Raw genomic sequence first — 72,089 nt, 5'->3', positions numbered from 1 at the left:
TTGGTGGCAGCGGGACACTACTTGTGCTTGCCACCTCACCAGCTTGAACTGCACTTATGGGACTCGCCACGTCACCAAGTGTTACTGCAGCGCTGGTTTGACTACGACCGGGGTATACTAGGCCGCTGGTGCTTGCCAGTTCAATAAAAAGCTTCCAAAAAAACTGTTAGCGATCGCAGGGATCAGGTCTGACTCTGCGAACGCTGCAGTTATGCGTTTAGTGTTTTGTAAGTGTCAGTGATCGATCGATACTGCACTTGGGTGGGCTGGACTGGGCCGGGCGGAGGGGCAAAACGCAGGTGCTAGCAGGTATCTGGGCTGATCCCGCTAACACTGCGTTTTTGGGAACCCTAAACTGCTGGGGACGCTAGTATAGATCTGATCGGATCAGATATTGATCCGTTCAGATACTATACCACTAAAGGAGGCGTATGCTGCGTGCGTGGGTGTTAGTGGTACTGGCGCTAACCTGACGCTGCTTGGGGCCGGTGCTTGCTAGTTCACCAAAATGCTACCAAAAAAACTGTTAGCGATCGCAGGGATCAGGCCTGACTCTGCGAACGCTGCAGTTATGCGTTTAGTGCCTTGTAAGTGACAGTGATCGATCGATACTGCACTTGGGTGGGCTGGGCTGGGCTGGGCTGGGCCGGGCGGAGGGGCACAACGCAGGTGCTAGCAGGTATCTGGGCTGATCCCGCTAACACTGCGTTTTTGGGAACCCTAAACTGCTGGGGACGCTAGTATAGATCTGATCGGATCAGATATTGATCTGATCAGATACTATACCACTAAGGGAGGTGTACGGTGCGTGCGTGGGTGTTAGCGCTACTGGCGCTAACCTGACGCTGCCTGGTGCTTGCTTGCCAGTTCACCAAAATGCTACCAAAAAAACTGTTAGCGATCGTAGGGATCAGGCCTGACTCTGCGAACGCTGCAGTTATGCGTTTAGTGTTTTGTAAGTGACAGTGATCGATCGATACTGCACTTGGGTGGGCTGGGCGGAGGGGCAAAACGCAGGTGCTAGCGGGTATCTGGGCTGATCCCGCTAACACTGTGTTTTTGGGAACCCTAAACTGCTGGGGACGCCAGTATAGATCTGATCGGATCAGATATTGATCCGATCAGATACTATACCACTAAGGGAGGTGTATGCTGCGTGCGTGGGTGTTAGCGGTACTGGCGCTAATCTGACGCTGCCTGGGGCGACGCATATCACCGCCGGGCGATCAGGGGGCTAAACCTTTATTCGGTAATAAACGGCGGGTGCCCTGACACTATAAAAAATAAACGAACTAACCTGCGTCACCCGTAACGGTTATACGGTGATCAGTGGTGAAAGGGTTAACTAGGGGGCAATCAAGGGGTTAAAACATTTATTAGGTAGTATATGGGGGTCCCTGTCACTATAAAACGCTGACGGCGAACCTAAATATTTACCTCACTAACTAGCGTCACCAGTGACACTAATACAGCGATCAGAAAAATGATCGCTTAGCGACACTGGCGATGGGGGGTGATCAAGGGGTTAAAACTTTATTAGGGGGGGTTAGGGGGGTATCCTAGACCTAAAGGGGGGTAATACTAACTGTCCCAACACTGTAACTGTCACAAACTGACACTATGCAGTAATCAGAAAAAAAAAAAAAAAAACCTGCTGGTGTCAGTTTGTGACAGGGGGGGGGGGGTGATTGGGGGGGATCGGGGGGCGATCGGGGGGGGGATCGGGGTGTTTTGTATGCCTGGCATGTTCTACTGTGTGTGTGTGTGTTGTGCACTCACATTGATGTCTTCTCCCCTCGGCGCTGGAACGGAAACTACCGAGCCGAGGGGAGATGACATCATTTCCTTTGCTGCTGTTTAGCATACAGCAGCAAAGGAGTGTTCCCATTGGCCGGCGGCGATCGCGAGGGGGGGGCCACGAACGGATGGCCTCCCCCTCATCTCGGATCGCCGGGGAACAGAACGGGACCGCTTCGGGCACCGGGGGGGGTCCGATCGGATCCCCACCCGCGAGAGGCAAATCACGTACATGTACGTGATTTTGCCTGCCCGTGCCGCCTTGCCGACGTAAATCGGCGTTAGGCGGTCCTTAAGTGGTTAAAGTGTAACTGCACAGTACCAATTTCTTTCAGCTGATCTGGCGATACTGTGAGGTAGGTTGCATCCTTCAATTGAGTTTCCAGGCTCCTCCTGAGATACCAGCATACTTTGCTGGGTCACCTCCAGAGAAGTCCTCCCCTGGTTTCCTTCGATCGATCTGCTTCTCCCCGCAGGCAAGACAGCACAGGACCACCCTCTGGATCAATAGGCCCCAGAACTCCTGGGCCTACTTTTCAATAACAAAGCCTCGGGCTGCCACGGCACACCTTGGGCCAGGAGGGCCTTCAGGTCAGGAACAACGAACCTCGACAAATAGGCACCTGTACCTTAAGTACCATTACCCAGAATGCACAGTGAGTGAACTACTCCCACCAGGATGTTTCTGAGTAAAAGGGGTACCCAATGCATCCAGCCTGTTGCATTTCCAACACTTACCGGAAGCTACAGCGACACCCACGGGCAAGTGGAAACTGACACAACCCGGCTGAACTGGTACAGAAACCAGCGAATTTACCATAATTAGTCTGAGCTAAACTAAAGTTTCAGACAAACTTAAATTTACATAGATAGCACCTGCCCATCAGGAGCAGGGCATTACAAGCATATAGAATTTTTTCATACTTTATTTATTTCATGCAATAGTGACACCACAATCAATTAACCACTTCAATACCAGGCTATAGTCATATGACGTCCGCAGATGCGATCTCCCATCCTGGGCGGGCGTCATATGACCTCCTTGGTTTCTCGCTGCTCCTGCGGGCCCCCGGGGGCCCGCAGTGTGGTGATCGGGGATGAGGTGTGTCCCTCGGATATAGCCCATCCCAGGTCCATGTAAAGGGCCAATAAAAAATGGCTCTTTACTACGTGACCGGCTGCCCATGTGCACGGCACTAGTGCACTCCCCTAGGGCGTGCACAGAGCGGCGATCGGGGATGAGGCATGTCACCCTGACACAGCCCAACCCCGATCGCAGTAAAGAGCCAATGAAATTGGCTCTTTACCACGTGACCGGCTGTGTCCAATCACAGCTGGTCACAGAATGTGAGGATGGAGGCTGTGGAGGAGGGTAGGCAGAGCATTAGGCTCCACCTTCGCCAGTTAATTTACGTGCAGCCGTTCTGGCCAGTCACCGGCTGCTTTATGCAGGCATCAGTCGCTCCCCCCTCCCCAGCCAAGTACACCCATACTTCCTGGCCATAATATCAACAAGTGCCACGCTACAGCAAGGGGAAGCTAGCCACCGGGGGATATATTTGTGCGGGAGGCAGCGGGACTCCAGAGGATGGGTCTGGGGGGCTTTTTTCGTGTGTGGGGGTGGCTTTTTTGCTGCCCCCCTCAGAGGGCCACCCTAGGCCTGGGCCTTGTTGGCCTAGGCCAAGACTCAAAACTGACCAGAGCACCTACTTCCACATATTTGCTGTGTCCCCCACATGGTTTTTCGCAAACTGCAAAAGGGACTTCTTATGGCTTTCCTTGGACAATGAGTTTCTTCTTGCCACTCTTCCATAAAGGCCAGATTTGTGGAGTGCACAACTAATAGTTGTCCTGTGAACATATTTTCCCACCCAGCTGTGGATCTCTGCAGCTCCTCCGGAGTTACCATGGGCCTCTTGGCTGCTTCCCTGTATAATGCTCTCCTTGTTAGCCTGTCAGTTTAGGTGGACGGTAGGGTTGCCACCTGTCCGGGATTCACCTGGACAGTTCGGGTTTGGAATCATGCGTCCGGGTTTAAGACCGCATGAAACCCGGACACATGATTCAGACCAGACTATGGCTTCCCAGCAGGGTTGCTGGCTGTAGTTGTGTAAGCCGATAGTGTCTGTTACACTCCTCTTCACACTGCCCAAAGCCACCACTAAAAATTCCACACACACACACACACAGATGGGAGAGGAGAGAGGGCTCGATCTACTCCTCTTCCTCTGTCCCCTACCCCTCTGTGTCTGCCCACACTCCTATCCCTGGCGCTGTGCCTCAGAAAAGGAAAGTGGGGATGGGAAATTGGAAGTCCAGCAGCCTCAGATACATCTGGATGAGAGGTGCTGACTGCCAAGGTGTTAGTGAGCTCACCATCCATCCCTGTCTGTGACTTAAGCCTCCCCTCTTCTCTCTCCTGCCTCTTAGTGAGTACACTAAGGTAAATCAGGCTTCTCAGAGCACCCCTTACATCAAAGTTCCCCATTACATCAGAGTTCTCAGTGTTCCCCCTTAAATCAGGGTTTCCAGAGCATCCCCTTTGTTAGAGTCCCCATAGTTCCCCCTTGCATCTGAGTCTGAAGAGTCCCCCAGAGGGAACTCTGCAAGTTCAGATGTAAAAAGGGAACTCTGTGGATTCAGATGTGAAAGGGGAACTCTGTGGACTCAGATGTAATGGGGGACTCTTGTGATTAACCTAATATGATGATTGAAATGTTATTTCATTGCAAAATACATAAATGTATAGTTCATACTATATAAAAAAAAATGCGGTGTGCCGCTAAAGTGTTCAGTTTGACTTGAAGAAAAGGTGGCAGCCCTAATGGACCGCCATGTCTTGGTAGGTTTGCAGTTGTGCCATACTCTTTCCATTTTTGGATGATGGATTGAACAGTTCTCTGTGAGATTTTTGAAGCTTTGGATATTTTTTTAAAACCTAACCCTGCTTTAAACTTCCACACAACTTTATTTACTAAGGTTATCTAACAAATCTCTTAAGGCTTCACAGAACAGCTGTATTTATACTGGGATTCAATTACACACAGGTGGACTCTATTTACTAATCAGATGACTTCTGAAGGCAATTTGTTCCACTAGATTTTAGTTAGAGATATCAGAATAAAGGGGGCTGAATACAAATGCACGCCTATTTATTTGTAAAAAGAATTGAAAACCATTTCTCATTTTCCTTCCACTTCACAAATATGTGCCACTTTGTGTTGGTCTATCACATAAAATCCCAATAATATACATTTATGTTTGTGGTTGTAACATGACAAAATGTGGGAAATTTCAAGGGGTATGAATACTTTTTCAAGGCACTGTAGGTGCTTCTCTTCAGCCAGTGCATGACATGGATTTTTGCCAGTAAAACTAACATGCTTGTTTGCCTAGCTTACTGGTCTATGTTATCTAAGGAATTATCTTGTAAATCCGATTGCAAAACAAGGAGTAACTTGCTTTGTGCTTTGTGATGTCAAGAGTAAAACTCGTGGGGTTATTTTGCCATCAACAGAAACACTGGCAGGAATAATATTCTGTGCTTATGTATTTGTAATAACAGTTTTTGCTGCTTTTCATAGGTTATCAGGTAGCTGCCAGTTTTATTGGTTTCTTAGGTCAGCATTAAGCCTCGATCACTTCAGTTCCTATGTGACATTGTTAAAATAACAAATGTTGGTGTCATACTTCTGCAGAATATATAGTGAATACAGAGAAAAATTCAGCTAGAAGAATGTCCCAATTTCATTATGGCCATTAGAGGGCACCAAATACAAGGAACTGTGCTGCAGAGAACTTATTGCTAAAGTCTATGTAATATACACTGCCTACTGCCGTGTTTCTCAACCTTTTTTCAGTCAAGGCACCCTTTAAAATTATGGACAATCTCGAGGCACCCTACAAAATGATGGACAGTCTTGAAGCGCCCCATTTTAAAATGTAAAAACTATTCTAATAGTTTTACATAATGCAGCAACATTAATACCACCCAATGTTAGAGGTGATTTATTCTTCCAAAGCAAATACACTTTTGCAAACTGGTACTGACTTATGTAGCACCCTGATGTTTAGGCAGGGTTGTTAGCAAATTTACTGCCAAGTAATAGTTGCCTTGGCCAATTGTCAGGAGGTCAATTGACTTCACCCTAATTCTGGAATTGCTGCACTTCTCTCTTCTGCCACTAGATGGCTGGGTATCTGGTGGCACAAGATAAGAAAAGGGCATTGCAAGGACAGATTAGGAATAGATGGGGTGTCTCAGGCAATGGGCAGGGATTTTCTTGGGTCCTTAGGCCTGCTGGGAGAGCCTTTTTATTTGAGTGAGGTCAGGTGACCGGGGTTCTGTGCCACCTGGACAGTTGTCTGGGTGGACATGTGTTGTGCTGCCCCAGGCTGCTAGGCCAGAGCCTGAGACCTATCCCAGGCACATCTGGCTGCTAGGCTGTCTGAGGGCCTATCCAGAGGCAAGAGAGCAGCGTAGGGTTGGAACTGCGGCTTGCAGTCCAACCAGAAGTGATGGTTCTGCCGGCCGGAAAACCTGTCATGATCGGAGGTAGAGGAGAAGCTGTCGCCACTAAGGGACAACCCACCATATTACCAGGGATCACAGTGAGTAGCTGAAGCAAGGACCAGAGCAGTATTCTCACCAACCGGGGATGGTGAAGAATTGGGAAACGTCAGCAAGGTGTCAAGCCAGGGACCGTGACGCTTGCGGAGGTGATGTTTGCAGAGCAGTCTTGTGTGCCATGTCAGGGACCGAGCAGGCCAGTGGGGTGACGTTTGAGGAGTATCTGTGAATGCCAAGCTAGGGACCCAGCAGGGATGTGGGGGTGACGCTTGAGGAAGATACTGAAGCAGAAGATTGGATGAGCTCAGGGGATCCAGTGAAAGTGGATCAGCATGTATAGTGAAAGACTGGGAGCTCAGTCAAGTGAAGATCTACAATAGGAGATTGTAGCGAAAGTGAATAAGTTCATTGCAACCTTTGTTAGAACCTGTTCAAGATTTTTGCAATAGGAGACAGCAGTCCTATTCCTGCAGATGTGGTGTCTTGCTGGATGCCTTTCCCTGCATGGCTGCCTACCCTTAGAAGGCTTGGAGTCTGCCAAATTAACATTGCAACTACTAAAGGGTGTCCGGGCCCTAACCTGCTCTCCCACAGTTCTGTTTAAGAGACAATAAATTTCTTTGCATTCAAGAAGTGTCTGGCGCCCATGAATCTACATTGCATTACACCCACCATGCCTTGTAACCCACTCTTCACAGAAGGATGTCAGCTGTCCCTAACTCTGGAGGTCACCATTAGGCCTCTGGGGGCCTGGGACCTTGCTACACTAGTATTCTAATGTTTCTCCCTCAGTTTTTCTCCATCGCTTAGCTAATGAAACCCCAAAGCTGATGGAGAGAGGCAAGGGAGGGTCAAACAAGGATGATATGCAGGCAATTGACATCCTCCTTATCAAATGATGATGTCATTGGTCATTAGGAGGTTGGCAGCTTGAAGGTTGTAGTGGTGTACAATGAAAACCTGTGGCTTTGTGTAACTAAAAGGCAGGTTTAATCGATTCGCCGGCTTGTATACAATTTTGGGGCAATTTTTAGGCACTTTGCCAAGGCACCCCTGAAGAAACCTCAAGGCACCTTGGTTGAAAAAGACTGGCCTAGAGGGTGGAAAAGTTGGAACAGAGCCAATGAGGCTTGCAATTGTCAGAACTATATATATCACTTTGTATCTCACCAGGTGACTAGAGCTTGACCAGAAGGATGGAGATTTTGTTCTTCTTGAGTGTGGGCTTCTTCTATAGCTGGGTACACTGACCATTCTGCACTAACAGAAATGGTGTTGCATGATTCTTTTCACCTTTTGGAAGTTCACTTATAAACATGGTAAATTGAATTTTTAATTTAATTGTGTCTCTAAGCAAAACTTTTGTTTAGTATTTTGGATGGCATAGGGGAGGTTTAGGCCCTCTGTCAACTTCCAAGTTTTTACTGCTGTCTGTTTCCCTTTAATGGAGATTTACCACTCTGTCTTGATGACTATTATCACTGAGAAAGAAAGTGAGGGGAAAGCCATCATTTTAGAGTTTTCCCCAAAACAAAGGGTAAGGGGAAATCTTCCTATGGGGACACATATTCTGGGGACAACTGTCTAAGAAGGGAATTTTCTTCATTTTGGGATTTTGCCTTTAACTTCCTGTCGCATCTGTAGGACAGGAAGTGAGGGGAAATTTCCCCAATGGTACACAACAAGCATAAAATAAACCAACAGGGGGGTTAATTCTTCCCTACTTTATCCAAAACTAAAACAAAAAACTTTGGGTTATACATAAACCTAATTTAAACGGAAGGCTTTTAATATTGCAGTTAGCAATATAGTAGAGTTCAGAGTAAAGGGGACCCCAGTTGCTGAATAGTTCTAAATAATACGTTGTAGCGATCACATGTGGCAGCTTGTCAAAATTTGCTAGATCATTATGTTTATTAAAATATAACTTCTTCTTTACCTGGTCTGGCAACATATCTTGAGGCTGTTGCTCCTAAAAGAGGATTTCCTCAAATGACAAATTGTTTAACCACTTACCATCCTTAGGCAGTTTTAAAATGTCCTGGAACCACAGTGAACTGCTCAAGCATTGGGAGCAAGAAGAGATTGAGGAACATCTAATCCCTAACCTCCTCTGTGAATAATAAAGCCGGAAGAGACAAACATTTTGTCACTTTCAGCTTCAGTTCATTTGTTCCCTGGCTACTGTAGCTGACAAAGCAGCTAATCAACTAAGATTTGGGTTTGATCTGCTGCAGTTGAGGGCAGGGGAGACTTTGGGGCTGTCTATAAAGATGTAGTGTAGTGTAGGACCTACTAATCATGGAGTACTTTGTCGCAGTAAGTGGGCTTAAGCACCATATAGCAATACGGTGTGACCAAATCCCCATATTTTTTGATAATGTTTTTTGAAAATGTCTAGGTGTTTTAAATTAGCCTTGCTGGAGGTAAATGTCTTTTTTACATGTGTGCACTGTAATATTTTGTTCTGTTGTATGGTCTTATGGCTGCACCATCTTTAATGCATCTTTTAGGGTGTGCCCCCCAAATATCTTGTTTGTCTATTGTATGGATTCTGACCAAATCCTTTTGGGTATGGAACACCCCACTCCCTCACTGAGTACCTCTCATTAGTGTCCACCTGTGTCATGGGTGGAGACCTCAAGTTCTCCCATATAGAGGAGTGTACTTCTCCCATGGCTCAGAGAAGCAGGATCTCCCAATCTATGGATAGTGTAGGACCCACTAATCATGGGGTACTTTGTTGCAGTAAGTGGGCTTAAGCACCCTATAGCAACATGGTGTGACCAAATCCCCATATTTTTTGATAATGTTTTTTGAAAATGTCTAGGTGTTTTAAATTATCCTTGCTGGAGGTAAATGTCTTTTTTGCATGTGTACGCTGTAATATTTTGTTCTATAAAGATAACCTGTCACATGCCCATGCTATCACATATGGAGCTTGTCAGCCCCCAGGGACACTTTAAAAACCTTTACAGCTTAGCAGTTTAGAGTTAACTATGAATTATAGCCCTAGAATTATTGACCTCACTCTGTCGATTACAGCAACAATTCACATGTAGTCAGCATTTTTCTTCCTCCAAACACAAGTCGAGTTATTGCCAAAGAGCTCAATTTTGGTATCATGTAACCACAGCACTTTCTCCCAATCCTTGTCTGAATCATTTAGATGTTCATTGGCATGACTGTACATGTGCCTTCTTGAGGAGGGGGACTTACCGTGTTTGGAGGAAGAAAAATGCTGACTATGACCCTAAGAACAGCATTCCTAGAGTCATGCACGGAGGTGGAAACATTATACTTTGGGGATGACCCAAAACCCACCAAGGCAACAAAGGAGTGGCTCAAGAAGAAGCACATTAAGGTCATGGAGTGGCCTATCCAGTTTCCAGACCTTAATCCTATAGAAAATTTATAGCCGGAGCAGTGGCGGCCCTTAATGCATGGCGCACGGGCGCCGCCCCCTATCCATGTGTCCAGCCCTCTAATCTACATGCAGAGCGCCGGACGCATGGATTTCAATGGGGTCTTTTTTTTTTTTTAAGCACATGATTAGATCCTGGGCTCTAATTGGCTTCAAAAAAGGGTGGGCTCTGGGGTCAGAGCACAACGCCCCGAGCCCACCCACTGGTGTGACATTAGCAAATTAATATTCGCTAATGTCTTCCTGTTTCTCCTCCCGACCAATCAAGAAGCAGGTCCTAAGACTCCATTGGCCAGGAGTCTGAAGACCCGATTGGCTGGGAGGAGAAGCAGCAACCGTCGGGACACAGAAGAGAGGGAGGGAGAAAGCTGCAGCCATGACCTGGATGGAGGCGACAGAAGGGAAAGCTGCAGCTGCCACTGCTGGATGGGGTAAGGGCCGATCGGCCGGCGAGCGAACCCGACGACTGGGGGGGGGGTTTGGTGTGGGGTGGCTGGCTGGAGCGACGGGGAAGGGGGAGTAGATGTCTCAGGTTTGTTTGCCCCCCCAAAAACCGAACCCAAGTTTTTCACTTTTCTCCTTGTTTCTGTAATATAGTATAGTATTATATATAGTATAGCATCCATAAAAAAGAACACTTAAAATCACAGGTGTGCTGGATTGAATCTAGAAAGGAAAAATTCAGAATCAACGTCCCTAGCATTTTAGTCTGCTGATAGCTGCTGAAATACATGAAGCCCTCTTTTTTTTTTTTTTGGGGGGGGGGGGGAATGGCCCTCCCCAAACAGGATATTGTGTTAAACCTGTTGGTAAATAAGAGAACCAAAACCTCTGCTAAGTGGAAGAATGGGTTTGATACCTCCACCCAGGACAGGGCCTCTATAAACAGAGGGGATTCTCTTCTTGGGAAATTAATCAGTTAATAATCATCTAAACTAAGTAACTAAGTAATTGGGAACAGAGGAACTACTGCAACCAACATATAACATTCACCATAAGTATATAGATACACAACAATATTGAAATAGTACATATATATATATATATATATATATATATATATATATATATATAAAGATTATTAACAGTATACAGAGTACAAACAGGTATTATCAGCAAGAGGCCCGATAGGAGTCCTGATGGAATTGTGCACATATAGGGTATAGTTATTATAGTTATTAATAGATATACCCCCAGTTGAATGTTGCAGCAAAGCTCAGTTGCAGGGGCCCCTGAGGATGATTTGATCATTTCGACATCCGCCTTTGTGTCAGAAACCCGAAGACAATATCAATGGTAACGGGGAGATCCTAAAGCTGTCGTCCAACCAGCCAGGAATGCAGCCTTTCATTCGCAGAAACTGTGATGTGGGGCTGCAATTTAGAGTCAGCCTATCTACTCTGTGCTTTAGTCCCTCCCTAGTAGTTTCTAATCTCTGAAACCAGACCTCTAACTTTCTAGAAGTGACCATCGGATTTCTAACCTGGCTTGAGCTTAAGCTTATTGAACCCTAAGCTAAATCTAGCTGTAGAATGCCAGACCAGAAGGGACAGGATTATCAAAAATAACAAGGGCTGAATATAACCTAATAACAGGAGCTGCATATTAAAGTGGTTGCATTCTATGCATTAAGATAAAAAGCTTTCTATGTACAGTAGCCCCCCTCAGCCCCACTAATACTTACCTGAGGTCCAGTGATGTTGCAAGAGTGTCTCGGCTGCCTGGAACTCCCCTCCTCATTGGCTGAGACAGCAGAGCAAAGCCATTGGCTCCCGCTGCTGTCAATCAAAGTCAGTCAGCCAATGAGGAGAGAAAGGGGGCGGGGAAGGGCAACGGCTCCTTGTCTGAATGAACACAGGGAGCTGTGGCTCTGCTCAGGTGCCCCCATAGCAAGCTGCTTGCTGTGGGGGCACTCGACAGGGGGTAGGGGCCAGAAGCACCAAAGAGGGACCCAAGAAGAGGAGGATCTGATCTGCTCTGTGCAAAACCACTGCGCAGAGCAGGTAAGTAAAACATGTTTATTTTTAACTAAAAAAAATAGACTTTAGTATCACTTTAACTCTATTGCAATAAACAGGGTCACCTACTAATATATTGGAAAGTGACCACTACGTACACACATACACACAGAGCTAGCTATCTGGAACTGTGTACATGAGACAATAACAATAGGACAGAGATTTGTCTGTCACTAGGATTCAGATCAAGAAGTTATGGGCAGCTACAGTTAAACAGCCAGAAAACAGGAAGAATTACCTAATAATCTCTGCTTCTGCTCTGGATAAAATACAGTATTGCAGTAATGCATCTCCTGTTTGTGCCCATGTAGTGTCAGCTCCTTTCTCCCCCCCCCCTCCACTTCCTGCTTCTGGGGTTTTTAACCACTTGCCATCCGGGCCAATTCTGGCACTTCCACTCCTACATGTAAAAATCATAATTTTTTTTGCTAGAAAATTGCTCAGAACCCCCAGACATTATACAAGTTTTTTTAGCAGAGACCCTAGGGAATTAAATGGCGGTTGTTGCAACTTTTTATGTCATATGGTCTTTACGCAGCAATTTTTCATACAAGTTTTTTTTTGGAAAAAATGTAATAAAAACCAAACACTAACGTTAGCCCCATTTTTTTGTATTCTAAAGTAAATAGATTCCTAACATGTCATGCTTTAAAATTACGCACACTTGTGGAATGGCGCCAAACTTCGGTAAAAATCTCCATAGGCTGCGCTTTAAATTCTTTTACAAGTCTCCTGTTTAGAGTAACAGAGGAGGTCTTGGGATAGAATTGTCGCTCTTGCTCTAATGTTCATGGTGATACCTCACATGTGTGGATTGAACGCCATTTACATATATGTGGGCGCGACGTATGTATACGGTCGCTTCTGTGTGCGAGCTCCCGGGGATGGGGGCACTTTAAATTTATTTTTATTTTTAATTGTTTATTTTATTTTCATTTTTTTCATTTTTACACTTTCCCTTTAAATTATAATTTTTTATCACTTTTATTCCTATTACAAGGAATGTAAACATCCCTTGTAATATGAATAGTGCATGACAGGTCCTCTTTATGGAGAGATGTGGGGTCAATAAGAGCTGGAAAGCCTGAGATTAAAAAAAAAAAAAGAGAAAGATCTCGGCTTCCAGCCGAGTGTATGGCAGTATTTACAACTGCCAGGCCGGACATGATGTCATAAATTCACGCCCGGGCCTCTGAAAGTCATAGAGATGATCGGGGACCATCTGTTTCTCGGAATCTCTATGGTCAATTTCTGCTGCCAGCAGATTCCTTCTCTGGTTCGCCGATTACACAGGCGAGCCGGTATAAGCACCATAGGGCAGCAGGGGGATGTCCCCTCCTGCCACCTGTAAGAACAATTAAGCAGCTGAACTGCCGCTATGATTGTTCTTACGGTGCGGCTGAAAAGAACAATATGGGGTTGATGCCCGTGGGTGCGAGCATCATCCCGTTATAACCACTGAAACGGGAGGACGTCCATGTAAACCCGCCCGGCTGGAAGTGGTTAAAGCGGAGTTTCGCTAAAAAATTTTTTTTAGATGTCAGCAGCTGCAAATACTGCAGCTGCTGACTTTTAAAATAAGGACACTCACCTGTCCCGGGGTCCAGCGATGTCGGCACCTGAGGCCGAACCATCCCTCGAACCTCGGGTGCTGCCGCCGCCATTCTCACTGAGGGAATCGGGAAGTGAATCGTTTCGGCTTCACTTCCTGTTCCCTACTCCGCATGCGCGAGTCATGCTGCGCGTCCTAACTGGTCCCCCCTATCTCCTGGGACCTGTGTGTTTCCCAGAAGACAGCCGGGGGGGCGAGAAGGGGTGTGACTCCCGCAGGAGTCTATTCCCGGAAGTGGGTGCAAATACCTGTATTCCCTCACCGAGGATGGCGGCGGCAGCAGCCGAGAGCCGAGCGATTCACTTCCTGATTCCCTCACCGAGGATGGCGGCGGCAGCACCGAGGGCCGAGCGATTGATTGGCTTCGGCTGCTGACATCGCGGGCACCCTGGACAGGTAAATGTCTATTTATTAAAAGTCAGCAGCTGCAGTATTTGGTATTTGTAGCTGTTGGCTTTTAATGTTTTGTTATTAGGTGGACCTCCTCTTTAAGCCCTTGCAGCAGCATTTACACATATATATGCAGCCTCACTGAAGAGGGTCTTCTTCTGTGAGACCGCATAGAGTATATGAATACATGCCTTTGTGCTGGGCGCGCACTGCACAGCACACTCCCAGCACAGGGACCAGGCTCTCAATGAGAGCCCCAAGTCCCGTACTAATCTGAAAGCCCAGTTCATGATCATCTGGCTATCATAGTGATCAATTACTGTAAAGCCTGCCCCTGTGTATGCTTTCTCCTCTGAATGGAGAGTAATATACATTGGATAATTCTCTCCTTGCTAGAGGAGAAAAATGTCAGCAACCTAGTTTGACCTAGGTCAGTGTTGGGGTTAGAGTTAGGGTCCGGGTCAGAGCCAAAGGTCAGAGTCAGTATATAGGTAGATTTAAAAAAAGAAAGCATTTTTTTTAATTAGTATCAGTGTCAGTTAGTGTTAGTGTATTTTAGGTAGGATAAAAAAAGAAAAAGGTGCACTATTGTTTCTGGGCCATATTACTGGTACAAACAACAAATAACATATACATATTTGGTATTGTTGTGATCATCAGGAGCATTATTTTGGGTTGTTTTTTTGATGGTAGGTTATGGTAGGTTACAATTAAAAAATACAATTAAATTAATAATATATTTATTTTTTTACATTTTGGGACGATTTTCCTTAAAAAAAAGGTGATATCCTTTATCATTTACCATAAAATAAAAGCCCGATTTGTCCTGAAAGAAAACAAGGTGTAATTCACCTGAATACACTAAGTAGTTGTGATGATATATACAGTTTTACTAACACATGTCAAAGTTGCAAAGTTGTGTTCAGAGCATTAGGATTTGTTTTACCTTTGTCATGAAGGGGTTAACCCAAAAGCAAACATGTAATATAAACAGCTCACCACTCCTTAGATGTGGAGTGTATGTTAGTTTTCTTTTTTTTCTGTTTAGCTGTTTTCTTTTGTTGGCTGTTTTTTTTTTTTTAATTTCTGATATGAATTATATAGTCCACAATTCTAGAGGTTCAGTTTAGAAAGTTGAATACGTGTTTTGATTTAGCCTACTCTGTGTGTAGTGGTGTTTTACTACCTCTAATGCTATTATAAAACTGTCAGCATTATTTGATTAGCTGTTTTGATCAAATCAATGTAATAGTTCACAAAAACGATCCCACAGGTCACCACGCCTCTAAAACTAGCTTCAGCCAGTTGAGATCTGTGAGTTTAGGTATGTGTCTGCTGAGAAGAACAGGACAATAATATCCAGGTTGGATCATTGTAAGTATGCAAATTTTGTACCTTTAGTGTGGTTGTAAACCTCAGACGTGAAATATAAACAAAGCATATCCCTCTATAGTGTGTACTTGTCTCAAATTACAGCACTGTCATTTCTGTCATTTCTGTCTGCTGCTTCATTCCTCTGCTATCAGCATGAGTCACTTCTGACAAGTTTTTCTGACACCAAGAGAAAAAAGATGACAGGGGAGGGAGCTCCAGCACATTGACAGCCTCAGTTCTGTTCCTGTGGACTGTGTGAAGGGGGTGTGTCCCTACCCTCCAATCAGTTGTCAGAGCTCCCCTCTCTGCATTCTGCAGAGTGTAGCTTCAGCTCTCCTCCCCCTTTTTTTGACAGCTCAGACAAGCTTTATAAATTCTGGACTTTGAACGCCTAGAGAGAAAAGATGGCTGCAGATAAACAGGTGACAAACAGGTAACACTAGTGTAGTAGAATTTGTTTCATGTCTATGTATCACCTGAGATTAGTTACTTCACTGGGTATATGTAAGGGTTTACAACTATTTTAATGATCCCTGTGAAAGCTACAAATCCCTGTAGTAGTCGCTACTACTACAGTAATAGCAGGTCTAGGTCCTGTGACAAGCATCTGCCCTTCCGCATAATAACCATAGGGTTCACTCTTCACTGCCACCATTCACAGAGACATTGTCTGATTGAATGAGGTTGAGATCCTGACATCCCCACCCCATCTCTCCACCTTGTCCATTCCGAGAGCTGCAAAGTATCTTTTATTTTTGTCCGTTGAAGGTGTTCTGTTATATATTTACCTACATACACTGGCCAAACATCATCAAAATTACTGTATGTAGATACTTTCAAGAAAAGCACAACCAACAGCAACATTTTCAAAACTACTGTATGTATGTAAAATCTTACTACTACAGTGCCTTGAAAAAGTATTCATACCCCTTGAAATTTTCCACATTTTGCCATGTTGCAACCAAAATGTAATTTTATAATTTTATTGGGATTTTATGTGATAGACCTGTCAGGGCTGGGCTCAGCCCTTCCTTCTCTGAGCTGGCTGCTCAGCTGTCGGCTAATTGCCAGCTCCTATCTCTCCACAGTGACTCACCTGTTGATGATATCCTGCTCGACGCTTTCCTGTGTTCCTATTAAAGACTTGCTTAGCTGACATTCCTTCTGGATCCAGTTCCTGCTTGCTGTTCTACTAAGCTCATCTCTGGCTCCCTGACGTTTTGGCTTGTCTGACTATCCGTTCCGGTTCCTGAACTCTGGCTATGTTTTGACTACGTTTAATCTGTTTACCTTTTTTTATTATTATTAAACAAGTGAGATTTAAATGTACTTCTGTCTCAGTCTGATTCATGGTTTCTGACAATAGACCAACACAAAGTGGCACATAATTGTGAAGTGGAAGAAAAATGATAAATGGTTTTCAATTTTTTTTACAAATATCTGAAAAGTGTGGTGTGCATTTGTCTTCAGCCCCCTTTACCCTGATACCCCTAACTAAAATCTAGTGGAACCAATTTCCTTCAGAAGTCACCTAATTAGTAAATAGAGTCCACCTGTGTGTAACTTAATCTCACTATAAATACAGCTGTTCTGTGAAGGCCAAGGAACAAACCAGACAGGTCAGGGATAAAGTTGTGGAGAAGTTTAAAGCAGGGTTAGGTTATAAAAAAATATCCCAAGCTTTGAATATCTCATGGAGCACTGTTTAATCCATCATCTGAAAATGGAAAGCGTATGACACAACTGAAAACCTACCAAGACATGGCCGTCCACCTAAACTACTGGCCGGGCAAGGAGAGCATTATTCAGAGAAGCAGCCAAGAGTCCCATGGTAACTCTGGAGATCCACAGCTCAGGTGGGAGAATCTGTCCACAGGACAACTATTACTTGTGCACTCCACAAATCTGGCCTTTATGGAAGAGTGGCAAGAAGAAAGTCATTGTTGAAAGTAAGCCATAAGAAGTCCCGTATGCAGTTTCCGAGAAGCCATGTGGGGGCCACAGCAAACATGTGGAAGAAGGTGCTCTGGTCAGATTAAACCAAAATCTGGCCTAAAAGTAAAATGATATGTGTGGCGGAAAAATTCAGCAAAAGACTTGAGACTGGGGCGGAGGTTCACCTTCCAGCAGGACAACAACCCTAAACCTACAGCCAGAGCTACAATGGAATGGTTTAAATAAAAGCACATTCATGTGTTAGGATGTCCCAGTCAAAGTCCAGACCTTAATCCAATTGAGGATCTTTGGCAAGTCTTGAAAATTGCTGTTCACGGGGGGGCAGGAGGCGGAGCCTAGCGGAGCAGACATGCATTGTTAGAGCTCCACACCGCTGAGGAGAGAAGAGAGGGACAAAGCGGAGCCTGCAGGCTCAAAAGGTATCCATTTGAACCTTTTTGCCCCAGGGAACAAACTGTGAAAGTTGGGCAGGAAATATGGTACTGGGAGGAAACCGTGGCAGAAATAAAAATCACCTCACAAAGAGCTCACAGGCACTCACTGCAACTAAAGCAGCTCCAGTCACCTCACAATATACACCATCAGGGCGCTCTCACAGACAGAAAATGTCACAGCAAGACTCTCCATTTGAGTCAGATACAGAACAAATCCTCTCACAAACTTCTCCACAAGCCTCCTCAGCATCCCCAGTAATATTATTACAATTTGAAAAGATGCTTCATAAGGCTTTAAAACAAACCTCAGACCAAATAACAAAAAGCCTAACCAAAGAAATAAGAGAGCTGGGAAACCGCACCGCAGCCTTAGAAATAAAAATGGATGAAATTGAAATTACAACCCAAGAAAATATAACAGAATTGGAACAATTAAAAAAAGAGAATTTAATACTTCAAACTAAGCTCGAAGATTACGAAAATAGAGCCAGACGTTCAAACTTGCGCATAAGGGGAATACCTGAAACTGTGACAGACCTGCAATCTACTATTACTGCTCTATTACAAGAACTAAAGCCAGATATCCCTATTGAACGTTTAGAACTGGACAGAGTACACAGAGCCCTCACAGCCAAAAAGAAAGATGGACCCCCACGTGATATAATCACAAAATTTCATTATTACAGAACGAAAGAACAAATACTAATTGCTGCAAGAGAAAAAAAGGAACTTAATTTTCAAGGACACAATTATCAAATTTTTGCTGACCTATCCCAACTTACTATTACTAAAAGACGATCCATGAAACCCCAACTAATGGAACTGCAACGCCACAACATTATGTATCAATGGGGCTTCCCCTTTTCAGTCAGATTTAACTACCAAGGTACAATTTACAGAAGCAGATCAGCAGATGAACTACAACAAACCCTTTTAAAATTAAATCTGACAGAACCCACAAGCAGCAACACTCCCAAACGCAGAAGAATGGCATCATCTTCACCTTCAGGCAGCACCCAGAAAATTTCAGAACAAAATGGGAATCATCATTCTCACAAAAGAGGCCGTTATGCCACATCATCCATGGACCAAGAAGATTCAATGGACTGACATCCTAATTCCTGATATCTCTTCATTTATTATACTAAGAGATGGTTCTCTATAAAAAACCTATATTTATAACTGAATGTAACTGCATTCTGATAGTCACACACTGTGTGGGATCATGTTACATTCCAGTTATATTTCTTATTACTTCTGATTCATATAGCCTTAGAATATATAAGTGAAATAAGGAAATTCTTGTTCAGTTATATATTATCAGGTAATAACAATAGATTTATTACTTTTTAGGACAAATATGTTCAATAATCCAGAAGTAATGGAAGCTTTTTCTTTCTTTTCTTAAAACAAATATATTATTACCTAACTAGTTGCTAGAATTGTTTTTGTTTATTATAATCTGAAGCAATACAACCTCAATTTTATGAGTTAACATTTCTAAACAGTTGCATATGAATAAAATATGTAATTGTTTACTCTAAAAGGGTTAAAATCCCAAAATAATTCAAACTATCTTCATCAATACCAATGTTATTAACAGTACCTTTCTAACTGAATTATTTAGCCTAGGGCAAAACTAACCATATACAACCACCCTGGAATAAATAATTTCAACAAAAACTATATTCTGCACTCCAATTAATGAAACATCATTTTGATGTCTTTTGACATAGCACTTCTCTCCTGTAAGCGGAAGATCCGTGTACCCCCATTAGCCCTCCTCATTCTCCCAACCATATTATGTGGGAGTGTGACGAAGGCACTTATTCCCCTGAGAGAGATATTTATTCTCTTTCACGGGTAAATTGTGATTACTTGCAAAAAATAATTTATACAATGTATCATCTAATCTCATATGTTTTTTGTTTACTCTTTACTCCAGAATTCACTGGTTTCTTTTCTATCTTTTCATCTCTTCAGTCCACACAGGTTGATCTGCGCAGTCAGCTCTGCATAACAAAAAGTTAGTCAAAACTATTTGATCTGTTGCCATGGCACCACTGAATATACTCTCCCTGAATGTTCAGGGAATAAATGTCCCTCAAAAAAGGACCAAAGCCTTCCGTACTTTCCATAACAAGAAGGCTCACATAGTATGCCTCCAAGAAACACACTTCACCAAAGATTCTACTCCAAAATATATTTCTCCTTTTTATCAACAAATTTACACGGCTTCTGCCTGTACCAAGCAAAGGGGAACTCTAATTGCATTTCACCGATCCACACCATTCACCTTATCATCAGAAATTAAAGACCCAGAAGGTAGATACCTGATACTCATGGGTTATATTATGGATACAGCAATCACGGTGATTTCCTACTACGCTCCTAACAAACAACCTACACCATTCCTCTCACATATATTACAAGTGATTAATACACACAAAATAGGAACAGTGATAATGTGTGGGGATTCGAACCAGGTCCTCCTCCCATTTCTCCCATTTCTAGATAGACCTTTTACACCATCTACACCATCTAGACCTTTTACACCATCCAAAATAACCTCTAGATTACCTTTTTCTCAACTTCTTTCCAAATACAATCTGGTAGATTCATGGAGAGAAAGTAACCCAATGAAAAAGAAATTCACTTATTTCTCGCACCCTCATCAAACCTTCACCAGAATAGATCATATTTTTCTAACAATAGGAATGATACCAGAAATTATTGCATCAGATATGATTCCGATTCCGTGGTCTGACCATAATGCAATATACACTACTATAGCCTCAGCCATACCAAAAGCGCATGACCCAACGTGGTACTTACCGGACATAATGCTCAAACACCCACTACATCAGATGGCCATTGAACAAGCTTTAAAGGAATACATATCAATTAATAATACAACAGACATCTCCCCAATAACACTGTGGGAAGCTCATAAGCCTGTCTTGCGTGGTACAATACAAAGACAAATGGCACTATTTAAACGGGAACGCAAAAATCTAGCAAAAAAAATAGAACTCAATTTTAATGCAGCCTACATATCATTCCAAGATAATCCATCTCAGAGTACAAAATCTCATCTGGAAAAATCTAGATTGGAATACGATCTATTTCTCACTGAGTCAGTTGATAAATCCCTCAAACGCTCCAAACACAATTTCTACATGAATACAAACAAACCAGGTACATATTTGGCTCGGGCATTAAATTCAACTAACAAATCTTTCAAACCAATACGTTTGAAATTATCAAAAAATGTTTATACTTGTAATCCAGTTAAAATAGTCCATAAATTTCACTCACATCTCACAACTTTATACAAGACAAACAATGAATTTAATCCTACAGAGGCTGAATCCTTCTTCTCAAAAATAACCTTACCTGAGTTATCTCAGAATCAAAAAAGCAGTTTGGATGAGCCTATAACTATAGATGAAGTTGCTAACGCCATAAAAGACCTAAAACTTAACAAAAGACCAGGCCCAGACGGCTACTCGGCTTTATACTATAAAACATTCTCAGAAATACTCTCTCCCATTCTCACTGAAACTTTTAACAAACTTCTAGATGGACATTCTTTTCGGCAAGAAACACTAATGGCAATTGTTTGTATGATCCCAAAACCCCTTTCTGATGATACTTCCTGTGTGAATTATCGGCCTATCTCTCTGTTAAACCTTGATATTAAATTATTAGCAAAAATAATAGCAAAACGCCTCAATAGCATTATAGGAAAATTAATACATAGAGATCAAGTAGGCTTCATGCCAAATAGACAGGCAGGCGATAATATACGCAGGGCAGTGTTATTGGCACATATTGCTAAAAAACGGAAAATCCCTTTATGTTTTCTATCTCTCAATATTAAGAGGGCATTTGACACAGTATCCTGGCAATATATGCAATATTCATTACAAAAATGGGGTTTTGGACCCCACTTTTTAACATGGATCAAAGCATTATATAATAAACCCAAAGCCTATATAAAATATGCTGGATACAAATCTGATGCCTTTAATATCGAAAGAGGTACCCGACAGGGTTGCCCATTATCTCCCTTATTATTTGCCCTTATACTCGAACCCATGGCCCAATACATCAGAACAAACCAAACTATAACTGGCATTGAAGTAGGAGGTATCACACACAAATTATGTATATTTGCAGACGATATATTACTTTTTCTATCATCACCACAGGTCTCTGGTCCTAACTTAATACCAGCTCTTGATGGATTTGCAGCCCTATCCGGCCTTATGATTAATCCCAAGAAATGCCTAGTGCTTAATATTTCACTCACAAACATGGAGTTGATCCCGGCTAGGGCTGCACTCCCATTCACATGGGCAGAAAAATCAATCCCATATCTTGGAATTCATTTAACAGCATCTCATTCTGACTTATTCTCAACCAATTATCCTCCTGTATTAAGACAGATCACAAATCTAATAAAACAATGGTCGCAACTTCCTTTATCCTGGATAGGGAAGATTAATGCAATCAAAATGACTATTCTACCCAAATTGCTTTATCTATTCAGAGTCCTCCCTATTCCAATTCCTTCCTATTTTTTGAGAATAGTACAAAAAAGAGCAACTTTATTTATATGGGGCTCTTCTAAACCACGTATACCTATACACACACTACATCTTCCCAAAAATAAAGGAGGCCTGGGATACCCTAATTTTACTAACTACTACAGAGCAGCACATTTGGCCAGTCTGTCCAAATACCATGCAAAACAGGAAATCCCATTATGGGTATTTATAGAGGCTTCAGAAAATGACCCTCTATTAATATCAAACTTATTATGGCTTGATCCTAAAGACCGCTTTAAAATTCATAATCCCATAACTAAACACTTCTTATCTCTCTGGGATAAACTAAAAACCAAATATCAGTTACAATCTCCACACAATCCTCTCCTTTCTTTTATCAGAAATCCGGCCTTTTATCCGGCATGGATCTACCCAAATTCTTTTAAAGCTTGGACAACATCAGGCATTCAGACACTAAATGACTTCATAGCATCTAAATCATTCCTTTCATTCCCATCGCTTAGAGAAAAATATGATCTACCAAACTCTGAGATATTTAGATATCTCCAAATCAAAAATTTCTATACACCATTCCTAAAGGGGGATACACCATTATCCCAATTATCCATTTTTGAATCAATCTGTACAAAAGATCCATTTGCTAAAGGTAAAATTTCATCACTTTATAATCAATTATATGGAGTACCAAATCTTAATAGACCCTCTTACGTTCAGAGGTGGGAGGAGGACCTGGGACGAACTTTAGAAGACACGGACTGGTCTAACATATGGCTCACATCTAAGTCATCTTCACCCAACATCTTAGCACTGGAGACAAATTATAAAGTCCTAACTCGCTGGTACCTTGTACCCGCTAGAGTGGCAAAATATTCACCTAATACCTCAGCTCTTTGTTTTCGAGGATGCCCAGAAATAGGCACACATTTACACATATGGTGGATGTGCCCAGTAATCCAAACCTTCTGGAAGGAAGTCTTCGTGATTGCATCTAAAATATTTAAAAAAAATAATACAACCAGATCCTTATATAACTTTACTTAATCTAAAACCGGAATGGTTAACACTCTCTCAATTCAAACTTATGATCCAACTAACAACGGCTGCAAAACAAACAGTGGCCAAGGCATGGAAATCTCCTACATTGGTACTAGCAGAAACAATTCACAGAATGAATAATACAATGTCCCATGTTAAGATGGTAGCCATCGATCAAAATCAAATTCCAAAATTTGAAAAACTTTGGCATCCTTGGATAAAACAACAGTTCCTGTCAAACTTCAATGACTCTGTCCTGTTGCCATGGTAGCAGATTAAATGACTTACAGAGACACCCATTCTAAGGCTTCAAAGAGAACTAAAAAGAATAATAAACTGACGAGCGGGACAACCTTGTGGACCATACCTCTGCCTTTCTACCCTTTTTCTTCTTTTTCTTTCCTTTTCTCCACCTTACGATTAAAGCTCATTATCAGAATTTATTTGACCTATATACACTCTACCTGTAAACAATATGTATAGTAGGTATAAATCATTTAAATACCTACAAAAGTAACTAAGGAAATGATATATATCTTTAATTTAGGTTTACGTGAACCCAATGTTTAATATTTGAAATTTCATGATATTTACCTATATAAACCCTACTGTAAAACAATGAGCTTACTTTATAGATCCTTGTAAACTTACTTTATGTATCTTTATAATATTGTATACTCAATAAACTTCTTTTGACAAGGAAAATTGCTGTTCACAGACACTCTCCATCCAATCTGACAGAGCTAAAGCTATTTTGCAAAGAAGAATGGGCAAAAATTTCACTCTCTAGATGTGCAAAGCTTGTAGAGATATACCAAAAAACACTTGCAACTGTAATTGCAGCGAGAGGTGATTCTACAAGGTATTGACTCGGGGGGCTGAACACAAATGCACACCACACTTTTCACATATGTATTTGTAAAAAAAAGTTGAAAACCATTTATCATTTTCCTTCCACTTCACAATTAAGTGCCACTTTGTGTTGGTCTATCACATAAAATCCCAATAAAATAAGTTTTCATTTTTGGTTGTAACATGACAAAATGTGGAAAATTTCAAGGAGTATGAATACTATTTCAAGGCACTGTAGAAAGTATTATATTACGGAAAGAGGCATTGACACCTGGAATAGACTTCCAGTAAACATTTAGATATGTTTGGGATAAACAGAGCTATACTCAAACAAGAGCAAGAAAGAAAGAAAGAGAATTATTGGACCACTTTGTCCTTTACTGCCATTTCTCTTTTATGCTTCTATGACAAATAGGAGGAGTGATATCCTGCTTTGGAATAAACACAGATGTATAGTAATCATGGCACTGACATAAAATCCACTTTCAGTGACAGGTAGTGTCTGGAACACAATAAAGAGGCAGAGAGCAAATATATATCAACGTCTGTTTTGTCTCCGATATCTTGATGGGAACCTATTGATGTGGTGTCATCTTCATGGGATTTATACAGATAAAGATTTATGGCTCTAGATTTAACTCAACTCTACTTAAATTTATGACACACACCAAAATCCCCAAAATAATCAATATGTAAGATATAACAGGACAAATGATTGTTTCATAGACTCTCTAACACAGAAGGGAAGTAACAGAACAGATGCGTTAATGTTCAATAAGCATTATGATGTCTTTGTATTACTGTCAGTTATTGTGAATATGTCCATGTACTGTATGTGTGTGTTTTATCATTATCTAGAACTGATATCTGAACTTGTAGCTGTCATACAGAAAAGGAAGCAGCTGTACCCATAACAAAGAGAATTAGCCTAGGCAAGGTGCATCCGGCTCACACTGCTTATTAGCTGCTTACATAGTAACTGTACTGAAGTTGATAAATTAGTGGTCTGACCTCAGCAGCAGGAATATGATCTAGAGACATGGCACTGTATGGAATGTCTGTCATCACTGGGATACTGATCAATGGAATATACTGCTGTGTGATTCCTGATGATTTTGTGGGAGCAAGAGCACATGGGGACATTATTATTGGGGGCCTGTTTGCAGTACATGGCAAAATGATGAACTCAGTTCGGGGATATCCACATAAACCAGCTATCGAGAATTGTGCCGGGTGAGTAATATTTTTTTCAGAAGTATTGTTTTTGGTGTTTTTAAAATGGGCATGGTTCTTTATTATTATCTGTTATCTCTCTTAGGCTAAAATAAATCTGATATGTTTTAAACAAAATAAATAAATATTGATTAGGATGGTATAATTGTTATCAACTGAGAATATGGTAACATCAACTAAGCAAACTTGGCAATTTAGCAATAAAAAGGTAATTTAATGATCAATTCATTAACCATCAAAATGAATGTTGACATCTATATAATATTGAATATATTATGGCCATTAAATGTTAATAGGAGGGAAAACCATTCAATATTTGTTTCCTTTTCAAAGGTGAAATAATACACAAATAACGTGGGATATGCAAAAATAAAAAAACAGTTATGCAACTGTCAACAAGTGTATCTGAAGCCTAAAACCAAACATTTTATTTCAACAATGCCTAGATGTGGTGGCTGCATGCGTTTTCTTATTTTAGACTTTTTTCTTTCATTTTCACCTGTTTGTTCTACCAGTAAGTCTGTTATTTTAAAATGTTCTTAAAAAGACCAATCTGTGTCCAGCAAAAGTGTCAGTTAGATGATAAGGACAAACTATTTAATATTGAGAGGGGCGCCTACCATGGTCAGCTTTTACTCATATAGTTAACACCGTTATCCCAAAAGGAAAATATATGTTGCTGTAACTGCTTAAAAATTGATAGCTGAAGTTCAGCTTTAATTTGTTGGTCACTTATGTAAAGTAATCTAAATCTACTAGTCTATCTAACATTACTCTTTCCACAGGTAGACAGTGCTGCTGTCCAAGGGTGGCTATGTTGCTCTTCCATACATAAAATAGAGGAGTGAGTGTAGCCACCCAAAAACCCAAGGAAGCCACCACATCTAAGGATTTGTAAGCTGCAATTTATTATGTTTATTTCTGGATTGAGAAATGCTTTATTTTTTGCTTAGTTTACTCTGACACAGACACAAAATAAAGGTTCATTTTATTTAAAAAAAAAATACATACTGCTTTGGAAGTTTATGTAGTAGCATCATTGATGTGTTGGGACAATTATGTAATTTATCCTAAATTCAATTTGTGGCAGTTTGGAAACACAGAACATGCCACCCTTTATTATAAATTAATAGCCATATACTTAAGTGCTTTAACCCACAGCAACAAATCAGAATCAATCTCTGTTTTTAGAGTAAACTCTCATTGGTTGCATTTAAGAATTAGCACTTTTAACTGAATACGGATATGAATCTCCTCAAAGAAAAAGTCCATCCAGAACTGATATTTCAGGTTTGGGATTTTTCATTGTGAAATATATGACCAGAATAATTTAAAGTTCATGTATAGCTAAATCCAAAAGTTTTTTGGGGATTTTGGATAAAGTGGAGAGGAATTAGAACACCTGTCAAATTTCTATTGCTGGGTGTGCCCCCATTTTGGAGATTCATCCCCTTTATTAATCACTGAAAGTGAAAGTAAAAGAAAATCACAAATTTCTGGTTGTCCCCAGAACAGAAATAGAGGGGAAATTGTCCAATGAGGGCACTAGTTCCCATGACTCTTGTGACAACCAGGTACTTTTCTCATTTGGAAGGGATTTCCTCTTACTTCCTGTTTGGGAGGTTATAACCTCACTTACTTTAGCCAAAATGAAAAAAAAGTTTTGCCTTTAGTTCTACTTTAACCATAACAGTGACACTTCCAGTACGGTAGGGATGAGCTTAAAGTTCAGTCCAAACACAAGTTCACACCCAACTTTGGCTGTTGGGGCGTTTGTCTGGACTCATTCCGTGAGAGCAGAACATCAAGTATAGTAGTAGTAGAAATATCACTACTATACATGACAGCTTCTTTGCTGTCAAAGGTTGCTAAGGAAGCGGCAGGTGTTGACACCCACCCCATCCTTAGTAACAAGTGATGTCATCCAGCCCCATTTATTTACTGGCCAAGAATCCCTGGCCATGTTAACAAAAGGGCGGTGTTAGCATGATATCACTAACCAAAGATAACAACTGACTATATTTGGCAGGTTTTTTTGGTGCAATGTATATTGTTCATCATGATTGGTGTGGATCTGTTTTGCTGGATGACATAATTTATGATGGATTTGCATTCTGGGATTTTTTTTTTTTTAAATGGACTACGTACTTCTTATTCATTCTCATGGGGGCAGTATCTGGGGAGCCCCTAATGTTATGCTTCCCTTTTTGTTAGGCGCTGCCTCCTACCCTTTCCTGGCCTGCCCGTTTTCATGTTCAGATAAGGGTCTGGTATGGGGTTTTTTTTTTGAGGGGGCACACTTTTTTTCTTGCTTTTTGGATGGGTTCCCGCTTGATATCCATAGACACTTTTCTGGTATGGAGCAGCAATTACCAGTGTAACGAAAAAAGGTCTATATTTATTACTATATATGCAGCCGGCTGTATTACAGTAATTCTTAACAAGGGTTAAATTAGGTTTTAACAAAATGGATTAAAATAGGTAAAAATTTACTGAAAGAATATTAGTGTAAACAATATTCCAGGCTTACTTGTCATTTGAAGTAAAAATGCCCAAGGTTAATGGTCAGTGGAAGTAAAAAATGATCTAGCACCTTTAGTAAGTGGGAAGAGGGCTACTATCTCATAGTTGGTGTCACTGGAAAGAATAGTGTTCCATTGTTGGTGTCAGTGAAAGGAATAGTGCCCATCTATGGTGTCAGAGGGTGAAATAGTACCCAAAAGGCAAACAAAAGGGTCATATCTGGCTTGTGTCCTGAAGTTTGACATAGATTTAAAAACAAAAGTCTAAACAAATATATGATCTAACCACTTTTTCTATAGCAGCCACTAAGCTATTCGTCCTGACTGGAAACAATATAAACCTCCTAGCATTTAAGAATGGATGAATAGTTTTAAAGCAAGAAAAAGACTAATTTATTTCCAAATATAAATTATTTCTAAATTCCTAAACTTTTAGCTTTAAGAATACTAATATATATATATTTAAATGTGCGTCTGAGTTCAGGTGTGGGGGGGGGGGTGTATAAACTATAAACAAAATACACATACTACAATTAATTTACTGTATCTCTTGCTGGTCAAACTTCTCATTACCCTCACCTCCTTTCCTTTCCCCATATTCTATATGTGTTATTTCTTTGTCTGTAATCTTTACATTTAATAACTTATATTGAAGAAATGGTATTTCTTTGAAACTTGTTCTGTTAACAGTCATAAATTAGGTATAAAAAAGACAGTCAAAACCCATGAAAAAAAAATCTTGTCGCTTGGATGTCATGCTGGTCTACTGGCTTTAATATACTGAAGTTATCAACCCTACTGATTGTTTCTGTACCTAAAATGTAAGATTTTGCTCATAGTTCTAAGCCCTAGGAATTTAAGCCTCCGTAGGGACAACTATCATAAAGTAGATATGATGATTACCAATGTTGATGGCAAAATTTGGAAAACTTTGTTCATTTATCTTCTGAAATGTACTGCTCAGTTCTTTTTTTCTAAGAGAGTTTATTGAGTTTTACATAATCCAAGAGCCAATTATATGCCATAATACATGTACTTCATCAAACAACCGGAAAAAGGTGGGTATCCTTTTAGCAAAGAAGAGACAAGGATGGATCTCCGTTAATAAAAAGGGGGATAAAAGGTGTGTAAATACATGTCCTTAACAGAGAGGAGAAAAGGGGAAATCTAATCTCTAATGAGAAGGAAACAGCTAAGTTCAAACTAGCAATTAGCAATTAAACCAGTCCTAAGCATCCTGAGCAAGTTAGTGCCTTAAGAGAAGTTGATAACGATATCTCAGTGTTTGGTGGTGTCTATTCAAAAACAAAGACAGCTGAGAAAAACAGCATCAGGTGATGACATCCTAATCGTGGAGTTGTCCTTGAAAGTAGCTGAAAGATTTAGCAAGTGAAGAGGTTTCTGCTGTGGATAGAGTAGTTGACATGAAGGCTACCTGATAGAAATTAGTTATGGAAGAGGAATGGGATGAATCACAGTACAATTTTTCTCTATACAGTAAGAGTTTCAGTTCCTTGTTCACCGAAATGGTTAGCTAGATAGAGGAAGTCCATTTTTTTTTTAATGGCTCCACGTGCCACTAATAGGCAAATGAGGATTCAAGGTAGGTGATAGGAGCTTTCCCGATCAGGTGTTGGTGAATTGGGAGGTTGGGCACTATGGCCAAATCGCAGAAGAAGAGGATCTTTAAGAAGGCGATGATCTGTGACCCATAAATAAAAGCAATCGCCTGGTCCAAATAAAGTGATATAGGTGGGCATGACCATAGACAGTGTGAGAGAGAGGGTTTTGTCTGGCTAAAAAAAAGGGCAGAGAACCAACTGAGTAGTGAATTTATCTGCAAGGAATGGTATGTAGGCTCGATGTATAAGTCTGAGTTGCGTCTCTCCCCACGATTCATTGGTGATCAGCTGTAAAATCTTGTTAAACCCGCTCAGCATTTTGTCAGTGATTGACTCAGCGGAGAAGTCCTTGCCCCAGTTAGCGGCTATAGAGGAACTGAAGGAGTTCACAAATTGGCAATTGAGAGGTTTATAGATGACCAAAATGGAGTAAGATCTTTTGTCTAGTAAACATTTCTATCAATCTTGTTACGATCTTGACAGCAAGAATTAGCTTAGCTTAGGCATTGCCAGTAATAGAAGAGATGGTCTGATGGGATGGAAAATTTTGTGGCGATGTCATGGAAGGAAAAAGAATTGCCTGAATCCAGATTACACATATATGTGCCTAAGGTTCTAACCTTTGTATGGCCACATTGAGAAGGCCTTATTTTTCAGTCCCTGGAGAAACATCGGATTGCTCTGTAGGGGTAAGTGCCTGTAGATGAAAGGGGAGAGACTCATTTTTTTCGGATTTCTCTCCATGACAGTGTCCTTCAGAAGTATATTGTGTTGAAGCTTGGGTGGTGAGATTTCCATCTGCTGTGTAAAAGAGCCACAGGTAGTAGGGTGAGTTATCGCTGACTCTAGTGACCAATTAGAATATCGCAATGCTACAGAGATCCAGTCTAAAGCCCCGTACACACGAGCAGGATGTCGGGAGACTTTTGCCTGGTTAAAAAAAAACAGCCGACATTCTGCCCGTATGTATGTTGGTCTGTCCGACAGAAGCCGGCCATTCAGTGGGCTTCTGTCAGATGTGCATGCTGGAAAACCAGCAGCTGATCGAAGTGTTCTGGCAGCAGGGGGGCGCCCCCCTGTCAGAACACAACAGCTCAGCGGGGGAGATCACTGAACTAACTTTGCATGGTTAGTACAGTGTTTCTGACTGGAGCTGACAGGTTTTTTTCGTGCAACCTACTGGGTTGCGCGAAAAAAAAACTGTAGTGTGTACCAGGCTTAAACCTGTACAAAGTAGGTACGCTAGTTTATATAACCTGATGTTGGGGAGATTTGCCCCCCCCTTCGCTTCTAGGGAGATACAGCTTAGATAGGGCTATATGTCCCTTTTTGTTACACCAAAGAAATTAGGATATTGATTTATTTAAAATCTTTATATCTTTATGCTTCAGCAAAATAGGAATAGTTTGCAATAGATACAATAGGGGAGCAAAGCTGACCATTTTAAACAAATTACATCTCCCCAGAAGTGAGATAGGCAGATCCATCCAGGTTTTTAACTCATTAACTATTTTCTGAATTAAGGGAGGGTAGCTGAGAGTATACAAGGAGGAAGGAAGTTTCCCTATCTTGATACAAAGATAAGTAATGTAAGATTTAGCTATAGGAAAAGGAGAGATAGAGGACCATGGTATAGCTGTAGAGGCCCCTAATGGATGTATCTCACTCTTGTTATAGTTAATACGAAGGCCTGAGTACCAGTGAAATTCATTAAAAATAAGTTTAATTATTAGCATATCAGATAGTGGGTTGGAGGTAAACATTAGGACATCATCCGCAAAAAGAGTGGTACCTAATTCTGAACAACTTATAGGTGCACCGTGTATGGGGTCTATTTCAGGTTAGGTTACTGGACTTTTTGGATATTTATCAAGGCTGTTCTGCCTTTGACAAATCCAGATTTTGTGGGGTGGATCAATGTGGGTATAATATCAGCGAGTAGAGTTGCTAAGCTAAGACAGAATTTTTACATCAAGATTTAACAATGAGATAGGTCGTTATGAGTCTGGTTCTAATGGATCTTTCTGCCCAGTTCTAATGTATGATGTGATTAGCTCTGGATAACAAGCATCTAATGATTTTTTGGTTTTCTTACATATAATTAGTGCATTTATTTACCTAACTTGGTAAAACTGAACATTATTCGTTTTTACGTTGCAGGTTTGAGATGCAGGGGTTCTTACAGATACTAGCCATGGTTCACACTATAGAGTCAATAAACAATTCCACGCTTTTATCTGGAGTTAAACTGGGATATGAAATTTATGATACCTGTTCAGAGTCCACACTAGCAATATCAGCTACATTGCGATTTCTGTCTACATACAATACTTCAGGAGACGCTGTTCTATTTAAATGCAACTATTCGGACTATATACCCAAAGTAAAAGCTGTAATAGGAGACAGTTATTCAGAAGTGTCCATTGCTGTTGCAAAGTTACTGAACACCCAGCTTATACCACAGGTAAGGGCTCAATCGAAATGTATGTTGTCTAGGCATAAAACTAAGTTTTTTTTCTGTAGAACATATTTCCAGTGTTGAATGTGTTGGAAAGCTGCTGTAGATATGACTCTTACCAGTTGCAAATTCTTGCTGGACACATGACCCTTTAGTTTTGTTGGAAAACAACAGAAGCATATAAACAGGAAATTATATCATAACCATGACTTTCTGCAAGAAAGAACATTAGAGTGTATATCTACTAGATTACCAAAAGTATTGGGACACCTTCCTTTACACGCACATAAACTTTAACGGCATTCTAGTCTTAGTCCGTAGGGTTCAATATTGAGTTGGCCCACCCTTTCCAGCTACTGTACATTAATCTATGCATCTATGTCTGTATAAACAGCATGCATAATAATTTGGCAGTTACTGTAAACTTAGGGCATACATATGTGTTTACTAATGTCGGTCTTCTTTCCAAGAACTATTAGTAATGTACCCTGTGATTCCACATGGAGAGCTAGAAAACATGAACTGCTCAGGTTAACAGCCAGGCAGCTAGTATTTTCAGAAGGAGAGCAGCTATGCCTTTTTTGACTTGTAGAAATAGATTTCTATAGGCAGAGGTTTAACTGTTAATAATGATCATCATATTTATGAAGCATTCTGAAATGGTACCATTATAGATGTTATTTCTGCAAGATGATGCTAAGTTTATAGACATTAGGGGGTAGGCAGATGGGCAGCCCCAGTCCAACTTTGGCTCGTGTATCAATAAAACCTGCATTTCCTGGTTGAGCCATGGCTGTAATATGTAGGCAGGATGGGGAGTCGATGCCAGACAACTTTGCCAATGGTTGATCGGGCAGGAATTAAGTGCTTTTTTTCCCCTAGATCTGTCAACAGAAGTGTCTAGTATAATGCACTGCTTTCACAGACATGAAATTGTCATGTTTGGACACCTTCAAAAACCAAGTAAAAAGAGCAAAAATGTCTCCTAAATTAAAGTGCGTGATTAAAGTGCTATCATATCAACAATGTAGAATTCAGTTATATAATGATAATTTACAAGGATTACGTTTTCTAAGTCTGACCATGTTTAGGGACTAATCAATGTCACACTTTGTTTCCAGCAGTAGAATTTTCTGTTAGCAAAACGTTTTCAAAATATATTTAAAGCTGAATTTAAGGCAACAACATTTTTTTATTTAAATATATTCCTCAATAGTCACAAAAGATATAAACCACTTTCTGAGCACACGATCCCTTTGCAAACTCAGACATTACCTTGTAATGGTAACAGTCACATGATCGCTGTGCTGTACATAGCTTGTACAGAGAACAGAGCTGTGGGATGGCCCAGCAGGCTCCACCCACTACAGGCTGCCTGCAGAAAACTACACCCTGCAAAGTGAGAGAGAACAGCAGTAACTGGTCTTTATTACAGGGAGCTCCTGCTCAGAGGAAAAGTTATATGCTGGAATTCTGCATAGATCTGGAAAAAGAGCATAGCTCTAAAGGTCCAGCATACTGGCCTTCAGAGCCCATGCCATAGCCAAAAGCTCCCACACGCATGCACAGGAGTGATGTCATTGCGGCCCGGCAACTCATGTAGCCGGAGGCCGTGAACCCAGAAGGAAGACTGGGGTAAGATGGAAGCCCTGTCAGCGGTGTATAGCGATGCATATTAGAACATTATGCATTTGTCTTACATGGGAAACTTTTTTTTTACCGGTTTAAGTAGGAATATACACAATTCTTGTATTTAGACAATATTTGCTTATCCCAGAGTTCGGCTTTATTGGTTGCACTACTGTTTTAATTACTAGACTGACTTCTTTTTCAGTTTAGTACTCTTTTGTAATATATGGCTTATGAGTGATACAGTACTTATCCTAATGATAAAATGTATCATACATAAATAGGATTTTTTAAACTAAAATATTATGCAGGGTGGTATGAAATAACCAGTGGAAATAACAAGAAATCAGTCTCAGCAGTTTACAGGGACCAGGCCAATTTTGTGTTGGCATGTTTGCCCACATTAGTATAGATACTATTAGCATCTGATGTGTAGGATTTTAAATTACATGATAAAATTATTTAAATTGTATTGCGATAAAATAAATATTTATATGAAAACCTTTTTTTGACAGGTCAGTCATGCATCATCTGCTCAAATACTAAGTGATAAATTTAGATTTCCTGCTTTCTTACGAACAATTCCAAATGACTCTTACCAAACTAGAGCAATGGCAAAACTTATTCATTTCTCTGGATGGAATTGGATTGGACTAATAACCATGGATGATGACTATGGGCGATCAGCTCTAGAGAGTTTTGGAGTTCAGGCTAGCTTTATCAATGTATGTATCGCCTTTAAAGAAGTCATACCTGCTCATTTATCTGACAGCAGCGTACAGTCTCGGATAGATAAGACAATTCAAACCATACTAAAAGAAACCAGGGTCAATGTCATTGTAGCTTTTCTAAAACCTTCACTTATCGTACAGCTATTTTTAAAAGTTATGGAGAAGAAAATAAAGAAGACATGGATTGCAAGTGATAGCTGGGCTGTATCTACAGGAATAAGTAGCATACCCAATATTCAAAAGATCGGCCAAGTGATTGGATTTATGTTTAAGAGTGGTGATACTACATCGTTTCAGGAGTATTTAAAAGACCTAAACCAAAAGGACTTTGAGATGAATCGTTTCCTAGACCAATACGCCGTGCTTGTGTCTGGCTGTTCAAAGAGGAAATACAGTGATATGTACAGTTGTGTTAATAATTATTCCAAAGAGGCTGTGGTCACCTCCACTAGAATAAAGAACAAAGCTCTGGGAGAGGACTTTCTTTCGGCCACGGTACAACCAGGATTTATCTTTAGCACTCAGCTGGCAGTGACTGCTATAGCATATGCTATTCAAAAACTGTGTTTGAATAGAAACTGCAGAAATCCTAATGCCTTTGCACCATGGGAGGTAGAATTATTCATTATGTATTTCATATTTACTATAAATTGTTTTTAAATGATAAGTACAGATACACATAGAGCGATCTTCAAGCACAATTACATTTGTTTAAGTGTATTTCCCAAAAGTTCACCAGGATATCCATTCACTGTGCACCAAATGCCTTTGCAAACCCTGATAAAGTGGTGGCATAATCACTGGGCTGCACAGAGCCTATAAAAAGAGCAGAGGTGTGGGTGGGTTCCTCCTGGAATTTTACCTATGCTCCTAGTGATGTGTGTCTCTTGAGAAAACTACATTCCCTATGTCAACACCACTGCTTTCATTAGGTAGGAAGATTTAATCACCTTTTTTTTTGTGCCTTCTCTTAATAGAGTACCTGTATGACTGAATTTGAGGAGCCGCAGTACCAAGCTCATTCTGCTTGTTTTACATATCTTGCACATAAAAAGTTAGGGGACATGTATTGGCATGTTTTGCAAAGTTTCAATCAAAAAAACTGAAAATTTTGAAAAAAATAATATTTTTTACTTTCTCCTATAAAACATATCCAATAAAAATGTTTAAAAATCGAATTTCTTCATAAATTTAGGCCAATATGTATTCTGCTACATATTTTTGGTAAAAAAAAATCCCACTAAGCATATATTGATTGGTTTGAGCAAAAGTTATAGCATCTACAAACTATGGTATACATACTGGAATTTTTTTTTATACCAGCAATGGCGATGATCAGTGACTTATAGTGGGACTGTGATAGTATAGTGGGCAATCTGACACTAACTGACACTTTTAACACTTTGTGGGAACCAGTGACGCTAATATAGTAATCAGTGCTAAAAATATACACTGTCACCGTATTGACACTGGCGGGGAAGGGGTTAACATCTAAGGCGATCAAGGGGTTAAATGTGTGCCTAACAGTGCTTGGTGCACTCACTGTGTGCTGTTTTACTAAGGGATGTGTTAGTTTTTAGTCCCTAAAAGGTAAACAAAAGCCGGCACGTCCCCAGTAACAGGACAGAGCTCTGTCCTGTCATCCTCTTTGCCGATTAGTGGGTGCTGGCGGTCAATCATTGGCTGGGACCTGCTGATCGGCTTGTGCTGTGACTAATCACAGTACAGCTGGCAGGGGCCAGGTGCGCACCCCCTACCCGGAAGTGCTGGATCATGTACTAAATACATGATCCAGCACAAGAGAGCTGCTCTGCCGCCTTACTCCTACGTGAAGCAGTTGGCAAGTCCCCCACCCGCACTGCGAACCATGGACAGGCAGCACCCGCTGCACAGTTCGCCAAATACCGGAGAATCAAATAGGAAGGAGACTGCACAGGTGCACTAGCGATGAAGCACTCCGCTTCTCCTGCCCGCCCACACTATAGAAAGGCATTCTAGAGTGACACTTCAGCTACTGTTGCTATGTTGCTAAACAACAGTAGCTGCAGCATTGCTCTAGAATGCTTTTCTATAGCGCTGGCGGGTAGGAGGAGAGGAGTGCTTCATCACCAGTGTGCTGACACACCACCATGTGCGCGAGTACTGCTCCATGTGCGCCCCCCCTCACTGCCATTGATCGCAGGGGAGTTGGGATCCGGACCCGGCCAGGTATTCAGCCTGCTGCCTTTTTGAAGAGATCCGGTCAGCACCCGGGGGAGTGAGTCTAAGTAAACCTCGCTGAAGGGTTTCAGGCTCCAGCAGTGCCCGGGAGTGTCAATCTTGATATGGTCTGGGTCCACTCCTCGAGAATTCAGCGCCTGTGATGGGGGGGGGTATGTTGAGGGTGATCAGCTGGTGGTCGGCTTTATCTGGATTTTAAGAGATGGGATCTGTGTGTTTTTGGTTGGTGTCTAAATCCCAGGAGATCCCTATAGAACATACATCCCCTACTGCCACTGACTACTGCCCTACTGATGCCAGCAACTGCCTAACTGACACTGTCCACTGCCCTACTAACGCAAGCGACTGCCTAACTGACACCATCCACTGCTCTACTGACACCAACCACTGCCCTACTGTCACCAGCCACTGCTTTCCTGACACCGCCCACTGCCCTACTGACACCACCCACTGCCCTACTGACACCAGCCACTGCCCTACTGACACCAGCCCCTGCCCCTCTGACACCGCCCTACTGACACCAGCCACTGCCTAACTGACACTGACAACTGCCCTACTGCCACTGTCAACTGCCCTACTAACACCAGCCACTGCCCCACTGACACGTCCACTGCCTAACTGACACTGTCAACTGCCGTACTGACACCAGCAACTTCCCTACTGTCAGCGACCACTGCCTTACAGACACCAGTCACTGCCCTACTGCTACTGTCAACTGCCCTACTGCCACTGTCAACTGCCCTACTGACACCAGCCACTGCCCTACTGACAACAGCCACTGCTGCACTTCCACAATCAACTGCCCTACTGATACCAGCCACAGTCCTACTGGCACCATTCACTGCTCTACTGACACCAGCCACTGCCCTACTGATACCAGCCACTGCCCTACTGACACCATCCACTGCCCTACTGATACCAGTCACTGCCCTACTGACACTAGCCACTGCCCTACTGATACCAGCCACTGCCCTACTGACACCATCCACTGCCCTACTGACACCATCCACTGCCCTACTGATACCAGCCACTGCCCTACTGATACCGGCTACTGCCCTACTGACACCATCCACTGCCCTACTGACACCATCCACTGCCCTACTGATACCAGCAACTGCCTTACTGACACTAGCCACTGCCCTACTGATACCAGCCACTGCCCTACTGGCACTATACACTGCCCTACTGACACCAGCCACTGCCCTTTGGATTCCAGCCACTGCCATACTGACACCAGTCACTACCTTACTGACATCATCATCTGCCCTACTGACACCAGCCCCTGCCCTACTGACACCATCAGCTGCTCTACTGACATCAGTTACTGCCCTATTAACATCATCCACTGCCCTACTGACAATTAGCCACTCCCCTACTGCCACATCCACTGCACTCCTGCCACCATCCACTGCCCTGCTGTCACAATCCACTGCCCCACTGACTCTGTCCACTGGCCCACTGACATCAGCCACTGCCCTAATGACACCAACCACTGCCCTACTGACATCGTCCTCTGTCCTACTGACATCAGTCACTGCCCTGCTGACACCATCCACTAGTCCACTGACACCATCCACTACTCTACTGACACTGTCCACTGCTCTACTGACACCGTGGGGGGGAGCACCGAACTAAATCTCTGCCTCAGGTGAAAGAATGTCTAGCTTTGCCACTGCAATCTATGGATAGAAATTGGCCAGTGGTTTCGCTGAGGCTATTCCTTTTTTCATTGCCAGTTTCAAACTCTCATTAAAGTGATTGTAAAGGTTTGCGTTTTTTTCTTTTTAAATAACAAACATGTCACACTTACCTCCACTGTGCAGTTCATTTTGCATAGAGTGGCCACGAACACCGACTTTTGGGGTTCCTCGGCGGCTCTCGCGGCTCCTCCTCTTATCAGATAACCAACCCCCTAGGAGATGCGCTTTCCCGGGGGGGTTACCTTGCGGGCACACTCCCAAGTTCAGCATTTGTGTCCATAGACACGAATGCCGGACTCGGCCCAGCCACCGGCGTCTGCGTCATTGGATTCGATTGACAGCAGTGGGAGCCAATGGCTGCGCTGCTATCAATCTATCAAATCAAGAGCCGAGAACCTCAGGCAACGGAAAAGCGCGTCTCTGCCAGGTGAAATTCTAGGGCTCAGGTAAGTTAAACGAGGGGGCTGGGGTGCCAGTGACTGCCAGGTGTTTTTTCACCTTAATGCATAGGATGCATTAAGGTGAAAAAACACGAGGGTTTACAACCCCTTTAAGTGCAAGAGCATGGTGCACTTGAACCACCCCACATTATATAATTCACGTTTACCGCACCCCATAGTAAAAATCAAAGTTAGGCAAAGAAGGCTGGTTAGGACTATTTCCAATGGTTAAAACTGTCTTGCCACTGGTCAGTTTTACATTGATGTATCCTCCATTGTCTCTTAAAGGGGTTGTAAGCCCTCGTTTTTTTTCACCTTAGAACTTATTCACATGGGCATACCAATCTGTACTGTTTTCACCCGCATGGAATGTGAAGGTGTTCCATGCAACCTCATGTAAGCGGCCTGTTCAAATCAATGAGAAGTGGGTAGCTGCACAGACCTGCATGGCACTCCAGCACATTCTGGAATGCACATCTTAGTCGGTCCGATGCACAGATCAGGCCTTATGTGTCAACATGCTATTGTGTGCTCAGGTTCCTTTCCCATGCGGAAACAAAGTATGGGTTCCTTTCCCATGAGGGGGAAGGCATAAGCAAGTAGTATACAGTAAAGTTGCAAGATAAGGTGGGTAGGTTTCTCTTTCTGGAGATACAGAGCTTCAAAGCAGGTCAGATCCTAGTGAGGGGAAGCTTTCTTGGCTAGTGAGTTGAAGAACCCACAAAGCTGTAACTACTGCCGCCACTGAGGCAATAGACTTGAAGTTAGCGCAAAGAGGGTCTTCAGTTGTTTGGTAATGAAGGCAATCACGAACAGTGACATATTGTCCTGGGTCCACATGAGAAATTGTGAACAGAGCATACCTGGGGGAAACATAGGGCTCCCCATTACTTGGGTTAGTGCACGTATATTCGTGGAGAGCCTAAGGTGCTATATTTTTGCAATAAGTTTTTTAATATCATTCAGATATTTATACAGCAGTTTGGGTTTAGGGGAGGTTCCTTTGAGTGCATAAGTTTTTGTATTTGCTTTTTCAATAAACTTAAACGTTGATTTACATTTATCTATTATTATTATAATTATTATGTTCCTTAAATATAAAATAATATAAAATATAGGAGGAAAGCTATTTAGCTTGATAATATTAATGCTTCCGAATGTTTACAATAATGTGATTCCTTTTTTTGTATATTAATAACCCTATGTTTGTTACAGCTTCTACAATCTCTAAAGACTGTAAATTTCACTTACAATGGTAGGACTCTCTACTTTGATTCCAAAGGTGATGCCAGTACAGGATATGATGTTGTGATCTGGAAAATGGGCCCTGGTGAAAAGATAAATATCACCCCATTTGCAGAGTATGAAGCACAGAAAGACATGTTTATATTCAGCACCAAGGATAAGGAAAATGAATTCAAACTTTTGAAGGTAAGAAAACAAGAGCAAGCTTTACTTTTCAAATGTATAATTACACTTTCACAAAGGAAGTGCGGGGACTAATACTTAATATGAGCAGCGCTAAATATACAGTGCATCTGGAAAATATTCACAGCGCTTAATTTTTTCCACATTTTGTTATGTTACAGCCTTATTCCCAAATGGATTAAATTCATTATTTTCCTCAAAATTCTACAAACAACACCCCATAATGACAACATGAAAGAAGTTTGTTTGACATCTTTGCAAATGTATTAAAAATAAAAAAGCGAAACAAAATCCCATGTGCATAGGTTTTCACAATACTTGCTCAATACTTTGTTGGAGCACTTTTGGCACCAATTAAAGCCTCAAGTCTTTTTGAATATGAAGCTACAAGCTTGGCACACCTATTTTTGGGCCATTTCTCCCATTCTTCTTTGCAGGACCTCTCAAGCTCCATCAGGTTGGATGGGGAGCATCGGTACACAGCCATTTTCAGATCTATCCAGAGATGTTCAATGGAGTCAAATTCTGGCTGGGCCACTCAAGGACATTCACAGAGTTGTCCCTTAGCCACTCCTTTGTTTTCTTGGCTGTGTTCTTAGGGTCGTTGTCCTGTTAGAAAAAGAACCTTCTCGCAGGTCTGAGGTCCAGAGCACTCTGGATCAGGTTTTCATCAAGGATGTCTCTGTACATTGCGGCATTCATCTTTCCCTTAATCCTGACTAGTCTCCCAGTTCCTGCCTCTGAAAAACATCCCCACAGCATGATGCTGCCACCACCATGTTTCACTGTAGGGATGGTATTGGCCAGGTTATGAGCTGTGCCTGGTTTCCTTTAGACATGAAGCTTGCCATTCAGGCAAAGAGTTCAATCTTTGTTTCATCAGACCAGAGAATTTTGTTTCTCATGGTCTGAGAGTACTTCAAGTGCCTTTTGGCAAACTCCAGATGGGCTGTCATGTGCCTTTTAATGAGGAGTGGCTTCCATCTGGCCACTCTACCATACAGGCCTGATTGGTGGAATGCTGCAGAGATGGTTGTTCTTCTGGAAGGTTCTCCTCTCTCCACAAAGAAACACTGGAGCTCCATCAGAGTGACCATTGGGTTCTTGGTCACCTCTCTGACTAAGACCCTTCTCCCCCAATCGCTGTTTGGCCGGGCGGCTCGCTCTAGAAAGAGTCCTCGTGGTTCCAAACTACGAATGATGGAGGCCACTGTGTTCATTGGGACCTTCAATGTGGCAGAAAATTTTCTGTACCCTTCCCCAGATCCGTGCCTCGATACAATCCTGTCTACACATAATTCCTTGGACTTCATGGCTTGGTTTGTGCTCTGCCATGCACTGTTAACTGTTAACCTTATATACACAGGTGTGTGCCTTTCCAAATCATGTCCAATCAACTGATCAGAGTGTTGTGTCCAGAAACTAAATTATTGGTGTTCTCAATGCTCTGAATTTACCACAGGTGGACTCCAATCAAGTTGTAAAAAACATATCAGGGATGATCAGTGTAAACAAGATGTGCCTGAGCTCAATTTTGAGTGTTGTGGCAAAGGCTGTGTACATGGGATTTTTTCTTTTTTTATTTAATTATCAAAAATTTCAAACAAACTTCTTTCACATTGTTATTGTGGGGTATTGTTTGTAGACTTTTGAGGAAAACAATGAATTTAATCCATTTTGGAATAAGGCTGTAACATAACAAAATGTGGAAAAAGCGAAGCGCTGTGAATACTTTCTGGATGCACTGTATAACCTAAATTAATTGTGACACATAACACACACGCACTTACTAAAATATTAACAAATGATGGTAACTAGTGAACTGTCAGTGACTCAACAGTGATCACAGTATTGTGTCCAGAAACTAAATTATTGGTGTTCTCAATGCTCAGAACAGAGATAGCATAGCCCAATTCCATGTGACCATGAAGATAATACAAGTGCTCCAAGTCCACAGATACTGTGATCTACTACAGATCAAAACTGTGTTTCAGTGCCAAACCATTAGTGCCCCTTCACTTCCACATCAGCAATCAGTCCCAGGTGCCCCACTTAGGTATGCACTCACCTTTTCTGACCATTAGTGAATATATGGGTCAAAATGCGTCCTATCTGGTATGGGATTCCACCACTCCTCCACAAAACTGATGAGGCCCCAACAAACAGGTATTTACTTTTAGACCCCTTTCACACTGAGGCGTTTAAAGGCGCTACAGCGATAAAAATAGCTCCTATATAGCGCCGCTCCTGTCTCTCCAGTGTGAAAGCCCGAGTGCTTTCACACTGGAGCGGTGCACTTGCAGGATGTTAAAAAAACTCCTGCAAGCAGCATCTTTGGAGCGGTGAAGGAGCGTATGCACCGCTCCTTTACCGCTCCTGCCCATTGAAATCAATGGGGCAACGTGGCTATTCCGCCGGGTGGTTTTAAACCTTTCTCGGCCGCTAGTGGGGGGTTAAAGCTCCCCGCTAGTGGCCGAATAGCACCGCAAATGTGACGGTAAAGCGCCGCTAAAAATAGCGGCACTTTACTGCTGTTGCACCCACCGCATCAGTGTTAAATGGGCCCTAATAAAACTCAACTAGGGGATAGAAAAGCTGTAAATTATATACCATATCACAACACCATAATTAAAGTGAATCAGGATCAAAAACTGAAATAAAATACACTCACATGGTCCGGCTCCTATAAGCACCCAGTGTATCCAGCGAGAATCTGCAAATACTCTGACTGACGCTGTTCTATGTAGTGTAGTGCATATATTCACTAAGGGTCAAAAGGTGAGTGCATACCTAACCTGGGATCAGGGCACGTGGACTTGGACTATGCTAGCACATTTAGAGCAGCTGCTGGGGTTTAATTAAGCAATTAAGCATCCAAGGCACTGGCAATATTACAGTTTATTAAAGCGGAGTTCCACCCAAAAGTGGAACTTCCGCTTTAAGCACTCTTCGCCCCCTTACATGCCACATGGGGGGGGAGTGGGTACTTAGTTTTGAAGGGGACTTCCTGTCCCACTTCCTGGTTCCTGCTACAGACCACCTAGGAGAGTCCTCCTCTCCCCCTAGGTGGCCCCCTCCCTCTCGGCAATCTTCTGGGACACGTGACAGGTCTAAGAAGATTGCCTGCCCGCTGGGAGAGCGTATCGCGACTCGCGCATGCGCAATGTGCGTCCGGCCGTGAAGCCGCAAGCTGTCACGGCCGGGTGCCCACAGTATCAATGGAGGCTCCGAGGAGAGGAGGGGGAGAGGAGCGAGGCTCCGTGTGGCCACATCGCTGGACCTTGGAACAGGTAAGTGTCTGTTTATTAAAAGTCAGCAGCTACACTTTTTATAGCTGCTGACTTTTAATAAAAAAAAAAAAAAAAAAGCCTGGAACTCCGCTTTAAGTACAGGGATTAGCATTGCTGGCCTACAGAAGAAAATGCTAGTTGCCTGGCTGTGTCTGCTTTAAGTGCTTTTACGTCATAAAGCCTGAACATGTACGCAGTAAATGAGTGTCAGTTTCATAATTCCGTATCTGTATATTTGTTCAGGGTCAAAATGTAACAAAGCATTGAAGCCAAAGCTTCAGCATGACAGTCAGTAATCTAGCATTATCAAAAGGAGAGTTCAACAATGGCAGCCTCCATGATTCATACATGGCAGAGCCCCTTTAAGTGTGGTAGGCAGATTAATAAAAGCTGAGTTTTCAGTTCTGTTTACGAACCTACAGTAATGTGGATACGTTTTAGGCACTTGTAAAAAAAAGAAAAAAGATGTAAATTGAGAATGCTTTAAAAAAATTATGAAATTAATAATATTTTTCTCAGTTGAGGATCTACAGTACAAAACTCTAAATTGAATCAATATTTCATGTGTCCATCCTTTGCCTTTAACTCCACAGTTCTAGCTACATATGAAAATTCTACACACATTGGATAAGGCTGTGCAGACTAGAGTGAGAGCAATAATTCTAGTGCCATCATTCATTATTTACTCTAAACAATAATCTGTAAAGGCTTTTAAAATATTGCCTATGGACAATATTGGGTACCCAAGTTTACACTGTTTCATTTCAATACATTTTTATTGGGTTTTTAACCACTTCCTGCCTGGCCTATAGCAGAATGACAGCCGGGAAGTGGTTCAGTTATCCTGACTGGCTGTCATATGACGTCCAGCAGGATAAGCCGTAATTGCGGGCCCGCGGGGGGGGGGGCGCACAGTGCGGCGATCGGTGGTGTGGCATATCACTCTGACACACCACATCTCCGATTGTGGTAAAGAGCCTCTGACAGAGGCTCTTTAAAACGTGATCACCTGTGACCAATCATAGCTGATCACAGCATGAAGCAGGAAGTGTCGTAATCAGCTTTCCTCAGTTCCTGCTGACAGGGAGAGCCGATCAGCGGCTCTCCTGTGAGAGTGGGGGATGCGCACTGATAATCAGCACATTGATTATCAGCACAGCCCCATCAGAGGTGCCCATCAGTAATGCCTGGCAGTGCCCTTTATAGATGCCATTCAGGGCCCATCAGTAATACCTGTCAGTACCTCCTCATCAGTGCTGCCTATCAGTGCCATCTATTAGTGTCCATCAGTGCCGCCCATCAGTGCCGCCTATCAGTGCCCATCAGTGCCGCCTATCAGTGCCACCCATTAGTGTCCACCAGTGCCACCTATCAGTGCTCATCAGTGCCACCTATCAGTGCCCATCAGTGCTGCATATCAGTGTAGCCTATCGGTTCCCATCAGTGCTGCATATCAGTGCCGCCTATCAGTGCCCATCAATTCTACATATTAGTACCTCCTCATCAGTGTCACCTTATCAGTGAAATCTCATCAGTGCTCATTAGTGCAGCCTCATCAGTGCCCATCAGTGAAGGAGAAAACAATATTTTATAACAGGAACAAAGAAAAACTTTTTTTTTTTAATTTTCATGGTTTTTTTTAGGTTGTTTAGCAAAAAAAAAAAACCCCAGTGGTGATCAAATAACACCAAAAGATAACTCTATTTGTGGGAAGAAAATTATAAAAAATGTGTTTGGGTACAGTGTTGCATGACCGCGCAATTGTCATTCAAAGTGTGACAGTGCTGAAAGCTGAAAAGGGGGGAAGTACCCTGTATTGAAGTGGTTAAACAAGTGTCCAAACAAGGGATTGCACAGTAGTATGATTGATACATACAGGCCACTAAGTAACAAAAATCAACAACATAATGGTTAACAAACTTGTTCCATCCAGTCAACGAAAAGGAAAAAGATGAAGGTTGAAGGTTTATATCAAACAGGGCAAAGTGGGTAAGTTAAACAGAAGTTCCTCTAGTATACTGTTGATACCATTCAGTCCAGGAGGACCATTCTGTACTCTCGCATAAGTAGGTCTCTCTATCCCTAGCGAGTAAAAGTTAATGGGTGTAATGGGTTTGGGTCAAATTAAAGCGGAGTTGCACACAAAAATGGAACTTCCGCTTTTCGGAACCCTCCCCCCCTCCGGTGTCACATTTGGCACCTTTCAGGGGGGAGGGGGGTGCAGATACCTGTCTAAGGCAGGTATTTGCATCCACTTCCGGCATAGACTCCCACGGGAGTCTATGCCTCTTCCTGTCCCTCCGCGCTGTCTCCTGGGAAACACACAGGTCCCAGGAGATAGCGGGGAGCAGTTACGATGTGCAGCGCGACTCACGCATGCGCATTAGGGAACCGGGAAGTGAAGCCGCAACGCTTCACTTCCTCATTCCCTCACCTAGGATGGCGGCGGCAGCTGCCGAGAACCGAGCAGGTTTTCGTCGTCGGCTGCCGACATCGCTGGACCCTGGGACAGGTAAGTGGCCATGTATTAAAAGTCAGCAGCTGCAGTATTTGTAGCTGCTGGGCTTTTAATATTTTTTTTTTTTTTAGGTTGATGTAGGTGGACCCCCGCTTTAACTACATCAAGCACCTTTGGAGGTGCAGGTAATTTCCAAAGCTTCGTCACTGAAAGCCTGGCTGATAAGAGCAGGCGAGTCACCACTTTTCGTGATTGTAGTTTGTATTTGATCAATGTTTAAATTAGGTATGGGTATTGCAGGAGAAGTTTACACCATTTTAAGGGTGCACACAATTTTAAGGCTTGACATGCTTGGAATCTATTTACTCAACCCAACCACATCTTTTATACTCGACCAAAGAAAAAAATAGACTTATATTGTGTTTGTGTGTACTAAAATAACTTTAGTGTATTTATATTTGCTCCTACAGCACACTCCTACGGGGTACTCTACAGAAGCATTGAAGCCCAGATGTTGATTATTTCAGGTCTTTGGCTTAGTGCTTGATGCTGGTTGACACAAACAGGCGATCTTTAGATAATGATTTCCTTTTCTAATCTTATGGATAAATTGTAAATGCTACACTGTAGCATGGGCTACACACACTCCAACCTGATACACACTGTATCATGCAACCCAGTACACACTGCACCATGCGGCCCAACACACTGCAGTAGGCACCACAATATACTGTACATTACTCAATTTAATGCACACTGCACAAACACTTCAGGTTACACAACTCAATTCACACCATGCCACCCAATACACTTCACACACTGCAACTTAATACACACTGTACCATGCACCCCCATTATATCCTAGGCACCCCAATATGCACTGCTCCATATAGATCAATGCTAGCAGCATGAAGAACCTCAACAGACAGACAGAATCTGCCCACATCCTCCACATCACTTCCCTCCCCACATCACTTGATTTGTCTGCATTCACAGGAAGTGTTGTTCAGCTCTGGCACCTGTTGTCACTCTACAGAGTTATAGGGCAAAAGGGGCCTTTCTCCCACATGCATTGATGCCAGGGAGTGAGGCAGTTTTCCATTATTCCTGATCCTCATCACGCAGCTATGGCTATCACAGAGATATTTAGCAGAGGGAATGGGGATGTGATCATGCACACACAAGTATAGTAAAATAACATTTTCATTCTGCATTATTATCTGACCTTGACTAAATGCTTCTTCTTCTGCAAAATATTCTTTGGCATTTCAGAAAATCCGTTCCCGATGCTCAGATGAATGTAAACCAGGACAAATGAAAAAAACATCAGCAAGTCAACACACTTGTTGTTATGAATGTGTTGCCTGTCCTGAAAACCACTATACCAATACTGCAGGTATGGGGAGAGGAAATGTCAGTTAATTGTTCATTGGTATCAAGGACATCATACATTCTAGTAGGAGTACAACTGTGGGAGTCTGTATTGAAGAAAAATCTGAGTGTTTTGTTATATCATAGACTTAATAATAGCATGCAATGCCAAGCTGCAGTTTCTAAAGCTAGCAAGATACTTCCTTGTATTAAAACGGGCATAGACTCCAGAGAGAGAGATATACTTTTTGTCCCTGTACAAATATATTGTTGTCCCTGTGCATATTCCTCATCTGGAATATGCAGTTCAGTCTTTGGTACCAGTTCACAGAAAGGACATTAGGGAAATAGATAGAGTTCAGAGAAGGGCAATCAAACTGATAAAAGGCATAAAAGAGCTCAGCCATGAGGAATGTATTAACTCTTAAAGAGGTTGTATATCCTCCTGTATACGTTGTACCTATAGGTAAGCCTAGAATAAGGCTTACCTATAGGTACTGTAAATATCTCCTAAACCTGCGCTGTTTAGGAGATATTTACTGTATACAGGCAGTCCCTGAGTTACGAACACAATAAGGACTGTAGGTTTGTTCGTAAGTCGAAGTTGTTCGTAAGTCGCAACACTGCATTTGTAAGTGTAACTTCCGGTCGGAACACTGCATTTGTAAGTGTAACTTCCGGTCGGAACACTGCATTTGTAAGTGTAACTTCCGGTTGGAACACTGCATTTGTAAGTGTAACTTCAGGTCGGAGCACTGCATTTGTAAGTGTAACTTCCGGTCGCAACACTGCATTTGTAAGTGCAACTTCCGGTCGGAACACTGCATTTGTAAGTGTAACTTCTGGTCGGAACACTGCATTTGTAAGTGTAACTTCCGGTTGGAACAGTGCATTCGTAAGTGTTCGCAAGTGTAACTGCCGCCTGTGCATGGATGTGGGATGTTCCGGGCGCTTGTTATGTTATCTGGGGCGTTGTACAAGTGGCCGGCATTCGAGGCCGTTCGTAAGTAGGAGTCGTTCGTAACTCGGGTGTTCCTAACTCGGGGACTTCCTGTACTGCGCGGATGATTTCATGGGCGCATACGCTCTGAAGGAACGGCTGCCCGTGAGTTTCTTCAGGAGCGTGTGCCGTGACCGGCGGTGATGTCATGCGGCTCTGGCCAGTCATAGAGCTGGAGTCTGCGGTTCGGGAAGGAAGACAGGCGAAGATGGATGTGGCCTGCAGCGGGGACGATGCGGGCTTCCTTTTGCAGGTAACTGTCACATAATGTGCTAGTATGTGAGGCATACTAGCACATTATCCCTTTACTTTGCAAAAAAAAAATTCACAGTTTACTTCCTCTTTAATATGGGTTAATATTAAAGGGTCACACTGGAGCGGTGCACTTGCAGGACATTAAAAAAAATTCCTGCAAGCAGCATCTTTGGAGCGGTGAAGGAGCGGTGTATACACCGCTCCTTCACTGCTCCTGTCCATTGAAATCAATGGGGCAGCGTGTCTATACTGCCGGCATAGTGCTGCTGCAGCAAGGGTTAAAGCAGAACTCCGTGAAAATACTAGACAACAAAATGAGGACGCTGGTATGAGATGGGTATGACAAGTAGTGTCTCAGTCCCAAAAATTTGAGAATACCAGCACAGATTCTCCAGGCTGATACTGGATATGGCGGATATCAATACAGACCATATAGGTATAGGTTCTATGCAAAAGTTTCAGCAATTGAACTGTATAGTATTTAGAATGTACTTCTATCTTTGCTATACATGTATGACTTGCTGTTTTTAAATGAATGTAAATACATTTTTGTATTTTTTACCTGTGTTTGAGGTATGACTCCAAAGGTCCCGTGGGCTTTAAAGTGGATGTAAACCCGAAATTTTTTTTTTTTTTTTATGTCATAATGTAGAGCAGGGATATGCAATTAGCGGACCTCCAGCTGTTGCAAAACTACAAGTCCCATCATGCCTCTGACTCTGGATGTCAAGCTTGTGGCTGTCAGAGTCTTGCTATTCCTCATGGGACTTGTAGTTCTGCAACAGCTGGAGGTCCGCTAATTGCATATCCCTGATGTAGAGTATACAATTTCCTATCATTTAAGCCCAGTCTTGCCACAAAGAGTTAATCCAGCTCTGAGCAATCCTCTTTTATTGTTCAGTGAGAAAATACTTGACAAACAGAGAAAAATCAATCCTCCCCCTTGCTGTGAGTGACAGGTGATTTACATATCTCGTGCACTAGCCTAAGACATGCATTTTTTAATTCCCACCCCCACTCCTTTCTTCAGCAGCTCTGCAAGGATTGGCTGTTCCACACCTCAGCATGATTTGGCATGCTGAAGTCATGTGGTTACTTTCCTGTCTTTTCACTGGATGTTAGAGATCATAGCAGAAGTTCAGTGTAAGGAATACACAGGAGAAAATGCATATTGACAAGGGGAGTGTAGAGGTGGGCGGGGAGTCTACTGACATCACGACTCCACCCACCGAGCTCCAGACAACAGACCCACCCACAGAATATGCAGTTTTTCGGCTCTCATAACAGACAGAGGGGAGACATTTGACAGGTAAAGATACATGCAGGAGGCATGTATATCAATATAGATAACCCCTATAGCAGTAGTTTAGAAAGCAGGACATTGGGTTTACAATCACTTTAAATAACTTGTTCAATTAGTGAAAATACTACTCTTGCATTGGCCTTCCACACTGCAAAGGTTAAATGCTTATTTAGTCAAGGGGTATAGGAATAAGTAGCTATACTTACCTTATTTCTCACTTCCGCAAACTTCCTTCATGCTGTAAATTTCTCTTCACCAATCCTGCAGTCAGAAATATTCTAATGTCAAGCCCCGCAGGGGTTGCAGATGACTGGTTTCCCTACTCATGCACAGCCAGACGACAGCATTTTTCCACTTCCATCCGGACACACAGAACAAACTTTGAGCTTGGTTTTTGTTGTTTACTAGGGGTAGTAACTTAGATGGGGAATAGGAATTAGGGGATGCCCAACTTGATTGCTTGAATTGCAACAATAACAGGGACAACTTCCTCCCTATATACACATTTCAGAACTGTCCTCCTGAATATTGACAGTCTCTGAAAATCAAAGGTGCAAAAAAAACACCTTATCCACTTGCCAACCAGCCGCCGCACTTATACTGCGGCAGAATGGCAAGGCTGGGTGAAACGACGTTATGTAATGTCGCTTCGCCCTGTGGCCACTAGGGGAGCGCACACGCTGCCGGAGATGTGTGCGCCCCCTGCTCGCCCCCTGAGCTGATGCAAGTGCCCTGCGGTCACGATCACCACCGGGCTCCCGCAGTTGCCGCTGACACACGGAGAACCGGGATCCGTGTGTGTAAACACACAGTTTCCAGTTCTCTGAGGGGAGAACAGACAGATCGTCTGTTCATATGGAGTATGAGGCCGGGTTCCTTTCAAACCGCACTGCTGCCAGGATTCTCCCAAGCCAGTCTGAGCTCCAGCCTGAGACAGAGCCCCCCCCCTCCAGACCAGGGGCTTCCCTTCAAGGCCACTGACAGTATCCTCAGCACTCTATCTCCTACCCAACTTCCCTGCTGGTATCACTCATCCTTATTTAAGGGCTCACCCAGCCACCCTGCCAGGCCCACTGCCTGGGGATTGGCCAAGTTCCCATTAGTATGCAGATCAACCCTCCTGGCTTCCGCCCACTAACTTCTAGAAATTTCTCCAAACTTCTAGAACCAGGGGGAAGCACCAGAGACCTGCCTGTATGAATCATCCAGTCTGACCTCCAGTAAACCCTTGACCCAATTTAGACTCACAAGTTAACTATGAGTCTGAACATAGATTTGCCTTAACTGACACTAGAGGGTGCTACATACAAAGCAGGACCAGCAATCCTTTATTGTATGTGAGGATGGCAAGGGTTCAGCCACATCCTGGAGTGTCAGAGAACCTCAACTGCCAGAGGATTGAGGAATAAGGTTAGTATAGCTCCCTTTTCTTCTACCTCAAGACAAAACATTTATTTATTGCAGTTCAAGGTGGGTAGGTTGAAGGGAGTACTAAAATCAGAACACTTGATCAAATTAACTGTAATCTACAGTATGTTTCACATGATACCTTGTACCCAAATGCATCTTATTTTCAAGAAGGACTGCAACCTCTCGTCCTATGATCCTGTAATGTGCAACTTGCCATTTATGGTCCAGGGAGAGTTGGCATGGATGCAATGAGCTCAAACATAGAACAGTACTTGCAAACATTTAGCCTGAACTGTTAGAGACCCAGGCATTTGACTAGCAAGAAAGTCAAGTATAGAACAAGAATGCTAGGATGAGCCTTAAAGTAAGACTACATTCACATGGCTGCTTGGGCACAGATAGCTTGCTGCGTTCAGAGGTGCCTTTGGATGCAGCAAAACTTTGTGCTATGGCCACATACATACTGGCTGATTAGCACAGCCAGGTTTTTTTTTTTTTTTTGCAAGGTCAGAAACGCTGACCCTGAACTTACATTGGGTCAGTCAGAGGCTCTATTTACAAGTAACTGCTGATCTTGTTCGCACACAGTGTGTGCAGGCAGCATTTAGTACTGTTGGCAAGAATCTACAATTTCTTGATGGCAGCTACCCTTGGCCACCCCATGCGCCTGTGTAAATATAGCCTATCTCAGTACCAAGATTGTATCTATGGGCTTGAAAAAAAACATTTTAAGAAACAGAGCACTGCATGATTCGTTTTCGCCAGTTTAGCTTAAACTGCTAAGGGTTTTTAAAAATGCCAATCGGCATTTTTAATCAAATGCTTTTAGGCTTTCTGTTTCATTTTCACTTATGTGTTTTTTATTTTTTTCAGATATGGTTTATTGTCTTAAATGCAACAATAAGACTCACTGGTCTCCAGTGAACAGCTCTGTCTGCTACTTGAAAAAGATTGAATTTCTGCGCTGGGATGATGGCTTTGCAATTGTTCTCCTCGTCATTTCTTTTATTGGTATTTTTATTATTGTTGCTATAGCGCTGCTATTCACAAAAAAATTTGATACGCCTGTTGTCAAGGCATCTGGAGGCTTCCTTTGCTACATCATCCTCCTCTCTATTCTTTTCAGTTTTGTCAGTGCAATCTTCTTCATCGGGAAACCAGAAGACATCAAGTGCAAAATGAGGCAGACTATGTTTGGCATTAGCTTCACAGTTGCAGTGGCATGCATTTTGTTAAAGTCAATAAAAATATTGCTGGCATTCACCTTTGAACCCAAACTGCAAAGTATTCTAAAGTGCCTCTACAAACCATTTACCCTAGTGTTTGTGTGCACCGGGATTCAGGTCATCATTTGCACTACTTGGCTGGTATTCTGGTCTCCATATACCAAGGAGAATTTCTCGCTTCCAAAGACCATCATACTGGAGTGTGATGAAGGCTCTACTGTGGCATTTAGCATCATGTTAGGATATATTGCTCTCCAGGCATTTATTTGTTTTATTTTTGCATTTCGGGGTAGGAAACTACCTGAAAATTATAATGAAGCCAAATTTATCACATTTGGAATGTTAATATACTTTATAGCTTGGATCACCTTTATTCCAATATATGCTACAACATTTGGTATATATTTACCAGCTGTTGAAATGATAGTTATATTAATATCAAATTATGGCATTCTGTCTTGTACATTTCTACCCAAATGCTACATTATCTTGTATAAACAAGACACAAATACCAAATCTGCTTTCCTTAAAATGATCTATAAATATTCATCCAAAAGTGCCAGCAGCTTAACTATTGGTCATGTATCCTCAAGTTCATTGCCCTTACCCGAGAGCAATATCACTGTGCCCAGTGTGTCAGGTAGACCTTCTGTAAGTTCTGTAAGTAATAGTTTTTCATTCCACGAGAGACTTGTAGCTGCAGATATAGCTTCGACAAAGGCCAGATGTCTCCAAAGGAAAAGACTATCAAGCATTTGATGATGGCATTGTCCAAAACTTGTGATTGTATGGACAAAAAAACATGCACCTGCACTTGTATATGTATCAAATACTCGAGTGGTGGTTTTAAATAATCATGCAGCTGCCCCATTCATCTCCACTGGGCTAAGACATTACTTGTGTTTGAAGATTCCCGTGGACAAAACAGTGGACCAAAAACTATGTGTTAAAATACAATTGTTTCTAAAGTGAATAAATTGTCTGTTAAGGTCATGCAGCAATGCTAGGTTTCACCATTAGGTGGAACTATATTTTAATTGCAGATTTATATCTTGGCAAAATAGGAACCTAGGTTGAGTGGGAACTGCTCCATGTTACAACATGAAGTGGATCTGGATCCCTTCTAAACAGGAAAATCACTTAAATCTATGTTTGCCTGTATAGAGTTACTTGTGGTAAATCAACATCATATACTTAGCTTGATGTCAAACATTTTAAGATTACATGAGTAAATATGTGTTAGGGGTAATGTTAATGTAAATACTATCCTAAAGTAATATTTATGCTTTTGATAAAATTAGTTCTATCATGTAATATTGGACATCTGCTTTACAAAGTAAACACAGTATATGTAACAGAACCTGAAATTATTATTAGAACAGGATAGCAGCCTTGGTTTGTGTATTAACTACTATTTTCTGAGTATATTTGTCAGCTGTAAATAATAGAGTATCTAAAGAAACTTTATAGGTCCTTACCTAGTTCTTTGCTTCTAAGTTGGTCATAAAAAAATGAAATGTTTCTGCTTATAAACAATGAAAAAGTACAACATATATACAGTATGTCGGGCAGCAGCTAAGGTTGGAAGTACAGGATCAGGCTCTTTTTGAAGACATTTAATAGTACACTAGTATTGTATTTTTGGTACAAATTAAGCAGTACTTATTTTCTTTTTTTTTTTTTCTACAAAGATATTTATTTACGATACAAATCTGTATTTACAAATACATATTTTATTGTATTCCCAACATTAACCAGTTGCCACCTCTGATAAAAGGTGAGGTACTGTCGAGTAGATAGATACCAAATAAGTCAAGCCTTAAAACTATGTGCTCCCACAAAATAGCAAAAAAAAAAATGCCTGCCTTTACTGCTCATCAGTAAAACATAAATGGGGGCCTAGAATTATAGCACTCACACCACATTCCTGGTGATATGCATGTGTGGTTCAAACACTGTTTGCATACACATGCACACCCTATGCACACGCCTGCATTTGTGGATGTGCGCAGGGCATTTTTTAAATCGTATTACAATTTACATTTTTTTAAGCTTTTTTTAATTTTTAAAATTTTTAACATTTAACTTTATTGCTATGATAAGGGGGCTAACAAGTCCTATGTGGGCACTGAGCAGGTGGCAGGTACTTTTTACTGAGTGAGACATTGGGGGTCAATTTACCTCCAAATGTCTCCCCTGCCCTCCACTGCAGCTAATTAAGCACAGGTTGTGGTTGGCTAGCTGCTTCATTGGCCACAGCAACAAGTAAATGACAGCTCTGAAGCAGAGGAGAATGGGGGATGGTAAAATGAGGAATTGCCCCCCATTCATCATCCTGATGACATTTGTTGTGGCTCAAGGCTCCTGGGAGAATTGGAATAGCCTAGGAACCGTGGGGGGGGGGCAGTGGGGTCACACCACAAGTACTGTAAAAGTAATTGAGTGGCTATAAGTACTACGTGTATCCAGAAAGTTGATGTAGCTAAAGTATTACCTACAATTAAGAAAAAAGTTGCTAAAGTATGTTAAATGCTGTTTGTTTTTACTAAACATCCCTTTCAAATTATTAAAAACACATATATCACACTTCCCCAAGATATGTTATTTAATTGTTCAAATCAAATTATTGAAAAGATTGTCTAAGTAACTAGAAGTGCACAAAAAACTTGTTCAATGTACCATGCGTTTAAAACCATATCCATATATCTACTTTTCAATTATCAGATTTTCCGTCCAGAATGATCAAAAAAATTTGGATGAAATCAATCAGTTTTGCTTCAAATTGATTGATGACACAGTAAGTGTTTTTTCACTAACCCATAGACTCAATCATATTGTCCTATTCTGTGATGAATCGTTCAGATTGTTATGAGTTTGGCCACTATTATAGTGAACTTCCCCTATTTTGGAAATATTTCCTCTCACTTCCTGTTTTGTCTAAGGGGCAGGAAGTGAAAATAGTTCTCACCAAAGGGACACAGATGGCAAAAAAACTGACAAGGGTTTCAACCTTTCCCTAAAACAAAACCTTTATCTAAAACAAAAAAACTAACTTTTGGTTTTAAGCTGGCCATAGATGAATTAAAATTCAGCCAGTTCAGAAGGGAATGGACACATTTCGATCCATCTTTGGTCTTTCCCACTTGACAGGAGTCAATGTAATGATCAACTTCTGTCAAACGGGGCTAGTGGAAAACAGCTTGCTAATCAGTGTATTCCGACAGAGGAGTCCCACTGTCAGAATACAATGACAGAATAGGGGGGGTGCCTCCATTAACCTCACATGAGTGGATGGTTCCGTAAACCGTTTTTTTTTTTTAAAAAGCCACTGGCATTTATGGCCAACCTTAGACAAATACTTCAGGACAGGTCCAATATCTGATATATTAAATGTCCCTTTACAGGGACTACTATGCTCCTTTAATAAGAAGATGGCACATTCTAAATTGTTCTGTTTAGCCCTGTTATAGGGTGCCGATTGGGCAAGAAACAGAGTCAATCAACACTTTTAAGGCTAAGGTGAGAGGACTCTATCCAGTCAGCTGGGAGGCTGGTTAAGAGTTGTGCACTTGGGGGGGGGCATGTTGGGGATCTTTTAGTGCTCCCCCAGGCAATTATAATGCTAAAGCTGTCCATATACAAAAAGATTTCCCTTGTTCAGCCCAGTGCGCTGAATGAGAGAATTCCATAGATTTCCCTATCCACGCTTAATAGCATGGATGGCTAAAACTTCCCCTGCTCGCTATTGTATTCTGACAGCTGCTACCCAGAATACCCAATCAGCATCTGCAGCTGATTGGATGCAGTCACTTTGCGGCTGACTTTTTTCGACCCGACTCCTTCAACTTCCCAGTCAAAGCTTGTTGAGGGACACCCGTGGCTCAAATTTTGATCAATTTGCAACTGAAAAAAAAATATGGGCAAGCTTAAAAAAAAGTGTAAAAATGTCAAGGATTCTGTTACAGGGAAAAGGCACTTTTGAGTGATCCCAAGAACCCATTGCTTATAACGAGGTGTTTTTTCTACATAATGTAAGTAAAGTTCAGTTCTTTTATTAGTTTATATCGTGATCCCTATCTCAGCAGTACCATAATAAAGCACTTGTATGTGAGTAGAAGGGGACATGATTGAGTATGATGTCTGTGTACATGAATCATCCGGTAAAAGTACACCAGAGAGATCTTTGAGTATATATGGGGTAAGGATTCAGCTAACTATCAAACATAAAGAAATGTATTCTCTCCATGAGAAAGTGTATTGGGGACATGGAAAATGATGGCTGTAAAGGAAACTTAGTATGGGGCCTTCATCGAAAAGTTAAAAAGACCTTGTATGTCGTGCAATAGAGAATGGGCCACTAAGAGAATCCTGTTTGCTGGAACTTCCAAGATGCAAGTATGAGTGAAAATACTTAGGAATACTTTTTACCTGTTACATATACAGTATACATACTGTATGTATACATATACAACGTACACACAGATAAGGGAAAACTAATATCCCCTGTGCTCAGGCTATAAAACAAATAAAGAAAGCTACCAACACAATTTGTTGATAACAAACTTTAATACATGGTAAAAATGCATGTGCAGCGCTACTAAAGAAACTAAACGATTAAAGTGAAAAATCATATACAAAAATACTGGATATTCAAAATTTTTGTATATGATTTTTACTTACACTTAATTGGGAAAGGAACACAGACTGGAGGTATGTGCTAATCTTTTCAATCCAGGATTGGCGTGAAACAGCATATCAAGAGTGAGCATGTTGCATACATTTTGGTAACATTTTAAAGGGACAGTATTGTATAATTAGGAAGAGTGGGACTTTTATGATTTATTTTTATTATTGTGGTGGGATGGCACTGATGTATGCTTTTCACTAAGGTGATCATTTGTTCATTGGTTTATTGAGTATATATTACATTTACAACTCTAGTGGGTGCTGTACTTCGTTTTTCTTTGATTCATTTGTTTTAGAATTGCACATAAAGTGCTGACACAGCTCAAACTTGTTGAGATCATATATATTTTGTCTGTTTAGTGCAGGAACATATTTTTATACATTTACTGTACCACAAAACAGTATATAAAACAGACACTGAAAATATAATATACAGTACATTTCAAATTGGAGAACTGCTGCAGGTATCACATAACATGGGAAAAAAACTTCCTGTCTTGTTGAAGAAGATGAGAAAATAACATGGATAACAGTTTGTATATCCAGTAGCTTCAGTTGTTTACTTATTGTTATTTCCTGAACTTTGAAGTGTTCTAAATACATCGGCAGATAAGGCAAGTGTTAAGATTTGTTAACATCTGGAATTATGTGAACAGTGTAAAAGACTCAGCTGTAAGAATATTTAATCAGATTTTAAAATAGATATACATAAAATGTATTCATATGCTGCTGTAGAAAAACCAAACTATTATTTGTACTGACCTAGGTGCATATTTAAAGGGTAACTCCACTTTCGTGGTGAAAAAATAGCACAATAATATAGCATATACAATTGCTACACAAGGCATATTGTAATTAAATGTTATTAAAAAATTACCTTTCGTTTTCAGTCTGTGGGGCTATCATTTTCTGTAAAATGCAATGCAATATGACAACTTGGAGGTATTCTGTACACAGATGGTGTACAGAACCCCCCCCCCCCAGATATGTCATTTCCTGCTTGTGTGATTGGCTTACAGATTTTCCCAGAAGTCTGCACTAAGATACAAATCAGATTTTTGGTATCCCCTGCAACCTAAAATGTCATTTTTGGTGAGACACTCCCAAAGGGAAATCACGTCTAAAGGGATGCAGACTCTGCCACTTTCCTTATTAGAGCCCTGCAAGTGCAGCATCCGAATGATAATTATAAAATCACTCCCATAAGGATTCACTTTCCACATTGACACAGAGAAACAAACTACTATTTCTTTAGAATAACAAAAGATTCCCAATGCCTGTATTGCACACATCATGTGAGTTGTATATCTAGCTTTTAATGAAATAAATTTCCCCTTTTATTGGATGTCTGCGCAATGAGAGCATTGCTTTCATTTCCCATATATGTGACCACCGTGCTATACCTGTGGAGCATATTTCTTAGCCAAGGTATTGGAAAGATTAAGCTATTTGCATCTGGTGGGTCTGTGGAAGAAGGATCCCTTGCTTAATTAGTGGACCGTTTGATGAACAGGAGGAGTTATGGATCTAACCTTTTAGTGATTTGCTTATTGTGTATTTCCCATACACTGGCGGTAAGAGTCAGTTATATTGGGTGCTGGTGACGGTTCTCTCTCTCTTCATCTTATTGGAGTTCTTCAGATGGATTTTAATTTTACGCATTAATTTTTTCTGCTATTGAATCTATTATATATGAACTTTTTGTTTATTCACCACCATTTTTTAGCGCTACACCTTTATCCCCAACAAAAGATAGGAATCTGCAACAAAGTTTGTTGAAATCCCTGCAATGTACATAGATCACCCAAAGGGGACTCTCAAAGATTCTCAACAAAAGTGGAGTTACTCTTTAAATCACTCTTCTCCACTACCATTTGCCACACATCTATATTTGCCATCCCTCATCGGCCATTTGATAACCCCCTGTTGGCCATTGCGCATGTGATAATACTTTTTACACAGCCTTTTGGAAAAGGGTTTCATAGCCAGGTTTTGTGGTAAGGTTGCACAGAAAATGCTCATGCATTCCTGGTACATGCAAATAGATTAATTTCCACTTTGTTGGTGAATGACTTAAAGTGGGGTACAAACTATAAAAAAAAACAGGCGAACGATCGTCCGACTTTTCTCGTTGTGTTACAGCAATTCGGAACCGAGGAAGGAAATAATGTATGAAAATTCTTCTACGACAAAGGCAAAAATGGTACACATTAACCGGTTCTCGACCAGCCGCCGCAGTTATGTCCCGTACACACGGTCGGACTTTGTTGGTCACACAAAGTTGTCGGAAAATCCGATTGTTTTAAACGCGGTGACGTAAAACACGTACGTCTGAACTATAAACGGGGCAGTGGCCAATAGCTTTCATCTCATTATTTATTCTGAGCATGCGTGGCACTTTCTCCGTTGGATTTGTGTACACACGATCGGAATTTCCGACAACGGATTTTGTTGTCGGAAAATGTTATATCCTGCTTTCAAACTTTGTGTGTCGGAAAATCCGATGGAAAATGTGTGTGGAGCCTACACACGGTCAGAATTTCCGACAACAAGGTCCTATCACACATTTTCCATCGGAAAATCCGACCGTGTGTACAGGGCATTATACTGCAGCAGGACGGCTCCCCTGGGCGAGCCATCGTAGCTGTAAGTTGGCCCTTTAAGGTGCTGTTGGAGGTGCACGCTCGCACCCGCAGCATGTCCCCGTAGCCGATGCGAGTGCCCAGCGGGCACTATGACCGTCGGGCACGCGCGATCGCTTGTGACAGAGCGAGAACCTGGCTCTGTGTGTGTAAGCACACAAATCCCCATTCTCTCAGGGGAGAGAAGACAGATCGTGTGCTCCTACTAAGTAGGAACACAGATCGGTCTCCTCCCCTAGTCAGTCCCATCCCCCCACAGTTAGAAAACACCTAGGGAACACAGTTAACCCTTTGATTGCTCCCTAGTGTTAACCCCTTTCCTGCCAGTGACATTTATACAGTAATCAGTGCATTTTTATAGCACTGATCGCTGTATAAATGTCACTGGTCCCAAAAATGTGTCAATAGTGTCCAATTTGTCTGCTGCACCAATAAGAATCACTGATCAACGTCATTACTAGTAAAAAAAAATAATAATAAAAATGCCATAAATCTATCCCCTATTTTGTAGATGCTATAACTTTTGCGCAAACCAATCAATATACGCTTATTGCGATTTTTTGTAGAAAAATACATAGCGACCTAAACTGACGAAAAAATTAGGGTTTTTTTTTTTTTAATTTGGGATATTTATTCTAGCAAAAAGTAAAAGATATTGGAGGTTATTTACGGAAGGCAAATCCACTTTGCACCGGAAGTGCAAACTACAAGTGCAAAGTGCACTTGAAATTGCATTGAAAGTGCACTTGGAAGTGCAGTCACTGTAGATTCGAGGGGGGGGGGCAAGGAAAATAAAAAACAGCATTTTAGCTTGCACATGATTGGATGATAAAATCAGCAGAGCTTCCCCTCATTTCAGATCTACCCCTCAGATTTACAGCGACTGCACTTCCAAGTGCACTTTCAGTGGAATTTCAAGTGCACTTTGCACTTGTAGTTTGCACTTGTAGTGCAAAGTGGATTTGCCTTTCGTTAATAACCCCCATTGTGTTTTTTTCAAAATTGTCGCTATTCTTTTGTTTATAGCGCAAAAAATAAAAACCGACGAGGTGATCAAATACCACCAAAAGAAAGCTCTATTTGTGGGATAAAAAGGATGTAAACTTTGTTTGGGTACAGCGTCGCACGACCGCGCAATTGTCAGTTAAAGCGATGCAGTGCTGTATCGCAAAAAAATGGCCTGGTCAGGAAGTGGGTAAATTCTTCCGTGGCTGAAGTGGTTAAACGAAAATCGTTCATTTAGTTCCCGTACAAGAACAATTTTGGAATTTTTCCTTCAGAAATTTTTATTCGGAAGGTCAGAGGAGGCTGTCAAAAGTTGTGTGCACCCTATCAGAAAATCATACGATCGTTCCTTGGACGAAAATGTTTGCCTGATTTTCTTATAGCGTGCCTTAAAGTACATTTGTTTTAGCTTGCAACCATGCTGTAAGGGAAGCATATGGAGCAATACTGGGTTTTTAAATGATTGTGACTGTTATGGAAACATCTCACTGTGTTGATATGAATTCTATGCAAACTAAAGAGTTCACAAACCTCAATATCATTATATTAAACAGTGTTTTGTTATGCCAACAAGTTAAATCTGAAGTACTTTAAAACAGAGCAATTACATTGTCTCCATCAAATGTTTTACAGTAAAAGGAAAGGATTAAATATTTGCCAGACTTGTTGTTTGAATATATTATTATAAACAGTTCTAAGTTGGGCAGAACTGAGAGTTACGTACTTAGGGGCAAAGTTAAAAACAGAAGGCAGATTTGATTTGAATTGTCAGGAATTTTCGCAGCTCTATATACATTTTTGGGAAGTGTAATGGAGAATAATGCCAATGATGAGTGTGATCATAAAAGCAGTGTATAAATAGCAAATAAATAATTATTATTTATTAGACATGTACTATTCGTTTCACTACAAATCGATATGCAGACTAAATTTGCGTGATTCAGAGATTCGGATACATCCCAATCTCAATAGAAACACATTTCAACAAATCGGAAATAAGTTATAAGGAAAACAACAAATGAATTTAGGGTGGCACTGATACCACTTTTTTAAGACCGAGTATAAGTACCAATACTTTTTGCCAAGTACTCACTGATACCGATTACCGATACTTTTTTTTAATGTCATGTGACAGTGGCACTAATATGCAGCACTGATGAGCACTGATAGGTGCTACTGGTGGGCACTGATGAGGCGTGGACTGTCAGTAGTTTTTTTTTTTTTTTTTTCACCAGCCTATTTTTTACATTTCTTTTTATTATCTTCTTCAATTTATATTTTTTTGTTTTTTTGTTTTTTTTACAATGCTTTCTTTTTTTTGGGGGGGGGGGGGGGGCGAAAGGTGTCAGTGGGTTTTTTTTATCTTATTTTTTTACAATTTAACTTTTAAACATTTATTACAATTCTTTCTTTTTTTGCTTATTCAGAAAAGGAAGGAGTCGGTAAATGACATATTTACTGGCTCCTTCCTCCACTCTCCATCCTGACAGATCGAGGACAAAGGTGGGACCGGAATAAGACACGGAGAGGGACCCAGAGGATGACACTGACAGGGACCGGAGAGGCCTGTGCAGGAGGACCCGGGGAGCTGGAGGAGGATACAGGGGACAGACGGGGGTGATCGGCACGGCGGTGGGGGGAGTTACAATCATCGATCTCCCTGTGTGGCTTTCATTAAAGCAGCCGAAAGCTGCGGAAGGGAGAGGAGGAGAAGTGGCTGTCAGCTGCTTTATTGAAAGCTATACAGGGAGATCGGTGATTGTAACTCCCCCCACCGCCATACTCATCATCTCTGAGGCTGCCCAGGTATCAGATTAGGCATTGGAGCAAATGCAACACATAATTAATTCCTATTTCTTTGTTTCATTACGATGACATGATGCAATAGTTAGGGCCTTTTGTTTGATGCATTCAAATTAACGTAACAACATAACAAATGATCTGAAATGATTTGGAGCCATTCATTTTTATTCCAGTGAGAGTAGCGTGAATATTCTAGTAAGATTCTTTTTTGTATTAGGATTGAACTTGAGAGACTATTCCTTTAATTTGTATGTGCGTGGCCCAACAAAGTAATTTGGCAATAAGGAAGTTAATTCAACTTAATAACATAATGAATGAATACATATTAATTCAGATTCTTTTTTTTTTATTCTAAGAGCTAAGAGCGGTGCAATCATTCTTGACTCTTGCATAATCAGCTGTTGTTTTTGCATTAAAATTTTTCAATATTATAAAAAATGCACTACATATGAAATAGAAACCTATTGCAATAGATGCAACAAGGTATAAAAGTGAAATAAGATGATTCCTATTGTTTATGTTTGGATTGGATGAAGGTGGATCCATCGGAATCTTCAAATCATAACATAATGAATGAATTGGAAATTAATTTTGTTCCATTTGTTACATTTATTTATTTTTTTTAACCATAGATTTTTATTGAATTCCACAATGTACATGTAAAATAGAAAGCAGGTCTTACAGCATAAGAAACATACAAAGTGGGTACCAAAAAGTGAACTTACTGTAGAAACATTACTACATTTGCTCGGGCTTCTTAAAAAAAAATACAGAATATGACCTCATCAGGGGGTATGGCCTGTCACCCCAACTGGGTACACACTGTGAGCAGGCTCTCTATTAGACTTTTAAGGAGTAGCCCGCCTTGGACCTTATTGGGGTCTCTAGAGATAAGACGTGTAGTAAGTTCTTAAGTGCATAATCTTTAACCAATAAACAAACAGAAAACTTCTCCTCTGATACAAAGTGGTACACATATGCTGATAATGCTGTGGTCAGCTACTCATATTGTTCTTTATGGGTCACAGGAAATGACCACAACTAATATTAGGTCTTACGACTAGATGGTTGGTAGTTTTTATGTAAGTATCATGAGTCTGTATTCACAGGAGAAACTAGTTATACATCATAAATCATAAATGTGAGGAGGCATTCTGGGATGTCCTCCAGATTTCCCAGTGATTATGGAATGTTGGGGCTCTTCTTTTTTATAGGCAAGCATTTTTTCCATGGTATATTGTGCATTCATTCTAGATATTACCTCTTCAATTTTTGGAGGTGCTTTGGAGCGCCATTCTTTTGCTAGGGTAATGCGTGCTGCAAATAAGATATGGATAACTACTTACCTTGTCAGCAGGGGGAAGTATTCAATACCAAGGCTTAGGAGAGTGAATGCGGGAGTTAAGGCATATTTGATTCCTGTAGTTAATTGGATATGGGACGAGACATCCGTCCAGAAAGAACGTATTACATTAGAGCTCCAAGGTATGTGTAGTAGGCTACCAGTAGAATGACAATCTCGCCAGCATAGTGATAAGATATTTGAGTTTATTTTATTTAGTCGTAGAGGTGTGAGGTACCATCTATGCAGTATCTTTTGTGCGTTTTCCCAGTGATCCACACATGCTGAGGATTTGCCATTGTGTTTTATGGCTAAATGCCATTGATGTAAGGAGAATTATTTTGTAATTTTTGTTCCCATTTTACCATGTTGGGTATTTTACTTTGCATATACAAGGGTGTAGAGAATTTATAAAATATGGATATCCCCTTGTGTTTAGCTGGGTATTTATCTATCAAGTAGTTCCAAAGTATTTGGGGTAGCGCTATTGGGCTATTTTTGTTAGATGCTGAGTAGTGCTTTATTTGGAATATTTTATATCTGTCCATTGTGTCCTGTTCAGTTAGATCAGACGTGGAGAAGTGTGCTCCTTGTTTTCTCCAAGATTGGGTTGATAATCCAGGGAATAAGTATTCATAGGTCGCTAGTGGGATCTTTAGTCTGCATTTGGTCAAGTACCGCAGCTTTATTGTATATTTGAGCATTGGGAAGGCCCACGCCCCCAAGGTGTTTGGGTTTGTACTTGCACTTGCATTTGGTATGCAGCTATTGTCCCTATCCATGATAGGTGCAGTTTACAGATCTTATTTAATTCCTCTTCTATTTTAGCAAGTAATGGAGGATAGTTGTATGGATATATTTTGGAGGAGAAGGAGGTTAGCTGTACACCAAGGTACGTAATTGAGGGAGAGTCCCAGTTACACGGAATGTTTTTTTGATCCTGGATTTTTCTTCCCTAGGTACATTAAGTGTCAAGGCAAAACATTTATATGTGTTGACTTTGTAAAAGGAGACTTGCCCAAATTTGTTTAATAGGTATTTTACTTCCGGTATTGAAGATTCTGGTTTGGATATAGTTAGTATAATATCATCATTGAAGAGTCCTATTTTATGGCTTTCCGAGCCTATATTGATACCTTGTATTATTTATTAGATCTGATGTATTCCGCTAGTGGTTCAATGACAAGTGAAAATATAATTGAAGAGTGGGGGCATCCTTGATGAGTTCCATTTGACAATGTGAAAGGGTCAGAGAGTAAGCTAGAAGTGTAGACTCGGGCAGTATAGTGACATGATTGCTGAGTGGATCAGGCCAGATATTCCAAATTTGTGCAGGGTCCTAGACCGGTATCCCCAATGGACCCTATCACAGGCCTTTTCTGCATCTAGGGCCAGAAATATGCTAGATTCTTGGGTGACCTCTGCAAATCACAGAAGGTTCAACATTCTTCTGGTCCCGTCTAGTGCCTGCCTGCCCTTTACAAAGCCAACTTGATCAAGGCCTATAAAGGAATGGAGTAATTTCCATTAATCTATTGGCTAAAATTTTGTCGTAGATCTTTAGATCGGAATTTAGTAGGGAAATGGGTCTAAAGTTTTGGGGGAGTGTTGGGTCTTTACCCGGTTTTGGTAGTGTAACTATCACAGCTTGGAGCATTTCACTTGGGAAGGAACCTGTAGAGGCTGCAGTGTTAAAAACTTCCACTAGTTTTGGAGTGAGGAGGGAGGTAAATGTCTTATAATATTCAGCGTAAAATCTGTCCACTCCTGGTGATTTGTGCATGGGAAGGGATGTTATGATGGTCTCGACCTCTTTATTGGTGATGGGAGTGTTCAGTTCTTGAAGTGTGGTGACCTCAACTGTGGGCAGATGAATTCCTTGAAGAAAATCATTGATCTCTAAATCTAGGTTGGTGGGTGAGTGAGTATTTGTTAAGGTTGTAGAGGGATTCATAACATCCTCTAAATGCGTTGGCTATGTCTTTAGGGTTGTGAAGTTTGGTATTAGATTGGTGGTGTTTAATATTTGTGAGGATGGAGCATGCTTGCCTTTTTTTGAGTTGGGAGGCTTAGAGTTTGCCTGCCCTGTAATTTTGAGAGTAGAAGGACAGTTTAATTCTTTTGAAGTATGTGTCATAATCCGCCCTGAGATCCTGCCGTAATTCCTCACGGCAGGAGGTAAGGTGTTTTAGTATGTGGGTTGAAGTAGTATTGGGATTTTTGTGTTAAGCCTCTAATTCTGCAATGGATTTGTGAAGCTGTGATATGCACTGTATTTTTTTTTCCTTTCTATAGAGGCAATTTGGATAAGGGTTCCCCTAGCGAATGCCTTATGTGCACAGCATGTGGTCAATGGAGAACATTCTCCATTATCATTGAATTGGAAATATTCTCTGAGTTTACCTTCCACCTCATCCCTAATCTTGGGGTGTGATAGGAGGAAAGTGTTGTTGCACCACAGTGGTTTGTGGGAAGTTTTGCTCATATCCACAACATTGATAGTCACGGGTGCATAGTCCGACCACATGATGTTGTGGATATCAGCATTTCGTACATTCTGCAAAGTATACATATCAGTAAGAAAAAAGTCTATTCTGGAATAGCTATTGTGCACCATGGAGTTGTACATGTAGTCCCTTTCAGTGGCTCTAAGGCAGCGCCATGGATCAAAGAGTCTCTCTTCATGGCACAATAATCCTAAAGATGGCCTCTGCCTGTGGGCCACCGAGAAGGAGTCAAGGTCTTCATTCAAAATCATATTGAAATCTCCACACAGTATCAAATTACCCCTTTGCTTTGTTTTAGCAAGCTTAATGACCTTACGGATAAATTTCATAGCTTTAACGTTAGGTGCATATAAGTTCACCAGTGTGTGGATGACACGATCCATTTCTCCGACCGATATGATGAAACGTCCTTGGGGGTCAATATGGTCCTGCAATAAAGAAAAGGTTACAGTGTCCCTGATAGCAATCAATACACCATTTTTCTTGGAAGTGTCATTGGCTGTAAATACGTGTGAAAATTTAACATGTGAGCATTTTGGGGGTTTAATGCTAGAGAAATGCGTCTCTTGTGCACACAGAATATCACATTTTAAGTCCATTGCTGTTTTCCATAGTTCTCTGCATTTGTAGGGACTGTTCAGGCCTCTCACATCGTATGATATCAGCCTAAGGGGTTGTAAACCCTCATGGTTTTTCTATGCATTAAGGTGAAAAACCTCTTGTGATGCTGCAGCCCCCCCGAGCCCCTGTTTTACTTACCTGAACCCGATCCTTCGCCGGCCGGGAACGAGCACACCAGCTCTAGCTGGTGTCTCGTGTCCTGATTGGATAGACTGATAGCAGCACAGCCATTGGCTCCCGCTACTGTCAATCAAATCCAATGACGCAGCGCCGGAGGGCGGGGCCGAGTCCTGCATTCTGTGAATGGACACAGATGCAGGACTCGGGAGCGTGCCCGCACGGGTTTCCCCTGTAGGAGAGAGCTTCTCTAACATGGGCACTCGATGCGGGGAGTAGCCAGGAGCGCCGCTGAGGAACCCCAGGAGGATGAGGATGTTCAGGGCAACTCTGTGTAAAACGAACTGCACAGTGGGGGTAAGTATGACATGTTTGTTATTTAAAAAAATAAAAAACAAAGCTTACAATACCTTTAATGTTCATTTAATTGGTAGAAAGTGATTTGCCGCCATCAATAATAATTGGTATGAGAAATGTTACAAACTTCTTGTATGACATGTGTATGTCCTGAGCTAATTTTTTCGTTATAACCATCAAAAAACAAACAACAAGAAAAATAAACAAAACTGAGTTGTTCAGTAATTTTAAACAGTTAAGAAGTACTTGCTGAGAAAAACAGGTTACGGGTAACATCACAAATATTAAGTTGGGGGAAAGAATATTACTTGAATCAGCTGAACAACGGGTGAGGGTTGAGCTAACACAGAAACATGTGGATAATCTGGAAGGCACCAAGGGTTCAATGACACAAAGGAGAATGTTAGGCATGTAGGTGAACTACAAGAGTAAAAATATGAATAGGTTATCTACCCCTCCTGTTTTGGCGATTGTTGCTGCGTCTGTCTTAGAGGGGATCAGGGACTGCAGAGTCACCGTTCACAGGGAGGAGGCGTGATTTTTGGAGGAGATCCATACCTTTCTCCAATGAAGTTATTAAATACGATTTGTTGTACATTTCTACCAGTTTGGCTGGAAAGCTCCACTTGTAGAGAATTTTGTGGTTATGCAGAATTTTGGTAATGGGAACCAAATTGTACCTCGTTGTACTGTTGCTGACCTCTTTCATTTACTTTTTTGTGGAGTGCACGAAAGCTGCCATGTCTTGCTGGAAGGCCCCCCGCAGTGTCATAGTGGTGTCTATCATGGGCTGCCCTGTGGTAGGGAATGCATCTAGGTGCTGTCCGTATGAGGAGGATTCCTCCATATCTTCCCCTGCTGTCCCTGCATCTTCCTGAGCTTCTCCTTCCTCCCCAATCCTCATTCTCTGCTTAACAGGGCTGTTGAAAGGTGAGGATGGTAGTGGATGGTTTTTATAGCGTGACTCACCCGTTGAAGGCAATGGATGGCTGAGCGCGCTGGCTGGGGATGAGGAATCAGCGTCATCTTGGATTTCTCGGCCTGCCACGGGGGGGCTGTTGAAAGGAGTGGATGGTAGTGCATGGTTTTTATAGCGTGACTCACCCGTTGATGGCAATGGATGGCTGTGCGCGCTGGCTGGAGATGAGGAATCAGCGTCATCTTGGATTTCTCGGCCTGCCACGGGGGGAGAAGCAAACGGTCAATTTAGGGCCCTCTCTCTCCTTTCTCTTGTTCATGGTGGTAGGTGTGTGTCCCTTGGTCTCCCCTTGCTGTGTTAGCGAGCTGTGAGCCGCGGTATGTCACCCGTTGTGGCAGAGCTCCTCTCTCACACCACCATCCGCTCTGCCCGCCCGCTCCGCCCCCCCATTTGTTACAATTAGATGCAGGCAACTCCAATCAATACCGTCAAATCCGCTCATTACATTTCTCTTTGTGGGTTGGACAAGCAGGGATATAGACAATATTCTGAAATAACAAAAGAATAACAGAGCTTCTGAAAATATGAATTGATTCTGAACAAAGAATATACAAAATGAATAAAAAAAAATACGAAATCAATTCCAAAAACAAATCAAAAAGAAAATGATTTACTTACTGGATGAAACTGACACAAACAGTAATACGTTTTTCTGTCATGTACATCCCTATTAATTATCGGCTTTGCTAATGATTGACTACCCAATCACTCTCAGTATCATAATAGAGGTGGCAAGACAGCAAGGAAAAGGTAAACATGAGCAGCTGGAGAGGTGCCATTTATGTGCATTTGTCACTTTAAAACCTTCCCTTTAAATATTTTTGAATGCCAGGGGGCAGAAAGGATCAGTGATCATATGACCACTCTGATTGGATGTCACAGCGGTCACATGATCAGAAGCTGATCCTGCTAGCTACAGATATTTATGAGCTGCATGCTCGCAGCTCATAAACATCGGCCACACAACTACGCATATGTGTGACATGTAGGCATTAAAGATCACCTTTTTCCACCTGCACATATGTGCTAGGCATACATAAAGGGGTTAAAAAAGTGAATAATTAGCCTTTGCAGAACCACAAACTTCAACATATCTATGCTGACTGTAAACTGTGTTATTATTAACTATTTATGGTACTATAATAAAAAATATAATGGAAAAGAATGTATTATATCTTTTGTTACCTTTTTCTTCACTGTTCAAATGGAATATGTGAAAAAATTTTCAAGTGATCATTACTTACATTTGTGGTCACCTAATCATCACACCTATATGAGCTTGCCGGACAACACATTCTAAAACCATGAGAATTAATATACAGTTGCCCCCCCCCCTTAGAAAATTCCACTGTTCTTAAAGTGTTTTCCCACAACATTTTGGAGTGTGTCTAAACTCTGAAGGAAACTGTGCATATTTAGCCAAAAGAGCATTTGTGATTTCAGGTACAGATGTTGGATGAAAAGACCCGGTAAGCTGGTAGGGTAATAAACCAATGGGATATCTTTCTACACATGTTGATAAACAAAATGTAACCAGAAGCCAAAAATCCTGGGATCACAAATATCTTTACAGCTATCTAACAATCCATTGTGAAATTGTGGCAAACCCCTATTCTTAGCTTTCATAAAGGTAAAGGAGATATATAATCACAGCATTCAATTTCATTTTGCAACATCAGCATTGTAAAAGTTTTGCAAAAAAAAATTGTTATTTTTGAAAATCCAATATAAATTTACTTGAGAAATCTATTTTAATGTTGAGTGTGCTGTCCATCTCTTTCTGTAAATATCTGGATTGCCTGAATGCTTTGCAGCTTCTTCTCTGCAGTTTACTTTTAATTTACAAGGACTACATATACCATGGTACCTTCCCAGATAGTAAGCAATTGAGCTTCAAGTTTGAAAATGACTTGCTAACCTATTGCTAGACTTACCAGGCTTTCTTTGCAAACATTCTGCAAGTCTTCTGCAAGTTCTGGTTCTGTTATGTTGTGCAATAGTTATCCCACCACAAGGGCCACTGTGACTGAATTTTCATGCTGTGGACTTACAGAGCTCTTGCTGTAGACTCACCACTGCAACTTTGCTCTTGCTAGAAACTTGCCACGCAAATTTGCCACAAATTGGAAACGTGTCAACTAGAACTTGTGCTTCAAGTGCTCTGCAAGTGTACAACTTGTCAGTGAAAATGTGCAGCAAGTTAACAAGACTTACAATTCAACACTGCCACAAATTTGCAGCAAGTTATCATTGCTTTCTGGGTTGCTGCTGCATGCAGTAATTACTGTACTGACTCCACCTCTCCCCATGGGATGATAAGTGGATATTTGAAAATCCAGACATGACTAAAAACACAATTATTTAAACTTGGATAAAAATGGCCACAGCCTTGTTTATTGGTTTTCACATTTTAACCACAAACAGAAAATATATATTTTTTTTATCAACACAGTCAAGTACCTCAGCCCAGTCATTAACGCTTGAGCTGATCTTTAACTTTCAGGTAACTTTAAACTTCTTACCAGTCTCCAACGGAGAGGTGGGATGAATTTTCATTTCACCCGTCCCTACCCCAAATAGCGGCCATTTCCACATATGTCTGGAGATCCAAATTAAAGATAGCCAAACCTACATCTGACAAATGTACCCCATCATCTCTAAAGAGACCAGGAGAACCATCTTCTAGGTTCAGGTGTCGGAATTTAATTCCCATATCCAGAGTCATGAATTTTTCAATCTCCTTATTGACTCTCTTTCTTTCCTTTTCAAAAGGCTTGAGAATCGGAGATTCAATCCACCTTAATCTGGGAACTATTTCAGAAAACACCACAACTAACCAAGGAGATGATGCTCTGATGACTCTAATTGTGTTCTGATTCTGAATATTGGAAATCAGATCCAGTGTTCTGACCTTCCCAATATCGTTCCCTCCTAAATGTAGTAAAAGAATGTCTGAATAACGCTATTCTGCATGTAACCTATTTAACTCAAACAAAAGATCATCTCAAATCATTCCCCTGCATCCGTTTCATAGAATTTTAAACTCAGTAGGATCCAATCCCAAATTTTCTGTATATACTCTAGCTGCTGCCCTTTTTTTGAGCCCAAAATATATAAGAACGGCCCAGGATCCAGAACACCTTCTGCTTATCTGGAAATAAATCAAACAAATAGAATAAGACTTAACACAGAAGATTTCCATCTACCTAATTTTTATATTTTACTTTCTTCTAAACCAAAGCGAGCTGCTTCAGTAGCGGCTCCTATTCTAAATGAATGCGTTGTAAACCTAGCATGCTTTAGACTTAACATACATAAATATTTCTTTAGTATCATGGAAAATTGGTATTGCGTAAACCTAGAACCATTTGGTGAATAAATATTTCTGCATAAAACTTACGATCTTATACGCAAGTATCGCATAAGACTACCTACCGGACAAACTGTATTATCTTAACTGGCATTCAACTGTCTCGAGATGTGGTAATTGCCATGTCTGTGCTCTCCTGCTGCAAATGCTTGCTGCCTGGCTGTCATTCTTGCTTGATATGTTTTGAGCCAGGGACCTGGAAAAATCAGGTCATGGGTACTTACTTCACTCTGACTTTAGTGGCTGGATGCTTTAAGGGTCAGTAAATAAGAAAGTACTCAAGCGAGATACAGCCAGGCATCTGCGGTTTTCTGAAAACTTTATGGAT

At 41.4% G+C, this 72,089-nt stretch overlaps 1 protein-coding gene across 1 annotated transcript; it reads left to right on the top strand.

The window, feature by feature from the left end:
* Positions 1-25,001: 25,001 nt before the first annotated feature.
* GPRC6A (G protein-coupled receptor class C group 6 member A) lies at positions 25,002-55,532 on the top strand. Its single transcript, XM_073627135.1, has 6 exons — positions 25,002-25,269; positions 31,574-31,877; positions 34,016-34,843; positions 39,807-40,022; positions 47,040-47,163; positions 51,980-55,532. Exons 1-6 carry the CDS (start codon positions 25,076-25,078, stop codon positions 53,089-53,091), a joined length of 2,778 nt encoding a protein of 925 aa, XP_073483236.1. The 5' UTR covers positions 25,002-25,075; the 3' UTR covers positions 53,092-55,532.
* The last annotated feature ends 16,557 nt before the right edge of the window (positions 55,533-72,089 follow it).

The sequence above is a fragment of the Aquarana catesbeiana genome, linkage group LG04 (genome assembly GCF_042186555.1).
Source record: "Aquarana catesbeiana isolate 2022-GZ linkage group LG04, ASM4218655v1, whole genome shotgun sequence".
In the NCBI taxonomy this organism is placed as follows: Eukaryota; Metazoa; Chordata; class Amphibia; order Anura; family Ranidae; genus Aquarana; species Aquarana catesbeiana.
Note: the sequence above shows the minus strand (reverse complement) of the source record. Positions and strands in the feature narration are given on the sequence as shown.

Coding starts and splice junctions, on each gene's coding strand:
- GPRC6A (XM_073627135.1), top strand. CDS start 25,076: ATGGCACTGTATGGAATGTCTGTCATCACTGGGATACTGATCAATGGA. Junction 40,023..47,039: donor ATGAATTCAAACTTTTGAAG/GTAAGAAAACAA, acceptor TTGGCATTTCAG/AAAATCCGTTCCCGATGCTC. Junction 47,164..51,979: donor CCACTATACCAATACTGCAG/GTATGGGGAGAG, acceptor TATTTTTTTCAG/ATATGGTTTATTGTCTTAAA.